Raw genomic sequence first — 72,089 nt, 5'->3', positions numbered from 1 at the left:
CCGCATTCTGACTAAGAACGAAACATAATTTTAAATTGTAAATCAAATAATAGTGGCAATGAAATAATAATGGACTAACTTTTAACACATTCAGTTGTCAGTATCTATATGAAACACATTAATGCTAAAAATACCAGCTAAATAAAGCTATCACTAGCTTTTGTTATATATCATTCAATCATTCAATAGAATTGAAAGTTTGGCTTCAAACATTTTTTCTAATGACCAACCCTGGAATACGCCTCCATTGTATGGGACCCTTATCAAGATAACCTTGAAAAAGACCTAGAACAAGTACAGAGAAGGGCAGCTAGGTTCGTGTACAATGAATACCAAGACGTATCCCCAGGCTGTGTCAGCTCCTTAATGGATAGACTAAAATGGGAGCCTCTTAAAGATCGCCGCTGCAAAGACCGACTCACCATGGCATACAAGATCCGCAATAGATTGGTGGATATTGACCCCTCTAATTATTACAAACCCGGAGATCCAAGGACCAGAGGAGGCCACCGCATATACCAACAGCGCACTCTAAAAGATCAATACAGGTACTCCTTCTTCCCAAGATCAACCAGGGAATGGAACACTCTGCCGGAAAAAGCCACAACAGCAGCTGCACTAGAAGAGTTTAAGGCCAGCCTTACCATCCTGCCAGAGGCCTTGACAGGAGCTTCACACACCTAATACTCCTTTGACCCCAGATGTACATAGTTTCATTTTGTAAATAATTTTCTTGTAAATAGTTTTTATTAAGTGAGGAGGGAATGCCTCATGATTTAACGAGCAAGAGTCATTTATACACTCAAGAAGAGTCCGACTCTGTACTGAAAGAAGAAGAAGAAGAAATAATTGCAACAGCCATCCTAAAATCAGTCACCACTGGGCCTCCATAACACACAAAACCTGTAAACAGAATGTCCTGTCTCCAGTCCCGGACTTGAAGGTCTCTCGTTGGAGGACTATCCTTACAGTACCTCCTAACAATAAACTTCATCAAACTCGAGCTCGCGTGCGTACCACTTGCGTCACACTCTGCTTTGTTAATGGTTGTCGGTCCCAGTCCTGACCAACATATGCTACGCTAAGCCTTCAACTGACGTTCACCATTGACAAATCGACTTTAACGATATAACTTTCCCTTCACTGAAACATTACCTATTCTAAAACCTATAGACATATTTACTAATACAACGAAACTAAAAAAGACCACACCCCCGTAAATACACCATGAAACTGAACAAACAAAATATATACAAAAACTTACCGGCTGGAAAAAAGCAAATGCCCAAACAGATTTACAGTATTTTCTGGCTGTCAGTCTATCAGACTAACTTCTGGAATTCGCCAAATTGTATGTACAAACTGAGGACAAATTCAACAACGTGGCCGCACACTTGACAAGCAGCCACGACTCTAACTCAGCAAACCAGTTATGCTGAAAATAGTTCTGATACAGAACACTCTCGATTTAGAAATATGGAACACATCTTAGTCTAAAATTACAACTATTTACACAAACAAATTCAAAATTGAAATAAATTAAATTCAACTTCATCACAGACACTAATATAATGCCTAAATTTGCTTCAACTCTAGAATCTGCTCTTTGTCGTAAAGACTTTTAACAATATTTACTCAAAACTTCAAGTTTAATGACACTGTCACTTGGGCATATTAAATTAAATTTGTGTTCTATTTCAGGACATCTACTCTTAGACTAATTCCCTGTGCCTTTTATGATTGTGTGTATTTTAAATGAAACTGTGAATATTATAAAATATTTACCATTAAAATCATGAAGGTCTCCTTTTATCAAGCGTTCACAATTTTTGGTCCCTGGAACTAGGGTAGACCTATAGATAATCAGATATTTTCCTCCGAGATTTTCTCATACATCGTTTAAATTCTGTTAAAGAAAGTGTGCTTTATATTCCCTTCATGCTTGTATGAAACATGGAAGAAAATATTCTTTTGCTTAATTGATATCAAGAAAATTTGTCCGATTCTCAGCAGTTTCTACGTAATATGTGTATTTTAACTTGAGACCAGCGTGATTCTCAACTAGTTATGATGCAAGAAATAGATCGTTACATCCTATCGAAAGGTCTATATGAGAATGCTCTAATTTGAGGTTTTCGAAAATCTGAAGAAAAAATATGTGGATGGGTGTATTTGGATACTTTATGCATCATCTTTCATTTCCCAGGGTTTGCTGGAGGTTCTTGGTACGACCACACCGGAGCCGCAGCAGAATTCGTATGTCTACCACGAGACCCAGACCTAACTACAAAGTTTTCTTCTGCTTATGCTTATATTTATGGATCAGAATACGACACTGCTGAGTTTGGCCATGCCGACGGTGACGACCTTCCCTGTAGTGTCTGTCGTAGCACGGTTCAGTCAAGCGTTCTGATGATTCCTGGTAAATCATCTTGTTACGATGGCTGGACTATGCAGTATCATGGGGATCTTGTAGCGGGTGCTTACTCACAAAAGGCTGCTACCCAGTATATTTGTTTGGATGAGCATCCTGAAGACTTGACTGCAGGACAAGATAACCACAACGGAAAACTGTTTTACCCTGTACTGGCATCGTGTGGATCCTTAGCCTGTCCACCTTATCGCAACGGCAAATACTTAACGTGTGTTGTCTGTACCAAATAAAACAAGTAAATGTAAATTTAAAAAAGTGTCAGGCTATATTATGTTTTTTTTATCCTACGCATGCCTTTTGTAATGGTATAAATCAAATGGTTCACATAATTATGATAGTAGACTGGTTGGTGAATCTTACTATAAATTAAATGTATCTAAATGAAATACTTACTTTAATCCACTCGCCGATGTCAATTTCAATTACAGAAACAATTTGTATTATAGTCAAGAATTAAAAATTCCACAACCAATCAGAAACTCATTCTAATAACTTTTTTTTGTCTAAGACCTTGAATGTCAGAAACTACATCATATTAAAAAAACAGTCTAAGCGCTTACGTTGCATATCGATACCTGAGCGATAACAAGAGAATGTAAGATAGTAAAGTATACTAGATTAATTAACATATTATTAACGTTGTCTGATTGAAAATGATTAGAGTTACTTTATATAGCTGAAACGTAAAGAAAGAGCAACATGCTCCTTGCCAAAACTAACCCTATATTAGTATTAATTTGTCTGCAATGTGGTATATCGATTATCAAATTTATTTGAACACAAAAAAAGTCCAGTTTAAATGAGAAAAAAGAGACTTAATAGCAACCTCCTTCATTAAGATATATTAAGATATAAATCCAAGATATTGGCAAATTCAATCACATATTCAAAGTAATTATATTATTAGCGTGGATAATCCCTTATGCTAATGCAAGTGATAAAATATGTATGTTTAATATACATTTCATCAAATCGGTTTATGCAGTTTTATCCTAGATTGTAATCATTTTACAAATAGAACATATTAAGCAATACTAGAACGTTTTATATCAACACGTACACTTATTAGAAATAAATGTTTTGTCAAGGGTTTTAACCTATCTTATAAAGAAAACTCAGCTGCGGTACGGGAGATGGAACGGACGTTTTAACATTAACAGGAGTATTACATATACACATTTGAATGTACAGTTGTATGTACATTTGTCTTTCTATAGATCATTGAATTCTATCTTTTTGTGTTATCTTTTTTAGCTAGTGTCGTAGAAAATTTTAGAAAAGAGGGTATTTTATTCAACTAGTCTTGTGTATATCACTATTGCGTATTAAAACCTGCCTTAATTTTGCTCGTCTTACTTGTTTAAGGGCGTCAATAGGAAAATTAAGCCGGGCAGAATCTTATAGTCTGTCCCAAGATATTTAATTATTTATGCAGCACATTTGGACGATTTTTGATAAAAATACACATACCTGTGAAAGAAGTGCATTAGAAATAGTTGAAAGGGATAATTTCCATCTTTCACACGGAAAAATTCACAGGAATAAAAACAGATTCCTTACCGAAATTTATAATGGGGAATGTTTACATCTTTTCTCCATTTGGAATACACTTGGAATACATCGCGAAACTTTTCAGCGTTATCATCCGGGCTTGCTGCAATACGAAATCCTAGTAGACATCACTTTTTTAGCATTGTATTGAAACCTGATATGCTAACAGGAGCGTTTCGACTGAGAAATCTTGGAAATTTTTCATACTTTTGAATGGTCATCGTTTGAACCCTGAGGTATTTATAAATATCAACCAATTAAGCAAAATCTGTATTCAGAATATATTGGGACAGACTATAGCAGATATCTGGACCGATAAAGCAACTTTGTCCAACATTTCATACTAAATCAAAATAAAAAAAGGGAGAAAGAAACTCTTCAAACGTGGTTTGTTCTAAATATTACCTTTTTCATAAATTCTTTAACATGATTTGTTGCATTGAATTTGTTTATACTACATTAACTTGATATTGAAAAGTAAAACGAAAGTTGTCATGACAGTAAAATATCGGATCAATAAATCTTGTTATCTATGTTCAATTCGTCAAAATTTCATAATGTTTGTTGTGTAAATCATTCATTTTATATGCGTAAAAAATCTAATCAAATGCATCAGTGTTCACATCTATATCAGCTTTTAATTAATCCTTAATCTATTTTCACTGCTATATTATTTGTTAGTCAAAAGCTATACAGCTTATAGACATACAACACAAATGATATACTAATTAACATATTTTACACAGGTCAATTGAAAAAAGGAAGCTCACTCGTGAGGTTTTCTGATGACAAAAGCATTCTAAATAAATCTACCTACTAGTAGATGACAACAGTTGAATTAATTTGAAGACAGATGGTTTCATATTCTCAAACATCATATATGATATTTTTCTTTTACTGAAATTCAAATTCAAATGACAAATAACTGGTGTAACATTATTCTCAGAAAAAAAATGATTTATAAGACATGCCTGACTTGTTATTACATAAAACTTAATCAATACCATGAAAAATTAATTGTTTGAAATTCACAAAAGATGACAATATTTTATTTTCTAATTATAGTAGGTATTTTGAGTGCCCCAATCAATCAATCAATATATATATATATATATATATATATATATATATATATATATATATATATATATATATATATATATATATATATATATTTAGGAATAATAATCAAGTATATTTAAAACTATAACATTGCTGAGGTTATGTAAGGCAGTCGTTTGCCAGTGCACTTTAGTAGGCGACTTTCGTGTAAAGATTACGAATGTGAACAGCTGCACTTTATACTTAGTACATAATGTAGCAGCAATGGCGGCCTCGATTTTTCTAATAATATTTATCGTACAAGCGATTGCAGAGAAAAGAATTTTACTGAACGATCCTGCATTACTTCAGTCTCAGATTCATGCGTTAGAGAGTAAAGTGGAGGATGTTGCGACTAAGAACTCTGATCTGTTCACCAAGTACACTGAACAATCTGGCAAATACACCGAGTTGTCGACAAAGTACAATGATCAGTCCATCCAATTCACGGATTTGTCGACCAAATTCACCGATCTGTCCACCAAATACAACACTCTGATGACTAATAGCAATGGTTTGTTTACTTTACCAGCGACAATATGTTTATTCTTAAGATTGTTATTATCATTAACATTATAATAATTACATTAATTGTATAGCTGTGTTGCGGTATTAATATTCTTTCCCAAGAATCGTATTGATATGATTATTTAAAACTTTATCTTTTGCGAATGTTTCATATTAAATATATTGATAGCATATGAATTACGTATTTACCAATACTCTTTAAAATTGGCAATTAATAATTGGATGATTTGAGATTTGCTTTTTTAGATATCAGTTGCTTGCGATATATTTTAAAAAGTCAAACAAAAGCAACCCCAGCGTAAATGACGCGTTGATTTTAGTTGATAATTATCTTAAGAATTTTCTTTCTTGACATTGTTTTTCACTTGAATGCATCCTTCATTCACAACTAATCGTTTGACAAATCTCTTTATATTTACTTTAATTATGCATATACGTCTTTTATCTAAAGCTGGTGGAGTATTCATAAGATGGGAACGGAAAGATTGTCCTGGAAACAACACAGAGCTGGTTTATTCAGGTATGAATATGCTTCGAAATTCTCTGTAAAAAGTATATGAAGTCAAAATACATTTATTTAGCAACTTCCATCAACCTTTTCCAATGTCAACTACAAACGTTTCAATATGTATTTATTTCAATGTATAGAGTCAACCAAATATGAAGTGTGCGGAGCTTTAGCTTGTCCACCATATCACAATGACAGATACTTAACTTGTGTTGTTTGTACCAAATAATCAGGTTGGTTAAATCATAACAAGTACAAAATGCCATTGTAATTGATATCGTTTTTTTATTTCTACTTGAAATAGTAAAAACCGAAATAATTCAATTTTATAATACTGGTATGAACCGTTCAGAAAATCCATACACCCCATACCATGACATACTTACATAACGTCTGGAGCCTGTGGTTATATATTTAAAAAAAAAAGACATCCTTCCTTTGATGTTTTGTCTCTGTCCGATACACAAAAAAAATTTCAAGTCTAACTTATTTGTGGTTCAAAACTCAAGACTATAAAACATGATTATAAAAAATGATGAATTATATGGAATTCAGAACAATTTTTGACTTGTTCTTCACTGATATGGACAGTAACAATCTATACTAACATGATGGTCTTCAGAATGAAGAAGAGAACGTGGACGAAAACAACATGGTACCCCAAAGTCGAAACGGTTAGGGCGGATGCTGGATTGCGGTCGAGGGTGATAGCAAGAAGAGCTATAGAGAGAGAGACGTTATGAGAGGGTCATTGATTTTTCATCTTTTTCCCAGTTTACAGTACTGTTATGCTTTTTCATAAATAGCTAATTTTCGCTTTTTCTACTGAATCTGCCAATTAGATGTATTTTATTCGGAATCCATATAAGCTAGAATCAAATATACTAGAAGTAATTTACAATAAGTCTTATTTTTAGCAGGGCTTTGCTGAAAGCAGAATCCTGGCAGTAGGCAGGCAAATCGCCAATGTTACTATAAATAGCACAACTTCAAAAGGACAGCGTCAAAGTAAAAGTTCCTGCTAAACCAAATAGCCACAAAGAGCTACCCTACTTTTGTCAAATCTTTTAAGATTTTTTTCAAATAAATTTAGCAAGGAAATTTATTTGTTTTAATAAACACAACTACTGCATCTTTGGAACAAACATTCTGAAATCCTTAAACCACTTTACATAGAGTTGGAATTCGGCTGCAAATCTAAAAAAAAAATGGGGATTGCTTTGAAAAAGGCTTGTTTTAAAATTAAATGTACAATAATTTTTCTACCAGTCAGACATATTTACGTATGATTACCCTTAAAAAAATCAGTCACTCTTTGACGCATTGCCAACGTTAAGGGTTCTCCACACACCTGGAAAAAGTTCGGCATACAAACCTGTACTTCTTAATTACTTGAGATATTGATTTCTAGCAAGTGTTTGACTTGAAGGGGGAAAAATCATTTTTTTTGGGGGGGGGGGGGGGGGGCACAGGGCGAAAAACCATCTTTAAGCAAGTCCTTAAAGGTGGCTTAAAGGTGACTTAAAGGAGCTTAAAGGCTATACAACCTTTAAGCCGCCTTTAAGTCACCTTTAAGCAAGTGCTTATAGGTCCTTAATGTCCAAACTTCTTTAAGCCACCTTTAAGCCATCTTTAAGCATCTTTAAGTGGCATTTACGCTCTCTTTACACTGCCTTTACACTGTCTTTAAGTGGCCTTTAAGTCAATATTGATCAAGCTGAACAATAAAAACATATATTAAATGCAAAAGCTCTTTTATAGAGATGGGAGGGGGTCATCCGAGTGATAACATAATTTCCAAGGAAGGGGGGGGGGTGTGTTCCAGACGGTTTTAATCGTCGCTCCATTAAACACAGATCGCTATCATCAGCACCGCTCCGCTGGACACAGATTGCCGTTATAAAATTCTTTAAAATTTTTTGGGGGTTTCAAAATTATTGTAGGGATGAGCGCAGTCTCTGTATCTTAATATGTGCAAAAAACTAATTAAAGTATGTTTGTTTCCTATTATAAATTAATCGGTGAAAAAACTCTCTCTCTCTCTCTCTCTCTCTCTCTCTCTCTCTCTCTCTCTCTCTCTCTCTCTCTCTCTCTCTCTCTCTGTTCCTCCGGTTATTAAACAAAATAAAGATAATGAACCAAAAATGCATGATTTAATTTGATAATCGGTTTAAGGTTTGTATTTTTTTTTCAATTTTCATTATTTCTAATTCTAGATCTGCTAGATACATGTTAAAAGATGAAAAGACTCTCAACTGCCTTTGTTATATCGGGCAGGATATTACTGCTTTGTTTGTCTAGACATAGTTTTGTTCGTTTGTGTATATCTAATTAGAGTCTATTGTTTGTCCAACTTAAGAAAACCCCTGGAACTAACACAGAATATACAAGATATACACAACAGTTGTGTCGCGTGCCCAGGTGCATGTTTGTGTATATCTAATTAAAGTCTATTGTTTGTCCAACTTAAGAAAACCCCTGGAACTAACACAGAATATACAAGATATACACAACAGGTGTGTCGTGTGCCCAGGTGCACGTCAGGGTTTCTAAAGGCGTTGAATCTTAGTATGTACGAGTATACGATAAGTCAAGTGAATAAAAGTTAATTTACATTTGTAATTCATTTTCAAAGTATTATTTCCTAGCTCTGGGTTTCAAAGATGTTACGTCTACAAATTAACGATACATGTATGTAAGAGTAAAATCTTGAGGCTAATTAATTAATGTACCGGTGGTCATAAATAGGGGTTGATTATTTAAATATATGTATAAGGGTAAATATGTCAAATATACCCGGCCTGGCACATCATACAATTGTAAATACAAGTCATTTGCAATTGCCACATGCAGTAAATACGTCACCGGTAATTGGTAATTTTGTTTGTTATAGAATTGATAGTTTAAAAACCATGTACATACAATTACATGTAAATATTTAAACATATTGGAACGGCACCGCGATCATGAAAACCGGGAAATTGCGGGAAATTGAACAAATACCCTAATAGTATCAATGCATTTCATAAAAGAAATGATTTCATTTTCTTTCTTACATTTTTATAGCTATAAATTAGATGAACGTATATCTACTCGGTTTAAATTTATTAACTAAGAAAGCCTTCTATAGTGAACCTAACGGTTTCCATTTAGGTATAATATATTTCTGTTCACTGAAGACCAAGTTCCGTATTTCATTCTAAATACACGCATGCATGTAATTTATAAATTAGATATAATTGATTGTTACAAACTGAATGGTTTGTCAAAATCTTTTCAAGTAAACACATTCAATACAGTGATTCAATATCCACTGATATATAGGATATAAAAACGCTCAAGTTAAATAAATTGCCGTAGCGCAGAGGAAGTGTGGTGATGCTAGTACACTAAGGGTCCCGGGTTCAACTCTCGCCGTGGCCGGTTTTTTTTGTGGTTTTTTTTCATTTTTCTTTCTAGAACAAAAACCGTTTTAATACCTTTTCTTTCATAAAGTTTATACATTTTGTTGGAAATTAAGCACAATATTGAAATAAAATTTTTTTAATGGCTTAAAGGTGGCTTAAAGGTAGCTTAAAGGTGGCCTAAAGGTGGCTTAAAGAAGTTTGGACATTAAGGACCTATAGGTTGTCCTTAAAGGTGGCTTAAAGGTGGCTTAAAGATAGTCTTTAAGCTGCCTTTAAGCCATCTTTACGCTTTCTTTAAGCCATCTTTAAGCAACACATATAGCTTAAAGGTAGCTTAAAGGTGGCTTAAAGATCGTCTTTAAGCTACCTTTAAGCATCTTTAAGCTATCTTTAAGGAGAACTTAAAGATGGTCATTCATCCTGTGGGGGGCAATTTTTATATTGTACCACTGTATGTACTGTCATACAAAAAGTAGAAATCACAGGGATGTCGAGGATCTTTACATGCATGCGGTACCAACATCAACAAATACAGCTGTTGTATTGCAATGTACAAGTGTTGTACACAGCAGATAGACTAAGAAAAATAGAAATGTATTTCCACACTTTTTTCACAATTTTCTATTTATATTTCAAGAGAGAGAGAGAGAGAGAGAGAGAGAGAGAGAGAGGGGGGTATCATTTATAATCCTACCCAATAAACCAACTGCACATCTAAAACCCTGACTAGCTTTCAGTACATCAATACTTTATCTATAATGATCAAGAAAGAATACGCTGGATATTCAATACGAGATATCATAATTAAATTATACAACACGGAAAAATGTAGTTTGAGATAAGGATTCACTGCTCTGTTGCATTCTATCATCAACAAGGGGTCCATGGGCCACATTGCTCAACTTATCAATAATTCTTTTATCATTCTATTTCGAAAATTTTGAATATGAAACTCTCACCAAAATTTCATTTATATTCCAAAATTTGACAATACATCAAACAACTGACCAATCTTTTTGCACTCGGACTCAAAGTATCAAAGATATGATAACTGTAAAATAAACCAAAAAAATAATTAAAAGAGTATTTGTTCTCAAATACTGTTGATCTGAACGCCTTAGATTTAACCAGATTTCCGAAAAGAAAAACTCGGTTGTTGAAATGGAGAAAATGCATGGCGAGCTCCTCCTACAGCTTTCAAGATAAGAAGTTGGGTTTTGTTTGCAGATCAAATTTACATATACATGTATTAGTGCATTTTACTTGGATTTTAAATTTTTAATATTTATGAACAAGAGACCCATGGGCCTTATCGTTCACCTGAGAAACTTCAATGTGGCTTTTGCAATGTATATTCATGTGCTTTATAATTACAGGGCTAATGAAATCATTTTTAATATTCCGGGATTGTTCAATCCAATAACCATCTGAATTCTTAAAAAAAGTGTTAAAATAAGAGCATAACATACAGTGAAATAATTGATCCAAATTACACCTCCTACCCTATATAATCATTAGAGTACCGCCCTAACACCAGAATCTCTGACCCACATGACCATACAAATCACAATTCTGAAAGAGGCACTCTTCCTCATGATAACTATGTACTGTAAGAGTTCACCTGCTTAATATATAATCATGCCAGCAGTTTGACTGCTTAACATCCTGGAGTAAATAAGAAGATTTTTTTTAAAAATTGCATTAATTTTGATGGTTTTAGTCCCACTCCTCTAGCCTCAGAGGCGCAAAGGCCATGAATTTTACAATTTTTTACACCCCTTTACTTATACATAATTGATACTATATGCCAAATTTGATTGAAATTGGTTTAGTGGTACTAGAGAAGGAATCGATGTTTTAACATTTACATGAGTCTTCACTCATTTGAATGTACATTTAACTGTACTTAATATGTTTGTCATTGTAAAGATCGTTAAATTTCTGTACTGTCGTTGGAAATATAAGAAATGTGGGTTTTTTTCTAATTCAATGATTTTCGTGTAAATTACAACGGCGTACTTAAACCCGTAATTTTGCTCCTCTTACTTGTTTAAGAGCGTCAATAGAAAAATTCGGCCGGACAGAATCTTAACAGATATCTAGATCTGTGCCGATGAAAGAATGTTCCTAACATTTCATACTAAATCAAAATGAAAAAAGGAAATAGAAATTCTTCAAACGTGAGCTGTTCTTAATATTACCTCATTTATAGATTCTAAACATGATTTATTGATTTGAATTTGTTTATACTACATGAACTTGATATTGAAAAGTGGATTTCTAACAACTTACAAAAGTTGTCAAAGTAAAATATTAGATCCAAAAATATTTTTACATACGGTACATTGTATGTTCTTATCGTTCAAATCTCATAAGGTTTGTTGTTCAATACAGTCATTTTAAATGCATAAAAAGAAATATTATTAAATGCATCTGTGCTCATATCTGAATCAGTATTTAAATAATCTATAATCTATTTTCACTACTTTATTGTTTCTTAGTCAAAAGTTATACAGCTCATAGACACACAAGACAAATGATATATTAGTAAACATATTTTAAACAGGTTATATGAAAAGGCAAGCTTACACCTGAAGTTTTCTGATGACAAATCCATTCTTGATAAATCAACCTTGATTGCACAATTCTTTTACATTTTGGAATGACAACAGTTGTATTAATATAAAGTCAGTTTGTTATACGGTTTGTTATACTAAAACCTTATATATAAGTTATTTTCTCTTGCTGATATTCAAATATGAATTAATTGTGATACCCCCCCCCATACGGCAATTATGACAATTGACTGGTTAACATTATTCTCAGAAAAAATTATTAAAAAAAAAAAGACATGCCTATCTCGTTATTGCATGAAAACTTAATTAATGCCATGAAAACTAAATTGTTTAAATTAAAAAATATGACAATATGTCTATAGTTTCCTAATTAAAGTATAGAAGGTAATATAGCTTAGTGCCTTTATCAATATGTTCTCTTATCGGAATAATAATAAGGCGACTTTCGTGTAAATATAACGAATGTGAACAGGTGCACTTTATACTTAGTAGCAGCAATGGTGGCCTCGATTTTTCTACTAATATTTATCGTACAAGCGATTGCAGAGAAAAGGATTTTACTGAACGATCCTGCATTACTTCAGTCTCAGATTCATGCGTTAGAGAGTAAAGTGGAGGATGTTGTGACTAAGAACTCTGATCTGTCGGCCAAATACAAAGACCTGTCCACTAAATACACCGACCTGTCCACTAAATACACCGATTTGTCCACCAAGTACACTGAACAGTCTGGCAAATACACCGATTTGTCGACCAAGTACAATGATCAGTCCATCCAATTCACGGATTTGTCGACCAAATTCACCGAACTGTCCACCAAATACAACACTCTTATGACTAATAGCAATGGTTTGTTTACTTTACCAGCGACAATATGTTTATTTTTAAGAATGTTATAATCATTAACATTATAATAATTACATTAATTGTATAGCTGTGTTGCAGTATTAATATTCATTCCCAAGAATCGTAATGATATGTTTATTTAAAACTCAATCTTTTGCGAATGTTTGATGTTAAATGAAATCAGAAAACGTCAATATAAAACGTCAATATAGTGATAGCATATGAATTACGTATTTACTATACTACTATTTAAAATTGACAATTAATAATTGTATGATTTGAGATTTGCTTTTTTAGATATCAGTTGCTTGCGATATATTTTAAAAAGTCAAACAAAAGCAACCCCAGCGTAAATGACGCGTTGATTTTGGTTGATAATTATCTTAAGAATTTTCTTTCTTGACATTGTTTTTCACTTGAATGTGTCCTTTCACTCACAACTAATCGTTTGATAAATCTCTATATATTTACTTTAACTATGCATATACATCTTTTATCTAAAGCTGGTGGAGTATTCATAAGATGGGGACGGAAAGATTGTCCTGGAAACAACACAGAGCTGGTTTATTCAGGTATAAATATGCTTCGAAATTCTCTGTAAAAAGTAAATGAAGTCAAAATACATTTATTTAGCAACTTCCATCAACCTTTTCCAATGTCAACTACAAACGTTTCAATATGTATTTATTTCAATGTATAGAGTCTACCAAATATGAAGAAATATAACAATTTCTATCAGATATATAAACTATTTGATGTTGAATGGCTAGTTGTATTTGTAAGATGAATATAGTCAGGTGGTAGTGTAGATTAGAGTTTGTTCAAATCATGGTCCCCGGAAGTAGGGTTAGGCCACAATGGGGGGATGGATTTTTACATAAGAATGTATAGAGAAAATATTTAAAAATCATCTTCTCAAAACCTAATTGGCCAGAAAAGCTTTAACTTGTGTGGAGACATCTTAAGGTGGTGTAGATTCAATTTTGATTAAATCATGGTCACTGGGGGTAGGGTGGGGCCACAATGGGGGATGGATTTTTACATAAAAATGTATAGAAAAAATATTTAAAAATCTTTTTCTCAAAATATATAGATAAAAATAGAGAAAATCTTTAAAAACTATCTTCTCAAAAACTAATTGGCCAGAAAAGCTTTAACTTGTATGGAGACATCCTCAGGTAGTGTAGATTCAAGTTTGTTTTAATCATGGTCCATAGGGGTAGGGTGGGCCCACAATGGGGGGATTGATTTTTACATAAAAATGTATAGAAAAATATTTAAAAATATTCTTCTCAGAATTCATTAGGGCAGAATAGCTTAAATTGGAGTGGAAGTATCCTCAAATAATGCAGATTCAAGTTTGTTTAAATCATGGTCCCTGGGGGTAGGGCGGAATCCCAATGGGTTTGAATTTTTACATAGGAATACATGTATATAGAGAAAATCTTTAAAAATATTCTGGGAATGTTTTCAGTCCAAAGAAGCAGTAACTGTGAAAACACGGTTTGTGCAGATTACAGTTTAATCAAATTATGATTCCCTAAAGAAAAGTGGGGCCATAAAGTGTGGGGGTGTTTTATAGGTATAGAGAAAAATCTTCTTGCAGGTACAACAACAAAAGGGGCTTGATATGTACCATAAAATATGTGAATAGAAATTGCTAAAAAAAATTAGCAAGATCTACTGTACTTAGCTGTCAAGATATATTGATTTGGATAGTGTAATGCTTATTTGATCAGAGTTAAGGTAATTGTTGCACAGGTGAGCATTGTGGTCCCTGGGCATTTTCTTAACAATAAAATTGCTTGCTACAGCAAAAAAAGCTATAATTCCCTTTTTGACTTTGATCATAATAAATCAGGGTTTGCTGGAGGCTCTTGGCCAGACCACACCGGAGCCGCTGCCGAATTTGTTTGCCTTCCACGAGACCCAGACCTCACCACAAAGTTTACTTCAAGTGGTGCATTTATGTATGGATCAGAATACGACTCTACTGATTTTGGCCATGAAAACGGGAATGACCTTCCCTGCAGCGTGTGTCGAAGCACGGTTCAGCCCAGCGTTCTGATGATTCCTGGTAAATCCTCTTGTTACGATGGCTGGAGCATGCAGTATCACGGGGACCTTGCAGCAGGATATTACTCAAGTCACGCCGCAACCCAGTACATTTGTTTAGACGAACATCCTGAAGCTTTGATTGCAGGACAGCGTAACGACAATGGGAAATTTTTTTACCCAGTAAAAGCAGTGTGCGGAGCTTTAGCTTGTCCACCATATCACAATGACAGATACCTAACGTGTGTTGTTTGTACCAAATAATAAGGGTTGATTAAATTATAACAGGTACAAAACGCCATTGTTATTGATATCGGTTTTTTTAATTTCTACTTGAAATAGTAAAAACCAGAATGGGTCAATTTTATTATACTGGTACAAACCGTTCGGAAAACCCATACACCCCATACCATGATATACTAACATAACGCCTGGTGCCTGTACATGTGGTTATATATATATATTTTTAAAAAACATCCTTTCTATGATGTTTTGTCTCTATCCAATACACAAAAAGATTCAAGTCTAACTTATTTTGGTTCAAAACTCAAGACTATAAAACATGAATATGAAAAATGATGAATTACTAGTATATGTAATTCAGAACAATTTTTGGCTTGTTCTTCACTGATATTGACAGTAACAATCTATACTAACATGATGGTGTTCAGAATGAAGAAGAGAACATGTATGAAAACAACATGGTGCCCCAAATCGAAACGGTTAGGGCGGATACTGGATTGCGGTCGAGGGTGATAGCAAGAAGAGAGAGAGAGAGAGAGAGAGAGAGAGAGAGACGTTATGAGAGGGTCATTGATTTTTCATCTTTTTCCCAGTTTACAGTACTGTTATGCTTTTTTATAAATAGCTAATTTTTGCTTTTTCTACTGAATCTGCCAATTAGATGTATTTTATTCGGAATCCATATAAGCTAGAACCAAATATACTAGAATTAATTTACAATAAGTCTTATTTTTAGCAGGGTTTTGCTGAAAGCAGAATCCTGGCAGTAGGCAGGCCAATCGTCAATGTTACTATAAATAGCACAACTTCAAAAGGCCAGCGTCAAAGTAAAAGTTCCTGCTAAACCAAATAGCCACAAAGAGCAACTCTACTTTTGTCAAATCTTTTAAGATTTTTTTTTTTTTTTGGGGGGGGGGGCAATTTTTATATTGTACCACTGTACGTACTGTCATAAAAAAAGTAGAATTCTAAGGGGTGTCAATGATCTTTACATGCATGCGGTACCAACATCAACAAATGCAGCTGTTGTATTGCAATGTACAAGTGTTGTACACAGCAGATAGACTAAGAAAAATAGAAATGTATTTCCACACATTTTTCACAATTTTCTATTTATATTTCAGGAGAGAGAGAGAGAGAGAGAGAGAGAGAGAGAGAGAAAGAGAGATGTATCATTTATAATCCTACCCAATAAGCCAACTGCACATCTAAAAGCCTGACTAGCTTTCGGTACATCAATACTTTATCTATAATAATCAAGAAAGGATACGCGGAGTATTCAATACGAGACATCATAACTAAATTATACTACACGGAAAATGTAGTTTGAGATAAGGATTCACTGCTCTGTTGCATTTCATCATCAACAAGGGGCCCATGGGCCACATTGCTCAACTTATCAATAATTCTTTTATCATTCTATTTCGAAAATTTTGAATATGAAACTCTCTCCAAAATTTTATTTATATTCCAAAATTTGACAATACATCAAACAACTGACCAATCTTTTTGCACTCGGACTCAAAGTATCAAAGATAACATAATTGTAAAATAAACCAAAAAAATAATTATAAGGCTATTTGTTCTCAAATACTGTTGATCTGAACGCCTTAGATTTAACCAGATTTTCGAAAAGAAAAACCCGGTTGTTGAAATGGCGAAAATGCATGGCGAGCTGCTGCCATAAGGGTACCTCTCCTGTACGGATAACTCTTCCTACAGCTTTCAAGATAAGAAGTTGTTTTTTCTGAAGATCAAATTTACATATACATGTATTAGTGCATTTTACTTGAATTTTTAATTTTTAATATTTATGAACAAGAGGCCCATGGGCCTTAACGTTCACCTGAGAAACTTCAATGTGGCTTTTGCGATGTATATTCATGCATTATAATTCCAGGGCTAATGAAATGATTTTTAATATTCCGGGATTGTTCAATACAATAACCGACTGAATTCTAAAAAAAAAATAGTAGCATAGCAAACAGTGAAATAACTGATCAAATCTTTAATTATAAAAACAAAAAAATGGTCCAAATTACACCACCCTATCCTATATAATCATTAGAGCCCTGCCCTAACACTAGAATCCCTGACCCACAGGACCATAAAACTCAAAATTCTGAAAGAGGCACTCTTCCTCATCATAACTATGTACTGTAAGAGTTCATCTGCTTTATATACAATCATGCCAGCAGTTTGACTTCTTAATATCCAGGAGTAAAGAAGAAGATTTTTTAAAAATTGCATTAATTTTGATGATTTTAGCCCCACTCATCAGCCCCAGAGGCCATGAATTTCACAATTTTTTTTACACCCCTTTACTTATACATTGTATATGCTATATGCCAAAGGTTGAAATTGGTTTAGTGGTTCCAGAGAAGAAGCTAATAATGTTCAAAAGTTTTCCATCGAACTGAATGACTCAGGTGACCTAAAAATAACAGCAGCTGAACTTGATCATTTTCTAACAGAATATTGCATAAAGAGTATTCCATTTCTCAGGATAGGTAGTGTTTATCAATTCAGGGTAAACAAATGGATTATGGATAAAGTTCACATTAAAGAAAACCCTTTTTGCTGTCACATCAGCTTTCCGCGTGTTCAATATTGTAATGAATATGAAAAATAACTATCTTGATCTAATCAACATATTTGTTTTGGTGTATACAGCTTCCTTTGGTTAGTGCGAAACACTATGATAGATGTATTTAAACTTGCTGATAGTCTTGATTGTCAAACAGCTTGCTATCAAAAGACCTACAATCACGGCATATGTTAATGAATGAGAACAAATTAAATAATAGAGGGGTTTATTATTATGGTTATTATTAATATGCAAAAACGCAAATTCATATAAAGCTGCAATAATGTATTCTCATCAACTATCTGTCACTGTTTTACATTATCGCGGCTAATAATTGGTGTACATCAGACGATAATATCACTGACCGACATCTAACAGAAAGACATTGGTTTCTACTGGACAAATATTGCAGTCACACAACTCTCACACAATGGACAAACATTGCAGTCACACAACTCTCACACAATTGACAAACATTGCAGTCACACAACTTTCACAAAATGGACAAACACTGTAGTCACACGACTCTCACACACAGCATATCATGGCAAACATTGCAGTCACACAACTTTCACACAATGGACAAACATTGAAGTCACACAACTCTCACACAATTGACAAACATTGCAGTCACACAACTTTCACACACAGCTTATCATGAAAAACATTGCAGTCACACAACTTTCACACACAGCATATCACGACAAACATTGCAGTCTGACAACTCTCACACAATGGACAAAATTGAAGTCACACAACTTTCACACAATGGACAAAAATTGCAGTCGCACAACCCTCACACACAGCTTATCATGACAAACATTGCAGTCACACAACTCTCACACACAGCTTATCATGACAAAAATTGCAGTCGCACAACCCTCATACACAGCTTATCATGGCCTCAGTTGATACTGCCAAAACATGTGGAACAAGAAGTAACTGCATAAAGTAAATGTACTAGATAAATAAGCATATTATAAACGTTGGGTGATTGAGAATATTTAGTGTTTAGTGTTACTATTGCTGAAATGTAAAGTAAGAGTAATGTGCTCCATGCCAAAACTAATGTTAGTTTGTAATAATTTTTCCGTAGTATGATGTATCCATTATATCATTTATTTGAAAAAAAAACGCAGATTTTCAGTTTAAATGAGAAAAAAATTGATATGGAAGCATGCTCCTATATTAAGGTAGTCCATCCATAACTAGGGCGTATTTAACAATTTTGATTGATTTATACTACATCAAAAACGAATTTTAATGTTATTATGAGGCTGACAAAAAACAAACAGTAGTCTGCCCTTTAGGAAAATTTAAAAACAAATCATTTGTACGGTAAATTATGAATTATTTAAGCATATTCAAAGAAAGGGAAAGCTTTTGCAGCTTCTGACCAAGAGAAATGTTTGAAAATTACTTGTACTAAAAAATTAAATTTAAAAATGCATTTTCCCCATAGACTTTAATGTTAACTTCAACATATGATAAATTTGTTAATATTCATTTTTTTTTTAAATTTCTGAAATGAATCTGTATTTGTTTATAAGTCCTTAAAATCACACATAGATTTTAGTGATCAAACTTGCAATCTATTACATATGAAATATGATAGTTATGGATGGACCACCTTAAGATATAAATTCAGGATCTTTGCAAATTTATTTACATTTACAGTGTAAATATTATAAGCGTGGATAATCCATTGTTATTCATTGCACATGCTAATGAAAATGATTAAATATGTCGTATTTCGTGCATTTCATAAAATCGGTTTATGCAGTTTTATCCTTTATCGTAATCATTTTACAGATAGAACAGATTGTGCAATAACAGAACGTTTTACATCTACATGTACATTGTACACTTAAAAGAAATAAATGTTTTTGCACGGGTTTTAACCTATCTTATAAAGAAACCCAGCTGCAGTACGGGAGAGAGAACGGACGTTATAACATTTACAGGAGTATTACACATTTGAATGTACAGTTGTACGTACATTTGTCTTTCTATAGATCATTGAATTCTATCTTTTTGTGTTATCTTTTTTATCTAGTGTCGTAAAAATATTTCCAAAGAGGGTATTATATTCAATTATTCTTTTGTACATTACTAGTGCGTATTAAAACCTGCCTTAATTTTGCTCGTCTCACTGGTGTCAATAGAAAAATTAAGCCAGGCAGGATTTTAGCAGATCTCTGGACTGATAAAGCAACTTTTTCTAACATTGCATACTAAATCAAAATTTTTAAAAGGGAGAAAGAAACTCTTCAAACGTGATTTGTTCTTAATATTACCTTTTTCATAAATTCTTTTACATGATTTGTTGTATTGAATTTGTTTATACTACATTAACTTGATATTTGAAAAGTGAAATTCTTACAACAAACGAAAGTTGTCATGACAGTAAAATATCGGATCCATAAATCTTGTTATCTATGTTCCATTTGTCCAATTTCATAATGTTTGTTGTTCAAATCAGTCATTTTATATGCGTTAAAAAGAAATCTCATTAAATGCATCAGTGTTCATATCTAAATCAGCATTTAATTAATCTTTAATCTATTTTCACTGCTATATTGTTTGTTAGTCAAAAGCTATACAGCTTATAGACATACAACACAAATGATATACTAATAAACATATTTTACACAGGTCAATTGAAAAAAGGAAGCTTACTCGTGAAGTTTTCTGATGACAAAAGCATTCTAAATAAATCTACCTAGATTGCACAATTCTTTTACGTTTTGAGATGACAACAGTTGAATTAATTTTAAGACAGATGGTTTCATATACTCAAACATCATATATGATATTTTTCTCTTACTGAAATTCAAATTCAAATGACAAATAACTGGTGTAACATTATTCTCAGAAAAAATGATTTATAAGACATGCCTGACTTGTTATTGCATAAAACTTAATCAATACCATGAAAACTAAATTGTTTTAAATTCACAAAAGATGACAATATTTTATTTTCTAATTATAGTAGGTATTTTGAGTGCCCCAATCAATATATATATATATATATATATATATATATATATATATATATATATATATATATATATATATATATATATATATATATATATTTAGGAATAATAATAAAGTATATTTTAAACTATAATATTGCTAAGGTTCTGTAAGGCAGTCGTTTTCCAGTGCACTTTAGTAGGCGACTTTCGTGTAAAGATTACGAATGTGAACAGCTGAACTTTATACTTAGTAGCAGCAATGGTGGCCTCGATTTTTCTACTACTATTTATCGTACAAGCGATTGCAGAGAAAAGAATTTTACTGAACGATCCTGCATTACTTCAGTCTCAGATTCATGCGTTAGAGAGTAAAGTGGAGGATGTTGTGACTAAGAACTCTGATCTGTTGGCCAAATACAACGATCTGTCCACTAAATACACTGAACAATCTGGCAAATACACCGAGTTGTCGACAAAGTGCAATGATCAGTCCATCCAATTCACGGATTTATCGACCAAATATACCGATCTGTCCACCAAATACAACACTCTTATGACTTATAGCAATGGTTTGTTTATTTTACTAGCGACAATATGTTTATTTTTAAGATTGTTATTATCATTAACATTTTAATAATTACATTAGTTGTATAGCTGTGTTACAGTATTAATATTCATTCCCAAGAATCGTATTGATATGATTATTTAAAACTTTATCTTATGCGAATGTTTGATGTTAAATGAAATCAGAAAACGTCAATATAAAAAGTCAATATATTGATAGCATATGAATTACGTATTTACTATACTACTATTTAAAATTGACAATTAATAATTGTATGATTTGAGATTTGCTTTTTTAGATATCAGTTGCTTGCGATATATTTTAAAAAGTCAAACAAAAGCAATCCCAGCGTAAATGACGCGTTGATTTTGGTTTATAATTATCTTAAGAATTATCTTTCTTGACATTGTTTTTCACTTGAATGCATCCTTTTATTCACAACTAATCGTTTGACAAATCTCTATATATTTACTTTAATTATGCATATACGTCTTTTATCTAAAGCTGGTGGAGTATTCATAAGATGGGGACGGAAAGATTGTCCTGGAAACAACACAGAGCTGGTTTATTCAGGTATATATATGCTTCGAAATTCTCTGTAAAAAGTAAATTAAGTCAAAATACATTTATATAGCAACTTCCATCAACCTTTTCCAATGTCAACTACAAACGTTTCAATATGTATTTATTTCAATGTATAGAGTCTACCAAATATGAAGAAATATAAAGATTTCTATCAAATATATAAACTATTCGATGTTGAATGGCTAGTTGCGTTTGTAAGATGAATATAGTCAGGTGGTAGTTTATTCAAATCATGGTTCCCGGAAGTAGGGTTGGGCCACAATGGGGGGGATGGATTTTTACATAAGATGGTATAGAGAATTTTTTTTAAAATCATCTTCTCAAAACCTAATTGGCCAGAAAAGCTTTAACTTGTGTGGAGACATCATCAGGTAGTGTAGATTCAAGTTTGTTTTAATCATGGTCCCTGGAGGTAGGGTGGGGCCACAATGGGGGGATTGATTTTTACATAAGAGAGTATAGAGAAAATATTTAAACTATTCTTCTCAGAATTTATTAGAGCATAATAGCTCAAATTGGAGTGGAAGTATCCTCAGATAATGCAGATTCAAGTTTGTTTAAATCATGGTCCCTTGGGGTAGGGCGGAATCCCAATGGGTTTGAATTTTTACATAGGAATACATGTATATAGAGAAAATCTTTAAAAATATTTTGGGAATGTTTTCAGTCCAAAAAACAGTAACTTGTGTTAAAGCACGGTTTGTGCAGATTAAAGTTTAATCAAATTATGATTCCCTAAAGAAAAGTGGGGCCATAATGTGTGGGGGTGTTTTATAGGTATAGAGAAAAATCTTCTTGCAGGTACAACAACAAAAGGGGCTTGATATGTACCATAAAATATGTGAATAGAAATTGCTACATTTTTTTTAGCAAGATCTACTGTACTTAGCTGTCAAGATATTTTGATTTGGATAGTGTAATGCTTATTTGATCAGAGTTAAGGCAATTGTTGCTCAGGTGAGCAATGTGTCCCCTGTGTTAACAATAAAATTGCTTGCTACAGCAAAAAAAAAACTCCTATAATTCTCTTTTTGCCTTTAATCATGATAAATCAGGGTTTGCTGGAGGCTCTTGGCGAGACCACTACGGAGCCGCTGCCGAATTTGTTTGCCTTCCACGAGACCCAGACCTCACAACAAAGTTTACTTCAAGCTATGCTTACATGTATGGATCAGAGTATGACTCTTCTGATTTTGGCCATGAAAACGGGGATGACCTTCCCTGCAGCGTGTGCCGAAGCACGGTTCAGTCCAGCGTTCTGATGATTCCTGGTAAATCATCCTGTTACGATGGCTGGACTATGCAGTATCACGGGGACCTTGCGGCAGGATATTACTTAAGTCACGCCGCAACCCAGTACATATGTTTAGACGAGCATCCTGATGTTTTGACTGCAGGGCAACGTAACGACAATGGGAAAGCGTTCTACCCAGTGAAAGCAATGTGTGGAGCCTTAGCCTGTCCACCATATCACAATGACAGATACCTAACTTGTGTTGTTTGTACTAGATAAGAATAATGAAATAATTTCAAAGACAAAATGACATTGTAATTGATATCGGGTTTCCTATTTCTACAAGAAATACCGTGACAAAAGACCTAAATGGCTCAAATCTACACCCTTAGGCAAATCTTCGAAGCAAAGATACCCACATATACTCACTACCTTATTGTATATGTATTATTTTAAATATTACAGTCATGTAGGTATGCCTAATTCTAAAAATCTCAAACCGACTATAATGTCGATGTAAAATTATTAAATTATTCAAGTTTCTTTAATGATGGTTCAAAACACAGGACTATACAACATGACTATAAATAATATAATTTACTGATATTGACTAAGATAGCATTTACATGGTCGTCAGAAGGAAGAAGAAGACAATGTTGACGAAAACAACATGATGCCATACAGTCTAAATGGAAAGGAAGCTGGATTGTGATCGTGGGTTTTAGCAAGACAAGCTTTAAAGAGAAAGAGACGTTATGTAGGGGGTCATTAAACACAGGGAAGATAGGTTAAAGCTAGGTAACATCCAGTAAACATATAAAGTAAAGCGTTCATAATTAATAATTATATATTTTGATTTTTGATTGACTTTATACATGTAGAAGTTAGGAAAAAATAAATACGTTTGTAGGAAAACATACCGTCACTGTGGTTTTTCTAAGAGGCAAAAAGTTTATTCGCAAGGCAGAGCGAGGTAAAACATTTTCCATGATCAACAAGAGGCCAATGGGCCCATCGCTTAACTTAACAACAGGTCTCATATCATTCTTTTTCGAAAAGTTTAATTTAAATATGAAACTAGGTGAATTGTTTATCTCCCAAATCTTCTCCAACGTAATTTCCAAGATTTGACAATACATTAAACAACAAACCAATTTTATTATCCAGGGCCTCAACGTATCAAACATAACAAAATTGTAAAATGAACCATATAAATAATTATAAGAATATATTTGTCCTTAAATACGTTTGATCTGAACGCCTTAGCTTTTCAATATTGATAGAGACTATCTTCATCCAAACAACATACTGGCTTCGGTAGATACAGCTTAATGATGAGTGAATCTAAGCTTGCTGATAGTTTTGAATGTCAAACAGCTTCCCATCATGAAAGCTGAATTAATCTTCTTCATAACTTAATTGGCAAACATGGCACATGTTAATTAATGAGAACAAACTAAATAATAGAAGGGTTTTGTTATTATGGTTAATGTGCAAAAACAAGTTAGGTAATTTAATGTATAGCTGCAATAATGTAGGTCCTCCTCAACTTCCTGTCTCTGTTCTACATTACTGCAGCTAATAATTGGTGTACATCAGGCAGTTCAAGTACATGGGTAATGAGGAAAAAAACCTCACAAAATTCTATTTAACACACTTTGACCATACATTGTCAAAGGGTTACCAGTCATCTGATGGTTTGCAAAACAGATAATTTTCAAAGAATGTCTTTAAAAGATAAATGTACAAGGTATTGAGAAAACACAATCACTGAATACTTTTTTTTCATTAGTTACAAAAAAATACACAAGCATTAATCAACTTTCCCTTAGTATTCATTTTGATAATCACAATGATAGTCACAATATTATTCTCGTTTTTCTTCCATCCTTCCGAACACGGATTAAGTACGGAACTAACCCTTAGACAGTCCAAATGCAATAAGGAGACAAATGCACTTTTGAGTGGGTTTTTATACCAGTATTCTATTGTCTCCAGCTTCTTTGAATAATTTGATAATCGCATGTTTAACAGAATATTTTAACATTTATGTAAATTTATCCATGGGTTCACTGACTGAAAATATTCATTTGTATGGATAAGCTTTCTGCATTTAAATTTTGAAATTAATTGAAATTAAAAAAAGAACAGGTACAGTTCTTGCTTACACAACCCTACATGACATTAAATTCACCAGTGTGATACATTTGTCTACATGTAAAATTTGCCTATCGTGCATGCGAGTAAATGGGCGCATATAAATGGCTCTTGGAGGAAAATGAATGAAAGCGATTTCTAATGTTTGTTAATTTTACTATTTGTTCACATTAAGAAATAATCTAGTTTTTAAACTAAAAACTCCGTTTTAGAATATATAATTTTTCTCTTTTAAGCTCCGTTCTAATGTTTCGTTTAATCTCGATCACTCCTAATCTGTTAATGTATTTTTCAGCAATTAATTCATATACAGAAGCAATCTTTAAGTGAATAAAAAAAATTGAAAAGTTTTCTTACATTGTCCTTTTTGAGAAAAAGTTATTTGTGATACAAAATCATGAAAGATGTTGTGCATATAGCACTCAGCCCGAGTAAAGAGAAGGTACCGAATTTGTGCCAACATGTTTGTCAAAAATGCACGCCGTGTATAGTTAAGCGCACATGTGAATTGACTTTAATTAAGTGTACATGCAAACTCATTCTTAGTTTCCCCTTGATTTCAAACAGGGAATGCGTGTTTATTTATTTGCTCCATTGGGATTTGTTATCGAACGTGCACGCAATTTCGGATCCATCCTTATTTTGTAGAGATTTATCTCTTTAAAAGTATTAAGTGAAAATGTATCGTATTGTTTGTTGAAATAGGGATAGTGCTGATAAAAATTATATCATTCACCAATATGATATTCAAAGTACCATTGTCTTTTATTAAGCTTTCATGTTAATTATTGAAATTTGATTGGTTTAGTCGCAGTTGATAATCCGTTCTATTACCCATAGCGTTAGCAACACACTTGGCAACGGGTAATACGCACGTTACATGTGCGTACGGTCTGCCGTAGAATTCACGTCATTTCTATATAAAAGCAGTAAAAATTTCACTGAAATTAAGACATTGAGCATCGCGTCGGTTGACAATGGTTTTCTCGGGGTGCCAATTTCAACTGTTACTCTCCCAAATAGGCACTATTTATATATTACTTATAAGTACCATTGCATATTTAGAATAGAATGAGTGTATCATAAGTTATTTTCGGTTCCAATAAATCCGTAATTTTTTTCAAATTTTTAAATGTTGTTTTAAATTGGGAAATTTTTTTTTTATATCTATTATTATATCAAAAATGGTCTGAATAATAAGTAAGTTCCATATTCATGTATACTTACTGTAAACGCCTGACGTGTGAAAATTAACAACGAAACATCTGTTAGATATAAAAATGGTGGTCTGGGTTTTCATTGTGCATTTGTTTTTGCAAGTTATTGCAGAAAAAAGGATTCTACTGGACGACCCAGCTTTCCTTCAGTCTCAGATACATGCGCTGGAAATGAAGATGGAGGATGTTGTGGCTAGAAACACAGATTTGACCGCCAAATACACTGATCTCTCTGTTAAGTACAATACGTTGTTGACCAAATCCAACGGTATGTGTACACACTAAGTCTTGCACTTGATGTAATTTAATTGCAAAGTTGCAAATCGATCTTTTGAGAATTAGAATAAAGAGGGTGATGTATTTCCCTTCAGTTACTAAGTATGTGAATCTAAAAATTAAAACTTGTAACATTTTTTCATAATTCGAGAAACATCTTTAGTTTTGATGTTTTAAGTTTACGGAAAAACGTAGTTTTTTTTAACTCAGGCTAATGGATAGTATTGCTATGTCTAACACGTTTTATGATAATATGACGTAAAGTAAAAAGCTATAGAAAAAGTCTTCGTATTTCTTTGGCCTTTATATTAAGAATTAAGAATGTGAAAATGTATAAAAATTATAGGGGGAAAATGACAAACATAGATTAGAATGATGATTTCAATTTAATCATGACTATTCTTGTTTCCGAACTTCACGTCATAAAATTTAGGCAATGTTTTATTTACTAAGCGGTGTATATATAATATATCCTCTCTCTATATTCAAAGGTGGTGGAATTTTCGTAAGATGGGGACGGAAAGATTGTCCTGGAATCAACACAGAACTGGTTTATTCAGGTCAATATGCTTCGAACTCGTTCATCTTCTGTTATATTTTAAAGATGACATGAAGTCATGATATTTATTTTTATCTCCGGCTACTCTTATATCCAGTTCTTGAATTCTAGCTATTGCTTGTTGCTATAAATGGGTTTAAACACTATTTAAACTCCTCCGCATTCTGGTATTTTGCCGACCCGAACACTTTTCATAAGACGCAAAGATTTGTAGAAACGTATTTTAAAGAGAACATATCTTTCTCGACTCTTACGAGTATAAATTCCCCACTAGCAGTTTAGGATTCATATAAATATTTTGGCCACATGAATTTATGTCAACGTTTGAAAAGTATACCTCTTATCTTTTTTTTAATACCGATGATAAAAGGGTGATGCATACGAAAGCCCTTTGAGCTCATTTTCGTAAGTAAAAAAAAAAATTTTCGCGAATAAACGCGAAACTTTTGCGATATACCGCATTACTTTGGTGAATAAACGCGAAACTTTCGCAACGCGAAACTTTCGCGATATAACGCGTTACTTTCGCGAATAAACGCGAAACGTTCGCGATTAAACACATTACTTTTGCGATATGAAGCTTAACTTTCGCGAATAAACGCGAAATTTTAGCGAAAAATTGCGAAACTTAAATATAAACATTGTTATTTCATACAAGAACCCCTATGAAGAACGATTACTGAAAACATAGATATTGATATAAAATAATACAAAATAATATTATATAAAGATGTTAATGAATCAGATTGAACCTTATACAAATTGATATAAATTCAAACGTAGGAAATCTTTAAAATCTTAGTACTGATTTTCAAAGGACATAATGCATCGCGCTTCTCATATTCTGATTAATGGGTGCTGTCTTATTGAAAATGAGGCAGCAACATATTTTAATTATAACAATTTTCATTTGAACATAGGGTCGGCGAACAAATGGAAATAAAAAAATGATGCTCAAACTTATTATCTACTTGGGACACATAACATATAAAAATGTTATAAAGTTTTATCAGATTTATTAATATCTATATGTAAAAAAGATAATTTTGTCTTCATAATTATATCAACGTAACACGGATATTATAATAATAATGAATAATAAGTATTATATGATTTAAAACTTAAAATGTGTCTGTTTTCAATCGTTTTTCTTCATAAGGGTTCTTGTATGAAATGGCAATATTTATATAATGGTTTTGCGTTCATTCGCGAAAGTTACGCGTTATATTGCGAAAGTTACGCGCGTTTGTTCGCGAAAGTTTCGCGTTTATTCGCAGAAATGTTTCCATTGTATTTGATCATTATAGGATTTGCTGGAGGTTCTTGGCCACAGCACACCGGAGCGGCTGCCGAATTCGTATGTCTTCCACGAGACCCAGATCTCACAACAAAGTTTACTTCTAGCTATGCGTTCATGTATGGATCAGAGTACGACGCCTCCTCGACAGAGTTTGGCCATGACAACGGTGATGACCTTCCCTGCAGCGTTTGCCGTAGCACGGTACAGTCCAGCGTTCTGATGATTCCTGGTAAATCCTCCTGTTACGATGGCTGGAGCATGCAGTATCATGGTGATCTCGTGGCGGGGGCTGTCGTACATAAGGCTGCAACTCAGTATATATGTTTAGACGAGCATCCTGAAGCTTTGATTGCAGGACAGCGTAACGACGATGGGAAATTTTTTTACCCAGTAAAAGCAGTGTGCGGAGCTTTAGCTTGTCCACCATATCACAATGACAAATACCTAACGTGTGTTGTTTGTACCAAATAATAAGGGTTGATTAAATTATAACAAGTACAAAATGTCATTGTAATTGATATCGTTATTTTCATTTCTACTTGAAATAGTAAAAACCTAAATGGTTCAAATTTATCAGACTATGAACTGCGTCTTAACCAATCAGATTTCAGTATTTAACATGAAAGTAATACAAAACACATTATCAACTGCGTCTAAACCAATCAGATTTCAGTATTTAACATGAAAGTAAAATAAAACCAAATATACTACAAGTAATTTAAAATAAGTCTTATTTTTAGCTGGGCTTTGCTGAAAGCAGAATCCTGGCAGTAGGCAGGCAAATCGCCAATGTTACTATGAATAGCACAACTTCAAAAGGACAGCGTCAAAGTTAAAGTCTCTGCCAAACCAAATAGCCACACAAAGAGCTACCCTACTTTTGTCAAATCTTTTAAGATTTTTTTTTTCAAATAAATTAAGCAAGGAAATTCATCTGTTTAATAAAGACAAGTACTGCATTTTTGGAACAAAGATCATGAAATCCTTGAACCACTTACAAAGAGTTGGAATTCGGCTGCACATCTAAGAAAGTGGGGATTGCATTGTACAACACGGAAAAATGCAGTTTGAGATATAGAATTCACTGCTCTGTTGCATTCTCTCATCAACAAGGGGCCCATGGGCCACATTGTTCAACTTAACAATAATTCTTTTATCATTCTATTTCGAAAATTTGGAATATGAAACTTTAACCAAAATTTCATATATTCTAAGATTTGACAATACATTAAACAACTGACCAATCTCATTGCACTCGGACTCAAAGTATCAAAGATAACATAACTGTAAAATAAACCAAAAAAAATAATTATAAGAATATTTGTCTTCAAATACTCTTGATCTGAACGCCTTAGATTTAACCGGATTTTTTAAAAGACAAACCCGGTTGTTAGCGAAAATGCATGGTGAGCTGCCCCTCTTGTGCGGATAACTCCTCCTACAGTTTTCAAGATAAGAAGTTGTTCTTTTGCAGATCAAATTTACATATATTAGAGATGTGCATTTTACTTGAATTTTGATTTTTTAATATGATTTATGAACAAAAGACCTATTGGCCTTATCGTTCACCTAAGAAACTTCAATGTGGCTTTTGCAATGTATATCCATATGCTTTATAATTACAGGGATAATGAAATGATTTTTAATATTCCCGGATTGTTCAATCCAATAACCATCTGAATTCTAAAAAAAAAGTAAAAAATAGTAGCATAACATACAGTGAAATAATGGATCAAATCTAAGTACAAAAAATGGTCCAAATTACACCACTCTACCCTATATAATCATTAGAGCCCCGCCCTAACACCAGAATCCCTGAACCACAGAACCATAAAATTCCCAATTTTGAAAGAGGCATTCTTCCTCATCATAACTATGTACTGTAAGAGTTCATCTGCTTAATATACAATCATGCCAGCAGTTTGACTGCTTAACATCCTCAAATAAAGAAGAAGATTTTTTAAAAATTGCATTAATTTTGATGGTGTTAGCCCCACTCCTCTAGCCCCAGAGGCGCAGAGGCCATGAATTTCACAATTTTTTATACATTCCTTTACCTATACATTGTAGATGCTATATGCCAAATTTGGTTGAAATTGGTATAGTGGTTCCAGAGAAGAAGCTAATAATGTTCTAAAGTTTACAACCGAACTGAATGACTCATGTGACCTAAAAATATTAGCTGTTGAACTTGGTCATTATCTAGCAGAATATTGCATATAGAGTACTCCATTTCTCTGGATAGGTATTGTTTATCAATTCAGGGTTAACAAATGGATTATGGATAAAGTTCACGTAAAAAAAAAAACAGTTTGCTGTCACATATACAGCTTTCCACTTGTTCAATATTGTAATGAATTTGAAAATTACTATCTTTATCTAAACAACATACTGGTTTTGGTGTATACAGCTTTCTTTGGTTAGCGTAAAACACTATGATAAATGTATCTACACTTGCTGATAATCTTGATTGTCAAACAGCTTGCTGTCATAAGACCCGAATTAATTTTCTAAACTTAATTTGCAATCACAGCATATGTTAATTAATGAGAACAAATTAAATAATAGAGGGGTTTATTATTATGGTCATTATTAATATGCAAAAAGGCAAATTCATATAAAGCTGCAATAATGTATTCTCATCAACTATCTGTCACTGTTCTACATTATCGCAGCTAATAATTGGTGTACATCAGACGATAATATCACTGACTGACATGTAACAGAAAGACATTGGTTTCTACTGGACAAACATAGCAGTCACACAACTCCCACACACAGCTTATCATGACAAACATTGTAGTCACACAACTCCCACACACAGCTTATCATGACAAACATTGTAGTCACACAACTCCCACACACAGCTTATCATAACAAACATAGCAGTCACACAACTCTAACACACAGCTTATCATGGACAAACATTGCAGTCACACAACTCCCACACACAGCTTATCATGACAAACATAGCAGTCACACAACTCCCACACACAGCTTATCATAACAAACATTGCAGTCACACAACTCCCACACACAGCTTATCATAACAAACATAGCAGTCACACAACTCCCACACAATGGACAAACATTGTAGTCACACAACTCCCACACACAGCTTATCATAACAAACATTGTAGTCACACAACTCCCACACACAGCTTATCATAACAAACATTGTAGTCACACAACTCCCACACACAGCTTATCATAACAAACATTGTAGTCACACAACTCCCACACACAGCTTATCATAACAAACATTGTAGTCACACAACTCCCACACACAGCTTATCATAACAAACATAGCAGTCACACAACTCCCACACAATGGACAAACATTGTAGTCACACAACTCCCACACACAGCTTATCATGACAAACATAGCAGTCACACAACTCCCACACACAGCTTATCATGACAAATATTGTAGTCACACAACTCCCACACACAGCTTATCATAACAAACATTGTAGTCACACAACTCCCACACACAGCTTATCATAACAAACATAGCAGTCACACAACTCCCACACAATGGACAAACATTGTAGTCACACAACTCCCACACACAGCTTATCATGACAAACATAGCAGTCACACAACTCCCACACACAGCTTATCATGACAAACATTGTAGTCACACAACTCCCACACACAGCTTATCATGACAAACATTGTAGTCACACAACTCCCACACACAGCTTATCATGACAAACATTGTAGTCACACAACTCTCACACACAGCTTATCCTGGCCTCAGTTGATACTGCCAAAACAAGTGGAAAAAGAAGTAACTGCATAAAGTGGACAAGTAATGAAAAAAAAAACCCCACAAAATTCTATTTAACACAATTTGACCATACATTGCCAACAGGTTACCAGAAGTCTTATGCTTTGCAAAACAGATAATTTTTTTAAGAATTTCTTTAAAAGAGGTGACAGTTAAGATAAATGTACAAAGTATTAAGAGAACACAATAACTGAATACTCTTATGTTCATTAGTAATAAACAATGCTCATAAATGAAGTTGCCCTCAAGTATTCATTTTGATAATAGTCACAATATTTATATGATTTACTGTACAATACATATAGTCTGTACTAAATATGAAATTATATTCTTAGACAATACTAAAATGTCGATCAACTGATAAAATTTTCAAATCTGGTTTTAAGCTGGGGAAAATCAAATTAATTTTGTTGTGCATAGAATCATAAATTGTACAATTAAGTTACTATAATACATTTAAAATAATACTGTAAAGTACTTATATGCAAGATAAAGTAACCAATAAAGGCATTTAAAAAATATCAGATTCATCGTTACCAAGTTAGTCAAGACAATACAGCATATCATCTACATTTAATGACATTTATGATAATTTTATCAAACAATCAATATATCAATAAAAAACATTAGTATTAACAAAAACAGAAAACAACTAATTATTTGGCAGTGACCATTTCTAAGTTGAATTAATTTTCATTTCAGATAGGTTTGAAAATTCAAATGCGACTCTAACACCTGTTGTAATTTGATAGTTTCTTCAGAAGTCCTGAGAAAAAGGAAGTAATTTTGTTTTAATAAAGAAAGATAAAGAAGATAGCTCTAATAAATGGAAGAACAGTGAAAATATACTCAAATGACTTATTGTCTTTAAGCTTGCTTATTTTTCAGTCTGTGTAACAAAAGTATCAAAAAGACATTACAGTATCAAATTTAAATTAAATGCATTTTTTGAAAGATATTAAAATATTTACTATCTTTCCTTTAACATATCATATCATTGCAAATGAAATGCAACATCAACAAATAGATGCAAGATAAATTCATTGAATTCAAAAACACAGTCACACATCACAACCCATTACACAACAGGACAGAGATAACATAGGCTAAAGGTGAGACTTCCAACATATTTCCTTCAAGTGATAGAATAGTTCTCAGTTTTCAGTGCGTTCAATTACATATACTCTTTGAATTGATTCTCAAAGTTACCTATACATGCACATCCACATGTGAAAAATGAAAATTTTACTTCACTAATGCCAAAGTTCAATGTATCAACAATCTCATCAAAATCATTTCATAAAGCATAAAATTTTAATTTCAAACTCCTTTTTTTACATGTTCAAGTAATAAAATAAACCTGATTAATTAACACGCACCTGACTTTAAAAAAAAAAAGTACGTGACATAATTTCCTGTGTTATTATAATAGAGGAAATTTTCTTACAGTACTATAAAAAGACATATTTTTAAAGTCAGGTGTTTGTGAGTCAATTGGATATTTTTCTCCAGAATTAATGACCAGGTAAGCTGCTAATAATGATAGACAGCTATGTGTAGCACTTACATTTACAGTGTTAAATACATAATAAATGTAGATGTTTACAATATTATATAAAGTGGTGGATTTCATCATCAATGTTACCATCCTGGACTCCATATTTGTGTATTTTACATATACAATACACTTCTATGTGTGATAAAATAAATATGCTACATAATTATATAATATGTGAACAATTATTGGTTATGCTTTAAGTCATCTCCAAAACACTTTTCTAAGGTTGGAAGACTTCCAGACAACTAGCCCATATCTCAACTCACTCCCACTTCTTTCCTTATCTAACATGACTGAATGTAAACTTATTATCTATTTCTTTAATCCCCCATCAAGAAATGTATGTATCTGTGTATGTTTGTGTTTATTTGTAATACAATGTATATGTATAAAATATTTTCTGCAATACACAAAATAAAGGGTAAAGTGAGTTAATATTTTGGTAATTGTTGGCAGTACATGTAGAGTTAACAAGATTGAATCAAAGTCACATTCCCTTACTAAACTATAATCAGAGAAATACAAACAAGTGTCGGCTTAACAAAATACAAATCACAAAAGCCAAGACTAGGTTATAGTCAGTATAACAATATGTACAAGGGAATACTATCAGCACTCATTGAACATATTATCAAAATATTAATAAGGTGTCAAACTAGATTCCACCGTCATCAATAGTAATCATCCTCGGATGAAGTGTCGTCCCCGAGATACCACATATCTGCGTAACTGTCCATCTCAGCTTCTAGTTCTAACAGAAACAACTGATCAAGACGATTGTCGAACTCCTCCAGGAAATCCCACAGATTTATCCGGGCCATTATGTCTAGGTCCCCCTCTGCATTCTGTCGGCGTCGTCTCTCCCGAGGTTTGGGTGTGGCCTTCGTTCCGTCGGGATAGGCATGCATGTAGAAACACTTGTCGTTGAATGGACAGTCTCCTGTACCTTGCTTGAAATATTTACATGCTTTGTTGCTGCAAGTACAAAATAATTCAATAGATTTTTTAATGTTTCTATGAATGTATCCTGCAAGATCTTGTACAAAATGTGGAAGTTGAGGCTGAAGTTCACAGTAAACAGAGTTAATTAACTAACTAAAAAACAAAAGAGCTAACAATCCTCCCTTATAAGACCCAAAATATCATTGAGCATAGTAGTACCTATTCTTTTGATAAGCATATCTGATTGCATATTTGCCAGGCAGCCTCATTAAGTTCAACGAATCTTGATTAAAATAAATCAAAATCATCTGTACCTTAATGCATCCTTGTAGCCCCCAATAATTTTATTCTTCTCATCGTCAGTATCAACCCAGTATTTACTGGGTGTCACAAAGTTGGAATTTACTCTGCATTCAGGACAAGCCCTACAAAATCAAACAGAAACTTATCTTTAGAATCAATTGCAAACATAAGATTTTCATTTTTAAAATTCAAGTCAGTAATGTTAGAAAAATATTTATCAAAAGTAAATAAAGAGATACAATAAAATTGACAGCCATTAACTTGTTTGAATGACAATGATTCTTTTCTAAATAGACCTAGCTCTTAAATGTCTAGCAAGTTAAATGAATAATTACCTAACAATCTTCCTTTCAAATTGTTTTGCCCCTCTCCATTTCCTGATGCATGAGAGACAGAAGATATGGTTACAGTCGGACATGATGCCGAACCTTTGCTCAGAGGGGGGCTGTTTCTCCATGACGATCTCCATACATATCCCACAGGCCTTGTCCTTGCTCCGTGCAATGGCAAACGAGTGTTCCATGTTCTCTTCTAGTTCAGCCACACATATCTATTGAAGAAAGAGTGGCAAAAAGAATATTTTCCAAGTCAGGAGAAATTTCTCAAAAGCATATATACGTAACGTAACTATTTTATGATTCCCTCAAGGATATACTTATACTGTGGATTCAATCAAATTCTTATGGTAGCCTTTTTTTTAAAGGCTCTTGAGTTTTGTGATGGTAACAAATGTATTTATTTGTTTTATCTATTTTCATTATCTGTTTTGTTAAGCACAGTCTTGAATCTTAAATAACCTTCAGTTACACTGCGCAACTAGATAGAGTTGGCTGAGTAATTTCTTGTGTTTCATTTTTCTTTGTGTGTAAAGTATCAGTTTTTTATGTTTTTGATTCATTGTGGAATGAGGATAATCGGGCAGGATAGAACTTTATGGGCATTGGGAACCTAAAAGACACTACAAATTCTAATAATTTCACAGTATCAATTTTAATATTTGAAAAAGGATTAAATTAACCCAGAGCAAAATAAAGGTACAATATATTCAAAATTGTCTTTATTATTTAATTCTCATTGCATTCCTGTGGCAACATTTTTTTTTTCTTTTAATGAGTACTCTAAATTTTCATGTTATAAACTTAGTCAATCTTACCGATGGTCATTGTTCATCTCTCAACATACAAATCATGTGCACAATATTTCAATTCATGAAAATGGCTAAAACAAATATTCTCTCAACAAAATGATATTATCCCATGTCCCCCATCACTGGTACAATAAACACATGAAAAAACTTACCTTGGCGTGTTCTTCCCTCTGTGTTTTGTCTGTAGGGTGGAGGACAGCATATCCACACATCTCACAAATGTCTCCATGGATATATTCACACTCTGATTCATAGGGACACACCCCTTTAGCTAAATATGGGCATAGTAACTGTCCATCAGAAACTTGCTCCTCCTCAAAGGGAGGTGGCAGATCTTGCTCTTCATCTTTGGCAGCTTTGGCATATGAAGCAGGAACTAGAATTAAAAAATAGATATATTGAAGTTTCAGCCTTATATTTTACTGTGGAATCATTAAATTCCATGGGGGCCAATTTTCGTGGATTGCTTAAATTTTAAAGGTTCGTGGGGACATAATTTCGTGTATTCTCTTAAACCTACAAAGGAAATATGACTTTATAACCCTTATTTATTAATTCATGGAGGATGTTAATTTGTGGATGAAAGATACCAACGAATTCCACGAAAATTGAGCCACCACGAAATCTAATGATTTCACAGTATATACAGTCAGAATGTATGTATAAATGTCACTAAATATGGAGTGAATTTTGCTTTTCTTTATTTTTTAGGTGCTCAATGTTTTCATATCCACATATCTGCAACTTCGAGTAATAATGGAAAATGTTGAAGTTTTATGTACTTGACACTCAGATTTAGTTTCACATACTTGTTGAACAAATATATGGTTTCCCAGGAACAAACTCTGAGGCTTTCACCCACTGCTCTGGAGGTTTGGGTGTGGATGGCAACTCTGGTGGTTTTGTCTGGCCTCCCTTTTTCAGTGATGTCATTTTTAGTTCTGAAATTTCTGTCTTGCTTTGTAAAGGGTTTAGAGTTCTCTGTAAAGGTGCTTGTTTTGAAACTGGTGGCTTTGGTCTTGTGTGGTCATATCTATTGAAAAAAGTGAAACCAAGCTAAATCTAAGGCAATCAGTAATATTATACTTGCTGGTAATTCACTGAGAAAATATAAGATGTGCATGTACCTATTTGCCCCAATATAGTTATTTTAAAATTTACTTCACTTGAATTCCATTTTGAATACATAATATATTTAATATCATTTGATGCCTTTTATGAGACTTTTCATAAAAAATTGTTTGTGTTAAGTAGAAACGAAAATAATATATAGCTTTTTGAAAGAAAATTATGCTTATTTCTACCAATATGCCTGCATTTACCTGCATCCTACACCATATGAGCAGTTCCCAGCCAAGTAGTATCGACAGACATTTGATGGTTTTGCAGATTTATCATGTGCATACTGGCAATTGTTTCCTCTTTGACAAACACCATGGAGAAAATACCTGGTTAAGAAACAGTGAGAGTATAAAAAAATTAATAGGATTACAGACAACTTGCCCTATTACCAACTTGTTCCCCTCCCCCGGCCATGTTACCACCCAATCCCATTATTGTGACTTACACAAAACAAATTCAAAGTTGCCCAAATTTAATAATTTATAGATTACTTACCAAGATTTTTGTGTAAATCAGAATATTCTAATTTATATAAACTGAGCATAACAGCTAGTGGCAAATGTATCAACATTTTATCTACAAGAGGCCCCTGGGCCACAATGCTCACCTGAGCAACTAAAGAAATAATAAAATCAGTTTTTTTATGAAATCATAAAAGAAAATATCCAAACAACGAAAGTGTAATATTGATCCTGAATTCAAAATTTTCATAATTTCTCCAGATGTTCTTATGTTGAGCCCCTTTTGTAACTGGATGGTTTTATAGTTATATCATATCTTGAGCATTGCCATTCAATATCTTAAGATGCCATCATAAAGGAAACAATTTTCAAACTTCATCAAAGCTATTTAGAAGCATCATATTTGGTACAAACGTGGTAGAGTAAACCATTGTAATTAGACGCACTGAAGAGGACCATCAGAGTTGGCTTGTCACACCATCAAACTCTGGTGACTGTGCATGGACCATCAGCCTTTTGTTTGTTAAATCATGGGGTTTAGACAGACCATCATGTTTTTGAATGACCATTTGACTTAAATTTAGCTAAGGGAAAGTTTTGACTAATGTAACTCGCTGAAAATGTGAATTCCTTTCAAGAGTGCTCACTGTAAACATTTTTTTAACCACAATGATTAGCAGATAAAATTGTACTGTTCAAACTGAGATTCCTACATAGCACAAATAAAATGAATCATTACTCTAACAGTTGCATGATCATAAACAGATAAACAACATTAACCATTGTTTAAAAAATGTTCTTTTGAAAACACTTCAAAACAGCACTCAATATCATGTATTATTTGTATCTGCATTTAACGTATTGCTCGATAACACTGACACCCGAGTTATGTTATTAATTTCTTATCACAAATTTACTAAATGTTAACAAGATTCAGTCTGTTGGCATCTTTTTCAGTGTCATACTTTATGATGCTTGGTATCATTAAAACAACGTTTTCTTGAATTTTTTGTTTGATTCCCTTTTTGGTAAATGTTGGTTGATACCTGCACTGGATGCGGGACGACCACGACGGCGATTCTGTCCCCCCTTCTGCCATTCTTTCTGACTGTTGAGCAACTTGATCCGAAACTACCGTTGGTCGCTAAACTTGAATATTTTTCAAATGTCGAACCCGATTATTTTTATTTTTTCTCTTTTTACGAATCATTTTACGCATGCTTTGTATATAAATAAATGTTATAAAATAAATCTTTTGAAAAAATATTTTGTTGTAATGATCAGAGACAGAAAATAATACATAAAATTTCATTTGATTGGTAACAAATACGAAACCAAGAGGCTCCCGAACAATGCAATGTTTATGTTTTCGCGCTGGTGAAAAAGTATGTATGAAATGACATTCCCATGTAAAATGAGTTAATCATTATCTTCAATTATCTTGTGTTGATTGTTTTATTAATTTTTCAACAATATTTGAAATATTCACTTTCTATTTACATTTATTTCCCCCCAGGGGCAGGTATCTTACTTTCGAGAGGAAGCAAGAAATTAAACCATGATATAATTGATATGTACAAGAAAATTGGCTGGCCGATCAGAGACTTCTGCCATTGTATTGATTATTAAATTTGGGGTAAGTATAGACGGTTTACGCTGATATTAAAAAAGTTTCAAACAAAATACAAAGTGCAGTTCATTTGACAAGTTTCGACTATACATCATGTACATTCCTTTCTGCTACCTTTACATGAATTCACCACTGTCATGAGATTTTTAATTAATTACCTGATATAATCAGATGCCGATGAAGGGCATAAAATTGAGACTTTCGAGAAGAGTTCAAGTAAATTCCTTCTCCATGCCATGAAGGCACATAATGCTAGTGCATGCATTCATTCGTCCACTTTATGTGGTGCTAAGAGGATAAGAGTCATTGACTTCCCCTTAATGGAACACCAGTCCATCGCAGGTTAACCCTTAGTGTAAGTCAGTACTCAATTTCAGCTGAATGGACTAAGACAATGTAGATAAAGTACCTTGTCTAAGGACATGTGCTACACACAAAATAGTTAACGCAGTGGGGTTCAAACCAGCAACCTTTGAGCTACTGGTCTAACACCTATGACCACTGAGCCATGTGCTCCACATATTTAAGGACAATCACCTTTAATTTTTTGAGGTTTCATATTATTTGTAGTAGCTGCAGGTCTGTAGAACCTGGTCTGAAAAAAATGGATAGACTAGTTACCTGGGAGCTTAAAAATTGCACTAGCTTGGACTACCTTTTACAAGTTAAAATGTGTTCAGCTCTAAATACTTAGCCGGAAAATACCACATATTCAACAAAATAATAAAGACTTATAGGAGGTGAGGCAATAATTACAGAAAAATTAAATAAGTTGATCAAATACCCATCATGATAGTTTTAGATTGTGTTAACATGCATACACAGATTTTAAAATGGGGTTTAGGTATCCATGGTAATTGTTGAAAATAGATGCATTCACGGAAAAAAAAGTTTATTTTTTAGATAATTAATTATGAATTACAGCATAATGTAATCATTAAAAAAAAACTTGCCTCAAGTACTTGAAACAGGAAGTAAAAACTTAGAAGCATTTTGTATGAAATCCTTTTAAAGCAGGAAATAAAATTAATATTATTAACATGTGTTTTTCCACGATCTTAAGGAAAATGATACCATAATTTGATGATATAGATACTGATTGTTTTCACAAGAAGACAAGGGTGCTTTTGTAAACTTTTGAAAAGGGTTAACTTAAATAAATGCTTCCTGCTAGTAAAAAGAATTTGATAGAATATCATATTTGTTGGTAATCATGTTGCGATACTCTCTCGTATGGACCAGTAAACGTATCTACATAATGCATGCATACAAGTTAAATTCAAAGGTAAAGTACAAAGTTAAAGTTTAAAAAAGTTTTGCAGTGCTGTTAATAATGTTGTTGTTGTTATGGTAAAAGATAGTATGACCTCTGTTTTCAATAAGACCATTTAAAATTTGATCAATGACAATGAAGGCATATGGGCCATAAATTTAACAGGGTTAAAAATATATATACTCTAGCTTTAGTAGAGTAGAGTAGGGGCAAGTGGCCTACAATGAAATAGACAGGCCTACCTCACAGCACTGTTTGACACAACTAACCAAAGTCCAAGCTCCTGTTAAAATGTTCTATCTATTCTTCCATGTAAAACTATCTAATTCATCTTCTATGATAAATGTTATTCAGGTTTCAGTTCCTACAAAATGATGTAAATGTGAAAATTGTTGCATTAAACATGTATACCCTTTCTATTGTGATCTCTTATAGGTTTGAAAGAAACTCTATGAGTAAAGAAAACATTTGACGGAATGAATCCATAAATGGGAGTCATTCAACGTAACAGTCTCGCAGGTATTTTCCCCAAGTAAGTGATTAGAAATCGTTTTGATGTACAGCCATGGCCAATGTGTGTATCCAGATGTGCGAGTCCATGTACCAGCTGCCATCCCGGATCTGCTGCTTTCTGTTGGTCCTGATCCAGGGCGGGATACTGGATTACTACCTGATCACTCACAAGAACCTGTATTGGTATGGATGGATAGGAGCCGACGTGGCCATTGGGTTTGTCCTGTTCGTGGCTTTCATGATTTCCTACAGGCATCTTAGATACATCAGGAAGTCCAGCACCAGTAACAGACCAATCCAGGCAGGAAGCCTCCCTCTGGCTTATTTCGCTTGGTTTATTTACTCTCTAGCCCTGGCAGGGAGGGTCGGAATCATCTTCAATGATTTCGCATGGGAGCTAAAGGAAGAGGATGTGTTCGGTCCAAACACCTTAAAGATCACCATTTGCTTAGCTGCCATCATATTTCTTCTGTTGCTGATGAGTCACCACGATGCCGAATTAAACTCAGAGCGTCGTCACTACATCGAAGAAATGACAGCCACGGTTGTGTTTGATATTCTAGACTCTGTGGATGCTCTTGACATCATGTTTGAAAAAGAAGACATTGATGACTTACCGAATGGAATGGGAATGTGCATCATCACGATTTCCTGTTTAAACCTGATTCTTCCGGTTCTTCCCTTGTGCACACTTAGTCGCACTCACTTTGGACACCACATTCAACAGGAATCCATCATCTTGCTGCACAAGCTGTCCCTGGTCTTCATTGTGAATCTCCCTTTGCTTGTTTTCAGGCTTGTGCTTTGGCACGCCTTGAGTAAGGAAATCTCCATTTTCCCTGTGAAGAATGTAATCGTGATATTCCTTGTGTTTCAAGATCTCTACGAGAGACAGAAATTACGAGCAAGAGATGAGACTGATTCTACGGCATCTCATCATGAGATGAAACAGTTTCCGATCGAATCCTAATACAGATGTACTGTAGGACATAGAAACTTGTTGGTTGCTTTGGTTAATTGCTTTGCTTTTGAGCTTTTGAAATGATACATTTAATAATGTAAAATTTTCTGCCGATGTGATTAACATGATTGTGCATGTATTTAAATATTAGTTATGAAGTTGGACAGTTTACTGTACACAATTTTGCAATGTTCGTGTAACTTAATTTTTATTTGGTTGTTGTTCCCAAATTTAATTTTAGATATTTAGGAAAAGTGTTTGTTGTGAAATTTTATTATGAGTTCAGCTGTTATAATGTGTTATATATACATGATATACATGTATATTTTTTCCTGATAAGAAATCCTTACTGGTCTTCATATATGTTTGTGTGTTGGGTTCCAACCAATAATTATATATTAAACACACACACACAAAACCAACAAAGTAACTTAAATTAGAATTAAATGTGTTGCTAAAGAGAGTTTTTTGATAATATCATACAGTTATAATTCAATCAGCATCTGTTGTGTTGTTAAATTGGAATTTAATTAATCTTTTTTTTAAATTTTCCTTAATTGCTTTTACTAAAATGTTATGATGCTTGCCAGTCATCGAGATCTGTTTGTATTTCCTGAATTATCTTTCATGAAATCCCAAGTTAAGTATTTTTACATCCTGTCAAGTTTCCAGCACTGTATGTAATAGAACGCAGCTTAATTAGATTTAACATGTTAAATATTTAGAATTTTATTTTGTCGTTTATGCCAATGTAACAGGCAATGAGATTAACACTGCACTGATCAAACAGTTTTATCATCTGATAACTTGATATTTACATGCATTATATAAGTGTTTTGTCATAGTATATGTGTTAAATCACAACTTCATAGTAATTCTATATTTCTATTTTTTTTAACTGATTTTTTAAAATAATTTACGGTACTGCAAATGTGGTTATTTATCTGGTGGTTAAGTACCGGTTTTCTATAGTCAAACAATATGCATTGGTATAAATATGCAGATGTGTGATTTACCTTAATAAAGTTTTGATTTTTTTACCATACGTGCAGGGGTATTTAATGCCCTTTTAAGTTTACTGTGTAACTATAAGAGTAAATTTCCCCCACGGGTATATTACAACTTTTACAGTAGTGTTTTGGAAAAGTTTTAGATGAAATGATAGATCTATCAAACTACAAAAATAGATATTTGAGAATTTAGTTTTTAATGGTTTTATGAGACTAACAAGTTAACAACATACAAAAAGTAGACCTTATAAATGCATGTATATTCAGATATCGGTGCCTTTTGTTTAAAACACGTCTTATGGGAAAAACTTATGCTTAATACAGATATCATGTAAATGCTTATTTGTATGCTCATAGACTATAATATTATTAATTTAGCAACTATCTGCGATTATTTCTGATGCTGTCATCTAGTCAACTCTGCATTTAATCAGTATATATGTATAATGCTGATGCTTTTATTAATTTATTTTGAAATTAATATGCCTAGCTACATTGTAAATTTAAATTTTACAATAATAGTAACGGTAGTTAATCATTTTATCATAATTATTACAACCTTCCAAATATTCCCTCTCTCTCTCTCTCTCTCTCTCTCTCATCTTAAAAAGATCAATTTTTAAAACTATACACAGAACTGACAAACATAAAGCAAGATTTTAAGCTTGCATTTCTTTGTCTGGTGTAAACATTTGTCTTTTGTTATGAAGAAGAGAGGGCATATTGCTGTCTGTCAGTCTGTCCATCATCAGTTTCTGTTAATTTTCTTAGCAGAGATGCACCTACTAAAATGAAATTTGGTACATACAGATTAAAATAAATATAATGTAGGTCAAGTTTAATTTTGAGGTAGATGGGGCAATTTTTGACAGAGTTATGCCCCTTCTACTTTGAAAAAATTCCAATTAATTGCAGTTTCTGTTCATTTTCTTCGCAGAGCAAGTTCAATTTTGGGTTTGTTCGAGCAATATTTGATAGAGTAATGCCTCTTGGACTTCAAAAAATTCCAATTACATGTAGTTGCAGAGGTCTTCAAGGGAGGGAGGCATAAGTGTTTCACAAAGTGTTTTACAAAGTGTTTCACAAATATCTCTTTCTACATGAAAATCTTGCAACTAGTACATTGCATATACACTGCTTATTTGTCAATATTGCTTGTCTTGTTTTCTGTAGACAATATGTGTATGAATCATAGAAATGTTTTTATTTTGGGAGTTTTTGATTTTGCTTCATTTTAATACTTAGTGATCATTCCACTATTGATTTTAATTCCAAGTTGTGTGCAATAGATGTTGTGTTACTTCGTTTCTTCCAAGAGATTTTTTTTTAGTATTTGAAGTGCATGTACCTGTATATGATAGTTTATAGTTTTTATTTTTAGACCTTTATATACTTTTTGTTTTCTTTTATCTACTTCTTTAAGATCATTTTGCTTTTAAATTAACTCGGTGTACTGTTTTAATGCCAGTATATCAAAGAGAATGAGTTCTTTTCTTGTAACTTTCTGCAAATGTTCATGTAATTTATACGTCTTTACTCATTTCAAAACTTTTGTTTATAAATGAAAAATATACAAACTAGACTTTGCTCACATCAAATGCTGTTGTTTCTGACTTGTATTTCTCTCTGTTTGACTCTCAAATTGTGTTCATAGAGTTTTCAAATAGCCATCATTGAAGCACTCCAATGCAAAACATTCTTTATTTGTTCCTCTTATGTGTGATTCATTTAATTCTTGTTTGTGCATGATTCCGATTGTTGTTATTTGTATAACTGAAGATTCCTTCTTTTACGTGAGTGCTAGCTTATTTCTGCAATTTAACTGTTTTGCATCAAATCAAGGAAATATAAAATTGCAAGCACCAAATTTTTATTATAATTTCTTTTAGTTTACATCTTTAAAAAAAAAATATAAGCAAGATTTTAAAATCTGTGAGAAGTGCTTCTCATGATTTTTCGCTGATATTAATACCTCACGTATAATTAGGAATCTACAGTATTTATTTTTTATTTGACATATTGTTGGAATGAATCTCAGCATCTGAGTAACTATGACTTTACTCAGTGATTTTGGATTTTAACTGAAAATGGTTTGTTCATTTAGGCAGGTATTTTCCTTTTTGAAGTTTTTATAAAGATTAATTTTTTCAAGATTGTGATTTGCCTTCAAATTACATGTACATGATGTTAAGAACTTAAGCATCAGTTTAGCAAATCATTCCTTATTGAGACATAGAGATAATTTTCACATAGATAAGTTATTAATAAATTTAAAGAGTATTTTCAACTAATAGGAAATATTGATTGTTTTGGTTTTTTTTTCTATAATGACTGTTTAGATATCTGAAAATTAACGATATATCCAAGCGTATGTAAAAGGACTTGTCTCCAGATTCATAAATGAATTGACTCAATGATTGAACAAAATTACCATGTATCTTTGTGGATGTGCAATGAGTTTTTCTGTCTTAATTCCAGTGTATTAATGAATCTCTTATTATTACTGTACATGCTTGATGTGTCGATAATTATACTCAGTCTCAGAAAACTAATTAAACAATATTTATTGATAATTATTATTAAGCATAAATATATATTGGGATAAAATTACTTTGTATTTCAAATTCAGATTTTTGCAATTAAAATTACATTTGAGATTTCAATATCAATTTTGATATACATGTACAATGTAGAGAATGATTATCTACAAAATTAAACAATACATGTCGATCAAGTTTCTTGACTGCTGCCTTTTTTCAATTGTTTTCCCAGTTTGTCTTGTCTTTTTTTTTGAGATGTCAATGTGTGGCCAATAAATAACAATAGAAATACTTTTGTTTGAAGTTTTCAACCTGTATTTATTTCTTCTATGTGAAAGAAGGAATATGATCACAGAATAGGCTGTATATGCCCTGACCTTCAATTGTCAAGGGTAAAGGTTTTTTTGTCAAGCAGGTAGACTAAGTATAGTCCGCGCTTTGTGCAGTGGTACCATCAACAACCCCTATTTACATGTATTTCAAGATCACAAGGTCATAGGTCAAACTTCTTCAGACATTAATAACCAATCGACCAAGTGATGCCCAATCAGTATCTAATAACCCTATTAAACTTTAACTCCTTAGAGAGTAGGTGACCCAATTTGATTTTAGGGTCAAGGGTCAACAACTCTGGATATCAAAAGGTATATTGTAGACTGAATATCTTCATGCAGAGTTCTTCTTTGATATGTTGAGAATTTGTTGTTGGAAAGATTGTAACCTTTAAGGAGGAGATGACCCGGCCCCCTTGTTATTATGAGGTCAAAAGGTCAAAGTCAAACAACGTACTCTCAAATATACTAAAATGATGTTGTTCATTTTAATATCTTTAGAACACTTTGATTGTTCTGTCAGTACTGTGTGAAAATGTTTACCTTTTCACATTGCCATTTGGAAGACATGTACCGGTAATATTACATGTATCTATTAATTTAACACAACATGTTCTTGTAATTAATGTATTCACATAGCTGTAATAGATGATTACACTATAAGATAAGATCTTGACATATAGGTAACTTTTCAGATACCTGTTTAATGTAATAGTTATTGATCATACTTTAATCTTAATAGAAAATTATGTAACACTCAATCTTTCAGATATCTGTGTTGAGTAATTTGAATATCGACATTTAAAAGGATTTATCATTTTATTCCATTAAATTGAAAATCTATACAGTGCTGTGATCAAAAGAAGAAAGAAAGATTCGCTCTATGTAAATGAATTGGTTGCGATGAATTATGTAGTTCCTAGTTTCAATACTCAGTCTATAGAATACAATTGCCTTGTAATTGTTCATTTCCTGCAAAGAAATGGAAGTCATCAATAATTGACTGCCATTAATTACTGAATGTAATCATTTAAATGTGAACTGGTAGCAATTGGGATTTGTAATCAAAATTGTCTGGTCATTTGCTTTTTTATTTTTGTTGATTAAATTAAATACAGAAGAGAGAAAGAAAATACCACACAGCTTACTGATTTGTATTTTTTGAAATGCATTCAAATATATGGATATGTCAGTGTTTATATATCCAAGTCTATAGTACTTTTCAGCAGGATATATTCAATAGCGATTTGTTCCCTTCTATATTAGAATGCATATTATATTATATGTTACTGTGAACTTAAAAGAGGCAGGTTCTTTTTATATTATCATCTTTTTTAATATTTCGGAAAACTATGCATTTACTTAAACTTTTTTAGCCCCCACCCCTGTATACATAAAAATTAAAACAAACGCAAGACAATACTAGCACCCTAATCCTATAGGCTATTACAATTTTGAGCTCTGGTAGAAAAAAAATCATCCTTGGCGATGGGGACTGAGGCAGCTCCTATAAGTGGGCCATTTGCAGTGTTCTGTGGCGCGTTTCGCGTTTTATTGATAAGTATTCACAGCGGCAAAAGACATTTTTTCCTTTAGTTTCCCCTTTCACCTTTAATTGTCATTAAATGTGTATTTATCACGAGAACACCCATGCTAAGTGCTCCTACTTTCATTTTTGATATAGGTTGCTAAGTTACGTGTCAACTTTCGGTGGCGCTAATAAACAAGATGGCCGACGGAAATAACAGGTACTATGACACTTTTCATTTATTTACAGTATATTTCATTTTGACTGACCATATTTTCAATTTTTTTGAATTATCACAATTGTCTATATTGATACTTATTGCTCTCGAATTTATATTTTAATCAGTAGGTTCTAATGTTAATCCGTAACTAACTAAAGACCGTTTCTATCGAAGCTGGCACCTATCGGCGTGCGTGCTCATGTAGTTTATAAATAGTTGGATTGAATGCTAACAAATCCAAAATAGGCAATTTGTTCATTATTTCGTTAATAAATATCAAAGACCATATTTCTTCCTTCTGTGCCAGAATTTATGAAACGCGGCACATAACGTTAGGTCTCCTGTGCATTCTTAAATTACTTTCTAAGGTCCGATGCATTTGCATGATTATTGGACTTGTGTATTATTTAGCTTTAGTTTTTATGTACATAAAGGTAAGTATCATATACCAATGTTTCTTTTATAGTGTTAAAATTAAAATCGTAGAACTTTCAAGTTGTAAACAATTTAAAAATGATTAATTAAATAATTCATGATTGTACCTCTGTTAAAACTTGACGTTAATTTGTTCTTCTCTGATCAGCCGTTACAGAATGGAGTGACCTTTACACTTGACAAAAATGGGGAATGCTCAGAGTGAAGAAGAAAGGCTCTTCTTCTTCCAACAGGACAGTGAGCAACCCTTAACCAAGAAGCGATACAGGAAGCTCCCCGAGGATCTACCCGAGGGGCTCAAGTTCGCTCATCTGCACCCCAAAGTCGCGGCTCTGTATGCCCAAAAGGAGCGGGAGAATCAACGGGCTGCTGAAAAAGATCCATTTGGAGATGGACTGGGGAATAAAAGTTTGTTACCCAACATCAATCAGGCTGTAACTCACATCAAGAACCGATTAGACAGTGCACTGTCCAATGATGAGGACTCACAGAGATTTCTGTTTGAGGACACGAAGACCACAGCAGCTTCTGTGTTACAACAGTTAGCTAAATATCTGTATTTCTATGATGGTATAGCTAGTCATGTGCCAAAGAGTTTGGAGTATCAGCTGATGAGTAACTGGAAAGATCTGACCAATGACGTTATCATTGTGCCAAGAGAATGGCAGACCACGGAGATTCGCGACCAGTATTATAATTCTCTCAGAGAGGCTCAAAGTGACGACGATAGTGACAATGAAACCAAGGTTGGGAAATCCTCAGAAAAATTGGAATCCAAGTCCAAATCGAAAAAACTTAATAAGCCCACCATCCCTGATATTATTGAAGATGAATTCCGCCCAGATAAACCCGCAAATAGACGGTCAGAAAGCAGAATGTCTACAGTGTCTATTTCCAGGGGAAAGCTGGATGTCAAAGGATTAGCTTCCAAAGGGTCACGGGAACACAGGGGATCAAGTAAGTCTAATGAAAGGCTTTCTGTGACATTTACAAAGCTAATCCCATTGTTTCACATATGATTACATGAATGCATGTAGTCTTATAGTATTAATTGATACCATTTTAATATGATTATATTGATAAGGTGTCCAATAATGATGCCATTACAGCATGTCTACATATGGTTGAATAATAGTTTAATGATTATCCAATAATAAAAATGCTTATCAATAATCTGAAAAAATAATCAAACAAGTCGAAACAACATTTTGATATAAACAGTTTTAACATAATTATATGTTTAGGTAAATAAATATGTCTAAATGTACTAGTTGTAACATATCGAAAACTATTATAAGTTTTGAATACAAGGGGTAAAAAAAACTTATATAAAGCTATCAAACAATGAATATTTTATACCGAGGGAAATTCCAAAGATTGTGTATAATTTGGAGACCAAAATAAGACCTACTAGATAAAAAGAAGAAGGCCGTTTTGGTTGTGGGGATTATTTAGCAACTACTCATCAATATGGGTTGCTAGCATCGTTCAATGTCCCCCTAATCCCCCTGATTTACAAGCTGATTTATGGATCTCAAGAGTCACTATTTAAACTCTCTCTCTCTCCTGACTAATTTCAGGTGCATTGACAGGTAGATCCAAGCATATTTTGGTGACTGCATGCTTTTGTAAACAAGTTTACATCCATTCACTTTAAAATTCTTATCTATATACCATTGACTTTTGTATTACCTATTAGGCCACACCTGATGTTTTTAAAACACTTTAATTTATGTATCACTTTCACCCAAACACTTTTTTCTCTTGCAAATTTAAAGTTCACACCATCAAATACGCTACTTGCAACTGCATTAAGAAAATTTCATTTAAATTAAACCATTTTTCATGGCTTATATGTATTTCACCTTTGCTTGGCAGTGCATGAATTTACTGTTACTTGCTTAAAAGTTGATATTGGAATTTTTTTCATATTTATATTATGCATGTTCATGTAGTAGAATCAAAATGGGCAAAAACATTATATTTTAAAATTCTGAATTGCTGAATTAAGAACTGAGGAAGTTACCCTGATATACTTCTCCTAAGTTTTATGATATATCTGTAGCTTTGTACTATGACTTGTTTGATTTATAACATTAACAGAGGGTTTTACGATACATTTAATTATTTTTCATTGTACAGTTAATTTACCAGCAAAGCCAAATATCGACATCAATTGTTACATTTTAGAGATTCCTCAATATAAATGGAAACTTTTTATAAAGAGCATAAAACCCCTGAGCACTTAACTAATGTGTCAAAGAACTTTAAAAGTGTTTTGTACAATATGCTACTGTTTTCATTTCTGAATTGAGCTGGAAAATGCTGTGTCAATGAATGGATCGACCAACAGAAATTTCTGAGGGTGGCTTAAATTTAATTTTAGAAGCCATATATACAGAACACAGTTAGTTTGCCAAGTTAATGAATTCATAAGCACCAGTCTTCAACAATGTGTGTTTTCAGAGTTTAATATGCCAGAAATACTTCTACTCATGCAAGTTTGATTGTTTTTATTTGGAGGTTTGCCTTTGGCATATATTGCATATTGCTTTAAAAAGATCCAGGCTCACGGCATCCAGTTAAATAGTCAGATGGGGGTAAGGGGTGGCTATTTGTGGGGAGGACATTGATTAAGCTTGATACAGCTTGAATGATGTTTGACATTTGAATTATTTGGTTGAATTTTGCAATGTATGCAAATTAAAGTTTGTAATATGCATACCAGTACATTAAACATGTTTTTGAATCAATCTGTCATATTTTCGGTGTAAAAAAATAACCCATTTTACCGGTAATTAAATATGCTGGAAGTGTTTCTAATTGTAACAATTTTTTTAAAAAATAAAACATTAGTAGTTTAATCTTAAATGATTGTCCAATTTAATCACAGGGGATTATTTACTACAGTGCAATTATTAAAACAAAGGCATCCTCTTGGGGGCCTGGCCTTATCTGTTTCTGTGATAAGTGCAAAAGCCTTGTTGGCAAATTTAGGCAATTTTCTGATAAACTTCAATCACGAAATCTCTGTTTCACGTTTCATCGACTACTCGGGGCTAGCTTACAGACCATTAAATAATCTGATAGAGAAAACTTTTTTTGGAACTGTTCTTGAGCAAACACACACCTTGGTGTCGAAAATATTACAGCGCGATCAATATCGATTTCCAAGTTATTAAAGAAACATTTTGACAAGAAGTTAAATTATTGACAAAAGTTATTAAATTTTAGGGCTACCCAATCCATTAAAGGATTAATTTATTGTCATCATATTTGAAGAATAACCCGCTTTATGTTTAATTGTTTTTCTAAATTAGCGGTGACACTATTTAAACAGTTTGGACTTCAGTGTAAAAAAAAGTGTATCAAGTTTTCAGACGTTGAAGATATCACTGACGGCAAATCTCTCTAAAAATGACTTGCAGTAAAAATCTTCTCAGAAGTTTACTGCTTAATAAACTCCTTATCAAATCCCATGTGTAATTAAACATATATTTATTAATTAGAATTTTGAAGAAAAAAATATTTATTGCCAGAAAAATGGTATCAAAGGGAAAAAGATTTCAATTAGACAGTAGTGTCAGACTATACCTATGATTTAAGCCCTCACTTATGACTGTTATCTGAGCAAGTGGCTTGCTGATGAATTGCTTTGTTTGGGTTTAGGAACTTGTACAGATAATGATTAAAGACTTAGAATATAATTATTTTGTGAGAATGCCACCTTGTTATCAAGGACATTGTTAAATGTAAATGCTGATAATTGGAGATTTTAATAAAAAGCAATTAAATTCTCATTCTAATGATAGTTGTCATAGCAACTGTTGTAATCAAATGGCCATCAAGTGCTGTGTATTGCTCAGTTTGAGTGCCGCAGTAGAAGCAAACAATGGTTCTACCACTTGTAAATATATACACTACAGATCAAAGCTAGATTCATACCCATTTTAGGATTACTGAATGCCTTAAAAGAACACGGGAATTTAATTTCAATTATTAAAGAGCTTGATTGCCACATTGTACAAATATTGGGAGTAAAGCTTAATTCCTTTGTAAAGTTCAGAGACATGAATGCACCGGGCAGTGTCAATCTATCTATCCCTTTGAAATTCAGTATGAAAATTGTTATTGCTACTAAATGCACAGTCATCTAGCTGTAATATTTTATAGTTACTAGTATATGGTATTGGAAAAACAATGACTGGGTCACTTATATAACACACAAGGGGTATTGTTTGCACTTTATGGGTTCATCATGCATTCCATCACTTTACGGTTACGGTAGTGGAATGTACTATTTTTCATATACTTGTAGATGAAAAATAATTGCATGCAATAGCAATAGACTTCAAAGCTATACTAGTACAATTTAATAAACTAGAAGATTTACTATACTTGAGAAACAGGCATGCCAAGATTTCAAATGTATTACTCAGCATGGTACTGGTACCTATGTATTTTATTTTTTTGATTAAATATATTTTAATTTAAGTTTATCAAAGTCCTTTTAGTGACTTGATTAAAGAAAAATTGTATTTTTTTCCCTATTCTAGAAGTATCATAGTCATCTAGCTATGATATTAGAAAACATTTATGTATTCAAAATTCTTAAGCAGATTTCACTCAAACTTGGCATGCCTGTGGGTTGCTTTTTTTCTCACCACTCTGTAACAGTTGCAGGCATCCGCTCACCAGCCATGCGGAAACAGACGCACGACGACCTGATTTCCAACTTTGGGGAAACCCCTTCTGATCCCAGATGTGAGTTGATAGAACAATGGTTTGTCGTGCCTCAAATATTGCCCTCTCCATTAATTCACAGACCAAAAGAAAAATTTTCTATAATTTGCCCTGTAATCATGGTTAATTCAATGAAAAAATGTTCGATCTTATAATTTTCAACTTTAGTAGCATATCATTCTTAAATTACAAAATACATGTACTAAATAATAATTATCTCCTTTTCGCAACTTTTTTTAAATTAAAAAATATATCTTTTTCTTTTACCAAATTATTTATAATTTCTTTGCTTCTTTGAATTGACAGTGAAGAATTTCTACAATATTTTCCGAGGAAAGTTAAGACATTTTAACTTTTAAAAAAATATGCAATGTGGCTTGAACTTAGATTTTTTTGTCCATATGAAAATTAATGTTACAACAGATATGAATAGCTGAATATATGCAGAATTGCTAGTGATCAAAAACAATTATTTGTGTGTGTGTCACGAACTTTTAATATTTTGCTACAGGCTAATATTTGAACTGCAGAACCATTATGCGTTTAATATGACTGGATTAAAAGCTAGACGATCGCTAGGGCTTTAAGATCATTTATTCAGGACAATTAAGTCTGTAAAAAATTTCTTACTCTGCAACACTCAAAGTATAGAAAAAAAAACATGGCCATTTAACAATTCAGCAACAAACCTATGTTCGAATCTCTTATTGTTCTTTCACATATAATATTTATTTGTGTAAGCAGAGAAAAATATAAATGTTATGAAATATACATTTGTCCAATTGGACAATATCTTATATTCTTATCAGTAAATTGCAAAAATAAAACCAGTTTTAAAATTTCTTTAAATTAGTTAAAGTTTAGTTACTTAAACAGTTTTTAAAATGATAAAAACATTTTAACAATTTTATTTTATTTTGTTTTTTATATTGATTTAGTTATTAGAATTGCACCAAAGACTTTTCTTTCATTCTTTTATGTTTCCTCTTTTAGTTGAGAGCATTTAAATATAACACAATTTACTAATCTTTGATTCAAAATTGCATGAATAATTGCCCTCTAATGTTTTATGTTAATTAAGGAATGCAGCATTTAAAACTTGTGAATTTCAGTATCTACATGTATTAATATGATGTCAATAAATAATCAGCCGTTATCTCATCCCAACAGCTACAGCCATGGCTAATCCATCGTTTGGACAGCAAGTTGTTATTAACTTCGCAATATCATCAAAACTGTGTCAGGATAAAGGTAACATTTTACAACATACATTATATAATATCAGTGGAAAATTTGCTTGAGAAAATTCAAAACTAAACTTAATTAGTAATGGGGGAAGGGAGAAGAAATTCAGTGGAAAATATAATAGATGTTTGTCCGAAATCACTTGTCTGGAGCATAATGAGCATTTCCCTCCCCTTAGCCCATCCTGGTTCATTCTTCACCCTCAGAGTGCCTCTGGTCGAGGGTGTACAGTGACCTCTTGAACAAAGTTTGTAGATCAAGGATCAATGTTATATAACTGACCATGTTAAATAATCTTTGTCCAGAGCATATATTCTTTGCCCAAGCCCTATCCGCCGGCTCATACTACGTGTATACATAAACAGAACTTTTGGGGAAAGGGTGTGTAGTGACCTTGAACTTTGTTTCGAGGTCAAATGTGAAGGTGTAGCATATCTTTTTAAAATCCAGTTTTGGACCATAAATAAATTTTCATTGGCATAATCTTGCTCAGATTAAACCAAAACAATGCCTGTGGGTAGGAGTTTGTAATGAGCTTGAATTTACAATTTGCTGCCAATTGGATATTTTTGTAAACTATAGGTCAAGGTCATGCAAGGCAAAATCCTCTGAAATGCCTTTCATCCTTATGTCTAATATCGAAGAGTGGCCCTTTGAGATGGTCACCATTTAAATGATGTCTATATTGTTTTTGAAACACTGTTATGCCTTTTCTTTTATTAGGCTGGATAATAGAGAAAGGCAAACCTGAAGTTGAACCACAGAAAGTATATGAAAACTGCATTCAAATCTTGCAGGAGTTCTTGAAGAAAATGTAAGATCTAATTTCTCCTATATGCACAAGCTGTATGAATTCAAAGCAAGATTTAAATTCAAGATCAATTTATTCATTAATATATTGCTCTTAACAGATGATGCTTCCAAGAATTAATTGTTTTGTGGTTTTATTGAAGAAGATTTAATGTGATCCATTCTCTTTATAAAGATATACCTGGTAGATTTAAATTTGGTCACTAATTTTGTTAGTGCATTATTTAGTACTGGTATATTTCATAAGATTTGATACAATAGAATAAAAGATGTAAAGTATCTTAAAAGAAAACTTCATATTAATCCTTATACATGTATATATTTACAGTTGTTCAAATACTCATATGGCTTGTAATACATATGTACATAATTATGTTATTACGAATGCTGCATGAATGTGTTATTGGGATTTTTAGAGAGACAGAGCAAAAGGATGACTCAGACAGGGGCCATGATAAAGAAGTCCTGGTGCGTTACTATGGCGATTACAAGAAAGAAGTTCTACTGAAGTACCGGAAAACTCCTGCAAAACCGCAAATAAACTCACTTTTTAAAACTGGAAAACCAAAAATACCTCCACTGCATGAAGAGCGCAATCAAGGGAAGAAACTCTTACAAGCCACACACCAGGATGGTACAAGTGTTGTTTAGTATCCTTTAATGTGTTTTCATAATTACATGTACAATTATATTTTTATGCCCTCCCTTCTTCGAAGGGAGGGCATATTGCTTTGCTGCTGTCTGTCGGTCAGTCGGTCGGTCTGTCTGTCGGTCGGTCCACCAACAGTTTCCGTTCATTTTCTTCGCAGAGGGTGAACATATTGAAATGAAAGTTGGTATATAGGTTTATCATGATAATATCTAGGTCAAGTTCGATATTGGGTACGATCGAGCAATTTTCGACAGAGTTATAGCCCGGGACTTAGAAAAATTCTAGTTTTTTGCAGTTTCCGCTCATTTTCTTCGCAGAGGATGAACATATTGAAATGAAATTTGGTATACAGGTCTATCATGATAATATCTAGGTCAAGTTTGACATTGTATATGATCGAGCAATTTTCGACAGAGTTATGGCCCTTGGACGTAGAAAAATTCCAGTTATTTGCAGTTTCCGCTCATCTTCTTCGCAGAGGATGAACATATTGAAATGAAATTTGGTATACAGGTCTATCATGATAATATCTAGGTCAAGTTCGACATTGTGTATGATCGAGCAATTTTCGACAGAGTTATGGCCCTTGGACGTAGAAAAATTCCAGTTATTTGCAGTTTCTGCTCATTTTCTTAGCAGAGGATAAACATATTGAAATTAAATTTAGTATACAGATTTATCATGATAATATCTAGGTCATGTTCGATATTGGGTATGATCGAGCAATTTTCGATAGAGTTATGCCTCTTGGACATAGAAAAATTCCAGTTATTTGCAGTTTCCACTCATTTTCTACGCAGAGGATGAACATAGTGAAATGAAATTTGGTATACAGGTTTATCATGATAATATCTAGGTCAAGTTTAATTTTGGGTATGATAGAGCAATTTTCGACAGAGTTCTGGCCCTTGAACTTAGAAAAATACCAGTTATTAGCAGTTTACGTTCATTATCTTTGTGGATGTTTCCAAGGGAGGGGGGCATAAATGTTTCACAAACATCTCTTGTTAAATATATGATTTTATTCAAATTATTTTGACAAAATTTAAGAAAAGGGTGCCTAAATGAATTATCAATCATTTTTGCTATTTCTTGACTGATAGGTGAGTGGTTATTTACTACATGTACAAACTTTTATAATTATTGGCAAAGATGTTGTACATGTACATCTGTGAGGAAAGAAAAGAATCAGAGTTTTTATGTTTAAACAAGTAGATGAATTGTCGCTCCTTGACAATGAACTAGCTATCCTTCGGGCAGGTCTGCCATTGTTTACTGTTCAGCAGGAGCGGAGCTTGGTCGCCCTGGATACTATCTCATCGCCTATGATGACACCAACGATCACCGGATGCTGGCATGTTTCACTCCAGCTGGAAGAGGAGTCTGCTATTCCACCAATGGAAATATTAGGTACAGGAAAAACTTTACTGCTATCTTGATTAGATAATAATTATGCTTTGTTGTCATTTTAATTGTTTTATTTACAAACCTTTATTCTTGAGTTATTTCCCTGTACATACCGATATACACAGAAATTAAAGTGAGAATACCTAACATGTGTTAAGACATTAATCACATTTTCTTTAAAGGTTTTTATCTACGGAGAAAGGTGGACATTTAGCAGAGGCTGATGGTACTATTGTTAGAAAGTGGAAATGGCCAGTGAATAACGTTAAACTGACATCTCCTGCTAACGTTCAGGTAAACAGCTACATTGTCTTTACTGTGTAATTTAAAGTATCAGACAAGAGCTATACATCTTATTTCAGGAGTTTTAAAATTTTCATGTGGATTTTAGTTGAATTTTTTGAAAGTTCGCCTCAGATGTAAATTATATCATCAATGAATAGAGGTAGGACAGTCTTGCCCATGTAGATGAAAAATGTAATATATGAAAGTTTTATATTTACTGATAAAAAGTAACTACATGTAGATTATGTGTTCTCTTTGATAGTTAAACAGTAACCTAGTTTTTCGCTGTAATGGCCAGAACTCCATGTCCCTGATGTTCAGTTGTCAGAAAGAGCTGGCCAGGTTCAGTGCCAGCCCCGCCCCTGGGGCTACTGAGTACCGACCCAGTGATGAAAATGTAAGTCAACCAATAGGGAAATCTCTTACAGAACGTACAGTATTTCTTTAATGGTTGATACTATAGATACCAAAGAGAACTACAATGCATTTGTTTAACTACAGAAATCAGTGTAAGTTTGATATTTATGTTGAATTTTGGGATATATATCATGATATATAACATCAGGACAATAGTTTATTTTCAATGGTATCCCAAATCTTAATTGGTTTTTGGCTGCAAATTCTGTGTATTATGTACATTTATGCTGTGGATTGATTTATTTATTCACTGTCGTAGGAGCACCTCCTGATGACCTTCACCTATACCTCCAAGGCAGCACGAGACTTGATGAGACTATTTGCCCCCAAACACAAACAGCGCTCCAAGAAACAGGGGGCCAGAAAGGTACGTAACCCTGTCTGATACTGCTGGGAGAAAGCAATTGTACACTTACCTGTACACAACGGGGCAACAAACAAATTCAATTTGTACACAAAATCTTTCAACATATTAGAATTACATGAAGGTATATTACATACCTTTACATGTTGACAAGACTTGTTAGAATGAATAAAAACACAGCACTGCATATTGTTAAATCCATAGTTTATTCAATCACCTGACATAACTTACAGTATAACTTACAGTATTCCTAATATAAAAATATATCCTTAAAATCCAGCTGATGAAAATTATCTGAAATTGCAAATTTTTTTCAAGAAGTTAAAACTTTATTTTCAGCAAAAGGGTCACCTAGCAGAGATACAGAAGCTGCTGGTGGACTTCCCTGATAAGACGCAGTATGAACTGGAGGTGGACAAAGAGCTTGCCAGACTGCAGAGGAAGGCCAGGTAGGGCATTACCTGAGGCGTGTTCAACAGAGCGAGCGCTCCCTAAAATTCCCTATACCCGCAACAAAAATTCTTATCGAGCGCTCTCTCTGCTGATCAAACCTCTGATCCATGTATGTACAATGACAGAATGAGGTCAGGAGACTGAGTCACTGACCAATGGAACCTATGGCTAGATTTAGTTATTGAAAAAGGTAATTTTGTTATTAGTTTTAAATGGATTTGAAACCCTATTCATGAAAGGAAGTGTAACTTAATTAAATATCTGTATAGGAAAATTACATTGCCAAATAAGACATGAAAAGCTTTTAATATGTTTAAAGTTTTAAAAAATGCAGTACACTGTATTTACATTGTTTTGTCATACTCTCCAATTTGTTTAGGTAAAGGATGCTACACTTAACTTGTGTCAGTTTGTTTTACAGACTTTTTACCAATTTAATGTTATTGTTGAACTTTTTTCAGAAACCTTGTAGATGATTGGTTAGAACATTACCGCTTGGCTGTTGGACTTAAATCCCCTCACATGCTGAATGTCCGCGAATCTCCGGATTTCTCATCTCAAGCACGCAATATACAGTCTGCTAAATTAGCAGACGGTGGACAGGCAGCTCGGCTCAAACATCTTGGTCTTGAGACACTGGTAGACTACAAGAAACAAAGAGCCCCTTCAGCACCTTTAGGTAAAAGCAACAAAGATCTTTGGTGTTTTTTTAACATTTCCATAATTTTCTTATCGTTCACAAAATTTAAAAGTGCACATATTTTAGGAATTTTGAAATCTTGTAATAGCATCCCCACTAGTATTATCACGATTTTATTATTTCATGCACATACCAAAGGATATCTTTTATTTAAGTCATGAGGAATCATCCTCTGAGTATTATGATATGATCATAATTGGTCGGGGCTTGGTCAAATCCAATAAAGCCCCAAGCATTTGACCACGCCCCGACTGAAATTATCATCTCATAATATTCAAAAAATTATTTCTTGTTACTTATATTTATATAATTTTCAGCCATTGTTCGATTAAATATTTGAATATAAAAAAGCAAACCCCGTGGGCACTCCAATTATACTTCATTTGAAGTTATTGGACTGTATGGTACATGTACAAAGTTGATACATATTGTTATCCCAGGCAAGGACACTGAAAAATGTAAATATTCACATATTATGATTAATTAGGGATTTTAAAAAAATATTTGTAAGAGAATTACAGTATCAAATTTCTATATATTGTTAATGAATATAGCTTTCCTCTGGAACTTAATTTGTGTAAAATTTTTACCAGCTAGAGAAATATTAACAAGTTTTAACCAGTTTTGTATGGATTTGATACCTTCAGCAACAAATGTACAACTTATAAAATTTTGATATTCCTTATTTTATATCACTTATGTAGATTTACAATTACAGATGCACTATTGTTTATTTTTTATACTTATATTTCATTCATATTTATTTTATATCTCAGCACCGTTATTTAATTATTGATTAATTCATTAATGAAGTAGAAGTGACATGTATCATTTATGTTCTCAGACCCCGTACATATAGTCTCCCATAGCACTGTGTTTGTGACTCAGTGCTCTAGTAGTAAGTAAACTACTGTGGAGTCATCATTGTTTGTGTGGGACCAATATTCGTGGCTTTCGTGGGTAATCTTTGCCTCCGAATTTACAGCCCCACGAACGTAAATACAAGCATTTGTTTAATACTTATTAAAATTATCCGGAGCTTGCAACCTATATGTTTATTCACCAATCAAGGGCCCTCGATGGGGCATACGCATTAAAACAATAAAACAACATGATTATAACAAATAATGGATGAAATATATATATATTCTACCAACAAAATTAACCCACACGAACCAGGAAAACTTTGGCTCCCAACGAACATTGACCCCCCACAAACAAAAATGATACCACAGTATTGCCACAGTAGTTGTCACACCGATATATACTTGTTCTAGTACGGCACGCATAGCCTTCTCTCCATATATATCCTCTCATCTTTTGAATTTGAAATTCCAGTTGTGATTTGACATGAGGGAGTTTGATAATCTAACTTGCTGCTTCTCAATGCATCTCAACTGAAATATGTCCTTTTGATATGTGTTGAATGAGTTGTTCTTTTTATTCTTGGATTGTTGGGAAAAATTAATTACAGGGTAAAGGTTGTTTGTCAATGTTCATAAGCAAAAAATGGAAAATGGCAAAATGCACGCTTTATTGTGCTGCTATTCTGTGCTCATTACAAAGGGCAATTTGGTTCTGGTATTTAGAATGTTATCTTCAGATCTACCTCATACGTAATCCAACCACCTTTGATGGTTATATCTTATCTATATTTATATCTTATATTTAATTTTCATCTTTTCTACTTTATGCCTTCTACAAATATAGTAGGTACTTATTTGTTATTATTAATACATGTACTTCATATATATGCATGTTACACTATTGTATTATTCCTGTAAACAATTCTTTTATTAGGTGACGTTCCATTAGGTAAACCAATGCATGCCCTCATAAGATTGGGTTCTTCTTAATTAATTTAATGGAATTCAATCAAAGAGTTGATTATTAGCTAAAAATATTTCTCACTACTTACAAGCATGTATGTGTATTAAATAAAACTGTAAATGCTGGTGCGTACTTTATGCAGATTTAGAATTACTCGGTGTTATTTTTTCACAAATTTTTGGCCATTTTGACTTACCAATTTTCAAATGCAATTTGTGTTTTGGCAGTTTCAAAGTTGCCACTCAAGCAGGCAGCTAGATTGAACAAAAATATAAAAATATAATCATATCCCCATATATAGTTTACAATCTCAAATTCTTGATCAATCGTAATTTAAAATTCTAATTCCCTTTATGTCATCAATGAGAATTACAAAAACTCACAATCTTTGCATGATCTTATTACTTCTGACATTATATCAATATTTCTCTCTACTCTTGGCATGGGGAATTTGAATATTTAACATTATAAGATTGTCATTGATTCATGCTCTATTAAACTACTGGTAGATCCATTTTGCTTGTTATGTATAAGAAAGAACATATCTTTAAATAATCTTAAAGTTTTTTCATTCAAACTTTATATTTATGCCTCTTATTTTTATTAAAAAATTTAATTCAGTTGATTAATCTGGTAATATCCTATGAAGTCCTAAAGTTGTTATTTTATTTCTTTATGTTGAATGGCATGAATGATTATAATTTTGTAGTGAAGGACAGGTCAGACTTATCGAAATCACTGGACGCAGACACTTCAAAGTCAAAGAGAGGCCAGAAGAGTGGGACCCAGAGCGCCGTCAAGTTTGATGATGGTCCACAGGAAGGGGAGGGGGAGGAGGAGGCTGCCTCACCCACAGCGCTAGCCATGCTGGACAGACTGTCCCAGTATGTAGCTAAATGATGGTGGGGATGGGGGGGGGGGGTGGGGGCGAGCTCTAATGTTTGACCTTGGCTGAAAGTCTAAATGCTCTTTAAGAATAAAGTTGAAATATGAATCGCTTGAGATTTAACTCATTCATTTCTTGTGTACATAGTTTTTGTAAGAGAAGATAAACTTTTATCTCTCTCATAATGATTAACAGTTTCAGGGATAGCTAAAGTAATTTTTGTTATTACAATTTCATTTTGCAACTGACTAGTGATTGTAAAATGTACAACGTATTTGTTTAAAATCTTAAAGCATAATAAAATCTTAAAAGACTGCTTTGCAGTGAGAAATATTTGCAACAACCAGGTTCTTGTGAAAACTTTTTTGCACAGGAATTAAAGAGTTGGTAAAATAGTCATATGCAAAGGGGAATAACTCAAATCTTTTACTGATGGTATTATGGTTTGTTTCTCAGGTCCGCAGGTAAACGATCAGCCAGGAGTAACACCTCGGCCGTCTCTAGCGCCCCACTCTCACGCCAACACACCGCCACCTTCAGGTCAGAAAACTCAAATAATCAATTCAACAGGATTCCCTGCCCGATCGCACTCCGCCAAAGGATTCTGGGATTGGACCAGCCCTCTTGTCGGTGTAGCCGCCATTATATCCCTCAGATTATGGACATTGAGTATGATGAGTTTATACAGATGGAGGCTCCAGACACTCAGATTATTGTGATTGCTGTCATTTCTTCATTGTGAGTGTGCTTGTTTGTATCTACAACTACATCTTATCAGATCCTGTATAGATATTCAAACTGTGACCTAACATCAGAGCAAATACCTTAAAAGGCACTGAATTCATATCAGTGATTTTATTTTTTCATGATTAAGCTTTAGAATGCAGAAATGTTATTTAAGAAATATTATCTCTTTGTTTATTTACCATTTGAATAACAGGTTTCCTTCAGACCAGCAATAGTTCTGTATAACGGTAATTTTTACTGCTGTGATTTTTTACGAATTTGTCATAAAATAGGGTGATTTGAATTTTTACGCATAATTTTTTTAAAGAATTGTCCATGTCCGTAAAAATTAAAATCATCTGTGGTAAAAGGGGGAAAATTTCACCGTGACTTTGTTACAGTTAACACACATACAAATCAGAAAATCGTTTTTCTGTTAACGATTCCTTATATTTATGATTGACTTTATACATTTATTATTATTTTATATGTGATATACACTTTTAAGTTACTTATTCCTATTTATCTGAGTATCATCATTGATGTACACCATCTGCTTGTCTCAGTTCGATTTACTCGAAATACTCAAGACTGAATAGAAAGATCTGAACTGTTATCACCATGTGACCAAAAACGCTCAAATATATCTACATGTACTGCCGTCAGGGACTGAGATGAAGGCCATGAACATTACTCTCATACGTATGATGTAGAAAATTTACGTGCGCTGTTTTTTTTTACTTCTGTGAAAATTTACGCGTTTAATTTTTACGGATTTATAAAACTGGTAAAAATTAGTAAAAATAAGCAGCACGTAAAAAATACCTGTTATACGGTATATTTACCATAAAAATGTCATTTATCAGGATTTTTTCATTCTGTTTAATTGTTCATCTGTGTGCATGTCATTGCATGATTAAACTGCTTTTGACAGGTTCCCTCACACCAGCAGCTCCGACCAAATGATTGAGGAGATCTACCTGTCACAGAACCGGAACCGGACCAAGCCATGTGTCCAGAGCCGGACGGACATGTTCCGGATTCTCCAGTACGACATCAACTCAGCCTCAGAGGGGTCGGACCACACACAGCCTCTGTTACTGACCAGACACAATGTAGTCCCCGGCATGTTCTTGGTATGTAGGGTTTCTTGTATCAACAAAACAAAAACATAGCACAAGCCTTGTTTACATAACAAAGAATAGTGAGCTCTGTATCTCGCTTATAACTGACAAGAAGATTTAGGCTGACCATCAGAAATACTTTAGTAAAGCAATGTAAAATTTAAAATTGGAAAAGTAAAATGAAAAAATTGTGACCATACCCATTTAATTTGTCTGTAAATTGTTTTGAACCAAATGTTGGTGTGTCATATTGAAGAAAAATTTAAATAGAATATTTTGAAATTCAAAGAAAAAGAGCTTTTTGATGAATGGAACATACAGTTGTTTTGCAAAGGGAACAACTCTGATTTTTAGATAGACGTTATATTTGTTTTTTGCATGAACTACATGAGGAATTAATTTTAATTCATCACAGTATATTTTTAAGTATGAATTTTTCCATATGCAGATTTACTTGGCTGGGAAATTGCTGTTCTGTGATCACATATTCAATGGCTATGGAAATGCCAGAAAGGACTTTAAGAAGCAGCTGATGAAGTCCAGGGTAGAGGCTCTTCAAGGCTTCTCCCTCCCCAAAGACTTCAGATTCAGGTGGGCTGGGTCTTTCAACTTAATAACTAAAATACATCTTTGTCATGAAACTACATAAAAAAAATTTGATATTACTTTTTGGGCCAATAAAAATTCAGTCTAGCCTATGTGAAAAAATTTATTTTAAGCCTTTCAGCAGAGGGGAAGGATGGAAAACTCAATTTAAATTAATTTATCAAGAAAGATCTATAAATTGAGATACTGTATTATAGTATCTGTAAAACATTTTGTTCTGGCCTTAATGCCTACATCTGTGGAAGCTTCTCCTCTCTGCATGACCCCCCTTTTGCAATGTATTTTTGATTGATTGTAGCCCCAGCAGAGGTCGAAGTGGAATGAGGAGTGGATGGGGAGGGGAGATTGGAGGTACGGGGGTGGATCACTACGGAAACCCAGGCACGGCCTACGATACCTCACTAGTCCCGCTGTCCAGATCCATGTCTTCACTGAGCGATGAGAAGAAAGAGGCCCCTATTGATACTGTCAAGTGAGTGTCAACTTATGTATCTTATTGTCCTTGAACCCTGTGTCATAATATATAGGCCTTCCATCCACATTTTGTCTTTCGGAGTTTAGTCCTTTTTTTTTAACTGAATACCTTTTCACTTATCAACTTACATTGAAGCATGTCCTTTATAAAATTTGTATTCAACCTGTATCCAAATCTGTTATCTCTTTTTTCTATTCTTGACCTCATTCATTGTTATGTAATATATTGTTTCTTAGTCAAAACCATATCCTATTAATTTCACTTTAATAATACAAATATATACATGTTCATGTTTCAAACCCTTTTCATCCAAATTTGTGAAAAGAAATTTCCCTTTAGAGAGTAACACATGCTCTGAAAATGCATATGAATTTCTTGCTTAAATGTATTAGAATAGCATCTACATCAATATATCTGTATACTTCATTGTCTGTTTCAATAGGGAGATTTACGTCAAAATAGGACCATTGCTAAATATACAATCTTTAAACAGGAAAAGGTAACTCTTGATGTTTGGCTGGTTGTCTCCCTTTAGTTGAGTGTCTTATTTAAGGTGTTTTGTGAAAAGTTCAGTACCACACAACCAGCCTAGAGTGAATCCATATGCACCAATCAAATTTAATCTCTGCTTGTTCATTGTGGCTATTATATTCAAGTAAAAAAAAATACTCTCTGAAAGAGTTATTCCCCTTAAGCAAGCAGAGATTATGAAGTGTGTTGTTTTAAATGTTAGCATGCCATTTCAGCAACAATTCAATCAATTGAACTTTCTCTTTGCTTTATCTTTGTTGGAGAAGGAATAAATTTGCAGCTTTGATTAAGGAAATCTGAGACCAGACCATTGTTGGCTTTTTTTAAACAGATTTTGTGAATTGTATTTGAGTTCGTTGTATATCTTTGCTATACTTACAGTAGATTTCGACGTAGTAATAAAAGACGACATAATTTCGCATATCGAAGTTCAGAAAGTCTTATGTAAGGCAATCCTTGAGTTACTTTTATGATATCCTAACACTATAATTAATAAATATGTAGAGTGTTTTTTGGGGAGAGAGGGAATTTTTGCCTGTAGTATTTTAAAAGTCTAAACTGTGGTTGAGGGGATTTTACAGTGCTGTGTGAAGTATGTTAGTTCATATTTTAGTGTAGTACTGTAACTGGTGATTTGCAGGGATGTGATTTTAGTTTAGTTTTAATTTAATTACTTGAATAGAATTTAACAGCAAACTTGAACTGAATTTAATTATTTTGTCTCTTGGCAAGAACTCAAGAAAGGAAACCAATTCAAGTTCTTTGCATGTGCTGCATAAGAACGGACATGTGCATGTGTGTTCTCTGAACCCTTGTTGTATTGGTTGTGGAACATAACCCTGTGATTTGAGTGACAACTAACAGATAATGTCTGATGCGGTGCATGACTGTCAGTTTACCACAGTAACTTTTTAACTCCATGGAGAGCTGTGATTCATATTATAAATGAATTTGTTTCACAGTTTTTGTAATTAAAAATTGTACTAAATTTATATGTTTTACATTATAAGATAATATGTCTCTTCTTATCGATGACATATTGTTATGTAAATAATGTTCAAATTGAATTGAATCTTTGTTAGGTTAAAATAATGTCTTCCAATTTATCCCTGTAAAATAATTTTGAGAAAATTTTGTTGGTTAAATAATATATATAACCAGGTATAAACCCATATTTGATGGGTCTCGTCTATCTAGACAAGGGCTAGTTTGATTTTAGAAAGCTTAGAAATATGTAGAGCTTCACATCTCAATATGGGACAATTGTTTTATGAATGAAACCAAGTGATTTGTAGCAATATAGCTCTGTAATTGATAATAATACGTGTAGATTGCTCTCTGCATGCGAAATGAAAGTGGGCTTTTTAATGTTCAGTTATATCGAATAAATTAACAGTGCATGAAAAAGAAGAAAAGGTAGAACTGTTCTTTTTATGAATATTGCATTAAAGTACTTTGTGCATGCAAGAAGGAAAACTAATGATAAATAATGAAGGCGAATGTCATTAGATCATGTGATGCAATACTAGCTAATGTGACTAACTTTTTAATGCAGACTGACCAGGCAGCGTCCTTACGTACCTTCTTACGTAGAACTACAGGTAACTAGTCATCTCTCTGTTTAATCTCCTAACTGTAATCACTCTACTTCACTGTTGTGGTTTGGGTGCATGCAGATTTTTTAATATATTTTTTTTTCTTACCTTCTTCTTGTTCTAATTTTGTTCGTGAACTTAATTAGTCTGGTTATTTTCAATGACTGTTATGTCCATTAAAAAGTTGTTTGGCTCGTTTTATTTTTCAGAGACTGGTACTTATTTGAATAAAACGCTTTGTTTTCAAAACTATGTAATTATCTTCGTCAAATTAAGAGACAGAGAAAAATGATGTTTTTTTCTGTAAGATACTGCTTTCTTGGTTGGTTTTGGTTTTGGCTGGGTTTTAACTAGGGGACTATTATTTGTATATTGTCGTTGGTATAATAAATATATATATGACAGACCAATCCAACCCAAGAGGTACAAGTTACTGCATATTTTGATATCTGATAATATACAGATATCGCATGAGTATGTTTTATATTCTTGTATATGTGCATGTCTTGTACAAATATTGATTTTGATGTGGTTATTGGGGGGATATTTATTTATTTTATAAATTTTTTGAATTCAAAATTATAGATGCAAGCACTAAGTATGAAATTTTAATCATGGCTAAAATTCCACTTCACATCTGAATTATAAAATCTTTAGACAGAGTGAGAGCAATAACAAATTCCACGACATCAAGTTAAATTGTTTTATTCTGTAATGTTGATGGTTAAATAACCCTGGTAATGGGAATCTGAATGAAAAACCAGTTTAAAATTATAATTATCCTGGTCAGGAGATGAATAGCAGTTACAACAGAATATTCGTTATAATTTTTGTCATTGTGGCAGAACTTTATGTAATGTGCACAAATCAATCCCACCAGTAGGACATTCAATACTTTGATTTTTTTTTGTTAAAAGCTTTCTACTGGGAAGCATGTTTTGTAATGACATTGAAAATCTTTATATTTTCTTCGCCCTATGCATCACGGAAGTCTGTAGAACGTGTCGAGGCACTGACTTATAAGAAGCACCAGACATTGTCACATTACACTAGATTCATCTCACGGTCACAGCAAAAATCAATGGAGGCTGACTCATTCACAGGAGCCAGATCCTGACAACTTAATGCATCTTGATGCATATTTGGTTTATCATCGAGCAAACTTGTGTATATGATTAGCCTCATTCAGTGCTTATTACTATGCAATGAATTTTTTTTTCAAAAGGTCAAGATCATTCAAAAGAAATTCCAGACTCCTTTAGTCACTTGAATGAATATGCAGACTCTTTTTGCCTCTCTGTGACTAGAATTTGTACAGCGTATTATTCTTGTGAATTTTCATTTTTTCTACAAGTAGATAAGATATTATATGAATACATGTTTGTGTTCCATAAATGCTTTGAAAATACTGTACATAGAAAAGCAACAACCTTTGTATTTATTATGCTAGTAGGTGAAAGATTTAGGATGTTGGTTGAAAGATAAAATTCCTACAAATGAGAATTTGTGTTACATAAGATTACTCCTTCAGGTCAATACCCCTGTAGATTGTAAGTTACGATAGTTGATGAATGTATTTTGCATTTGGGGATGTTTGGGCTCAATTAATGGTTTTTATGGGGGAAATGACTGTAATAGTTGTTTGGTTCATGTTCTTATTATTTTTAAGGACTTATATTTAGTACATGTACCAATTTTTAACTCAGTATTCCTCAAGGTATTATATACCAACTAGATTCAATAAATTAAATTGCATAAACTAACGGACATGCATATGCTGTTTCATAGGTATTAATAGTAATAAGGTATGATTTTAATTCATAAAATCAATTTGAAATGTATTTTAATACACAATTAATGTACTCAATATACAAATGTCAATAAATACCTGCATACCTATTCATTATACATAGCTGTGAATGAATACCATACACATTCAGAAATAGAATGGGTTTGCCATTCTGAGACCACGCCATGTTCTCAGTGAGATACATGTAGTAAAGATCAAACTCAATTATTCTGTTTTCCATTAAGTGTTTTTGTGATATTTTTCTGCAAGGACCAATTACTTGGGCCAAAGTATATCTGCTGGAGACTGCTTAATCTGTAAAGTTTCTGGTCCACATTAGTGACTGAGCTCGTAAAATATGAATGGAATCGAGCATTATAATGTCCCACGAGATGTGAGGTCATTAATACAACAGTTCATTGTTTAAGATGTATGAGATGGCAGCGAGTGATATCACAAATTGATTCCATGCTTAATGGCACAGAGAAGAATAATCATCAGTACAATTTTAGAAAAAACTTTTCATTTATTGAAGAACTACGGTATATGCTCTACTACTTATTTAGTTCATAAGTTCATTTAGTTTAGTTTAGGAACATAATTAGATTAACTGAACAAAAAATTACTTTTATAATTCAGAGAAACTTAGGTATTTGGGATGTGATTGAAGATAACAACAGAATTCTTTTAAAAAGTCAGTCAGCTTAAATCAGTACTTTGACATAGTATGAATATTCAGTCAGTATAAGTCAAGACTTTGACAATGTACAAATATGCAGTCAACATTTAAGTCAGTACTTTATCAGAATACATTTATATTCAGTCAACATTATTCAGTGTATGAATATCAACTCAATGATTTGACAGTGTACAAAAATGCAGTCAGCATTAGTCAGTACTTTAACAGTACACAAATTCAGTCAGCATTAGTCAGTACTTTGACAGTGTACAACAATTTAGTCAGCATTAGTCAGTACTTTCACAGTATACAAATATTCAGTCAGCATTAGTCAGTACTTTGACAGTGTACAACAATTTAGTCAGCATTAGTCATTACTTTGACAGTGTACAAATATTCAGTCAGCATTAGTCAGTACTTTGACAGTGTACAACAATTTAGTCAGCATTAGTCATTACTTTGACAGTGTACAAATATTCAGTCAGCATTAGTCAGTACTTTGACAGTGTACACAAATTAAGTAGCATTAGTCAGTACTTTGACAGTGTACAACAATTTAGTCAGCATTAGTCATTACTTTGACAGTGTACAAATATTCAGTCAGCATTGGTCAGTACTTTGACAGTGTAAACATGTGAAATCTTTTCTCTTTCTAAGGGATTTGATGATAACCAGCTGGATTCAGATGGTATTATAAATTTCATTGAGTGTTATGCTTAATACCAATTTTTATTACAAGCCAGCCTTAAGGCATAAAATCATTGTTTGTGAACAAGTACAACAGAACTATTGCTCACTGACAGATATAATAATGATATGCGGTGTTTGTAATAAGAATTGGTGGTGAGTGATTGCACAGAGATATGGATTTTGAATTATTGACTGGCTATACAGATTTTGTATTCTAGTCCTCATTGAACACAGATCGAGTTCTGGATATATGGGTGGAGTTTTTGTTTACACCTTCAGATCCTCACCGTCAGTTTAATTAATTATAAGTCACTTCCACACAGTGTTCTCATTGTTTGTTGAAATGACCACCATTCCTGTTAAAACTCACAACTGAAGTTTTACACTCAACAAAGACAATCGATTTTTTTTTATTTTCAAGAATCTTTCAAAATTTTGAATGTTTATGATGTTATACAATTAAGAATGTTTTTTTTTTCCATTTTCAGAAGAGTTGATACCAACATAGTTTCTTGTATCTCTATTCCTGGGGAGTTTCGTGAATTAGATCCCCGTCGGAACCTCTCAGCTCCTGGCAGACGATTGGTACAGGGATCAGTCACATGACAGTCATGTGACTTTAGAAATTTAGAAAAAAAAATTATTTTCGTTCCACTTAGAGAATTTTCTTTGGTCTAAAAAGATACTGGTCCTAAAATCTTAGTTGTGATACTGATGTGATATTGCATTTGTTGGGTTGAAATGTTGCCTGGACAAATTGAACTATTTATTGATTGGTGTGAAGATTAGTAGTGTACTTATGTATAGACCTTTGCCTAAACGCATAGACTGTGATATGAGATTTAATAGTCTTGTATTTAATTCCTTTATTTTTGATGTGAGTAATTTATTCATTATGCATGGTTTTTACTTTTAATAGTGATATTGGAGCTTTTGTTTTAATATTTACATAAGTGTTTTATCAAGAGCTTGTTTTTATTGTACTTCATCAGATGTGTAATGCTCAGAGAATTTAGTTACATGTATTTCACTGCTTCCAGGTATCGTAGTTCAATTGCTCAGAATGATTTTATTTTTACTGTTTTGGTGGAGTGAGTCAAGAAGTGTCTCTTAGGGCCTTTTTATCCCTTATAAATTGAGACACGTTGCACCTTTTGTAGTAGAAGATATTGTACTTCTGGCATTTCTAATTCCATGTATTAACGAGAAACAACAATGAATGCTTACATGACATGTACATGTACTTGTATGGAATGTCTACATGGGGATAAATGGGATATTTATTTTTGTCTGCTGATATTACTTGGTGCTTAATGTTTGTAAATTGTAGTTATAGATAATCCTCTCTATGCCAAGCATTTCTTTGTATGTCTTAATTAGCTATCCTTGTTTTAGAACTAACATTTTTCTTATAGATATAGATCTGTAACTCATCACTGTGGTGTCCCTTGTGCAATTTGTAGAACCTATGTAAGTGAAAACATTTCTGACTTTTAAGAACAGTTACACTACAAAAATTTTTACATTTTATTTTGTTATAGATTCAGAATCAGTGGTAAAATTGCTGTGCATACTTTTACCTCAATATTTTAAATTTTGTGTGC

The 72,089-nt window shown here is 33.1% G+C and overlaps 7 protein-coding genes across 19 annotated transcripts in view; 6 read left to right on the top strand and 1 right to left on the bottom strand.

Moving 5' to 3' along the window:
* LOC128160427 (short-chain collagen C4-like) overlaps positions 1–2,691 on the top strand; it is a 4,683-nt gene extending 1,992 nt beyond the window's left edge. The window contains exon 3 of the mRNA XM_052823744.1: positions 2,207–2,691. Coding sequence (XP_052679704.1) covers positions 2,207–2,664 — 458 coding nt within the window. The 3' untranslated portion in view covers positions 2,665–2,691. The remainder of the gene's footprint in view (positions 1–2,206) is intronic.
* A 9,876-nt stretch (positions 2,692–12,567) lies between these two features.
* Positions 12,568–15,271, top strand: LOC128160363 (short-chain collagen C4-like). Its single transcript, XM_052823671.1, has 3 exons — positions 12,568–12,954; positions 13,455–13,523; positions 14,813–15,271. The coding sequence occupies exons 1-3, from the start codon at positions 12,603–12,605 to the stop codon at positions 15,268–15,270; spliced, it is 879 nt and encodes a 292-aa protein (XP_052679631.1). The 5' UTR covers positions 12,568–12,602; the 3' UTR covers position 15,271.
* Positions 15,272–21,076: 5,805 nt separating this feature from the next.
* Positions 21,077–23,596, top strand: LOC128157844 (short-chain collagen C4-like). The gene is made up of 3 exons (XM_052820502.1): positions 21,077–21,386; positions 21,887–21,955; positions 23,023–23,596. Exons 1-3 carry the CDS (start codon positions 21,077–21,079, stop codon positions 23,478–23,480), a joined length of 837 nt encoding a protein of 278 aa, XP_052676462.1. The 3' UTR covers positions 23,481–23,596.
* A 3,007-nt stretch (positions 23,597–26,603) lies between these two features.
* LOC128157846 (short-chain collagen C4-like) lies at positions 26,604–29,218 on the top strand. Its single transcript, XM_052820505.1, has 3 exons — positions 26,604–26,843; positions 27,343–27,411; positions 28,718–29,218. Exons 1-3 carry the CDS (start codon positions 26,639–26,641, stop codon positions 29,179–29,181), a joined length of 738 nt encoding a protein of 245 aa, XP_052676465.1. The 5' UTR covers positions 26,604–26,638; the 3' UTR covers positions 29,182–29,218.
* A 2,049-nt stretch (positions 29,219–31,267) lies between these two features.
* On the bottom strand, positions 31,268–39,195 carry LOC128157840 (probable E3 ubiquitin-protein ligase makorin-1). The gene is made up of 7 exons (XM_052820498.1): positions 39,083–39,195; positions 37,776–37,901; positions 37,263–37,486; positions 36,606–36,829; positions 35,642–35,856; positions 35,318–35,428; positions 31,268–35,036 (listed from the first exon to the last, which is right to left on the bottom strand). The coding sequence occupies exons 1-7, from the start codon at positions 39,133–39,135 to the stop codon at positions 34,733–34,735; spliced, it is 1,257 nt and encodes a 418-aa protein (XP_052676458.1). The 5' UTR covers positions 39,136–39,195; the 3' UTR covers positions 31,268–34,732.
* A 146-nt stretch (positions 39,196–39,341) lies between these two features.
* Positions 39,342–46,259, top strand: LOC128157843 (uncharacterized). Of its 3 annotated transcripts, XM_052820499.1 has the most exons (3): positions 39,342–39,421; positions 39,553–39,672; positions 41,375–46,259. In XM_052820499.1, exon 3 carries the CDS (start codon positions 41,505–41,507, stop codon positions 42,420–42,422), a length of 918 nt encoding a protein of 305 aa, XP_052676459.1. In that variant the 5' UTR covers positions 39,342–39,421; positions 39,553–39,672; positions 41,375–41,504; the 3' UTR covers positions 42,423–46,259. The 3 variants fall into 3 exon arrangements, with proteins under 3 accessions (XP_052676459.1, XP_052676461.1, XP_052676460.1); XM_052820501.1 differs by lacking the exons at positions 39,342–39,421; positions 39,553–39,672 and adding an exon at positions 39,972–40,008 and having other exon boundaries at positions 41,503–46,259; XM_052820500.1 differs by lacking the exons at positions 39,342–39,421; positions 39,553–39,672 and adding an exon at positions 40,595–40,951.
* A 1,692-nt stretch (positions 46,260–47,951) lies between these two features.
* LOC128157831 (uncharacterized) lies at positions 47,952–71,111 on the top strand. Of its 11 annotated transcripts, XM_052820477.1 has the most exons (23): positions 47,952–48,043; positions 48,627–49,435; positions 53,156–53,242; positions 54,392–54,472; positions 55,190–55,280; positions 55,693–55,926; positions 57,174–57,338; positions 57,518–57,629; positions 57,883–58,017; positions 58,297–58,404; positions 58,741–58,850; positions 59,316–59,533; positions 60,399–60,452; positions 62,094–62,268; positions 62,727–63,008; positions 63,931–64,132; positions 64,569–64,711; positions 65,025–65,198; positions 65,644–65,700; positions 66,114–66,176; positions 67,288–67,333; positions 70,453–70,483; positions 70,974–71,111. In XM_052820477.1, exons 2-23 carry the CDS (start codon positions 48,664–48,666, stop codon positions 70,991–70,993), a joined length of 3,360 nt encoding a protein of 1,119 aa, XP_052676437.1. In that variant the 5' UTR covers positions 47,952–48,043; positions 48,627–48,663; the 3' UTR covers positions 70,994–71,111. The 11 variants fall into 11 exon arrangements, with proteins under 11 accessions (XP_052676437.1, XP_052676443.1, XP_052676439.1 ...); XM_052820483.1 differs by lacking the exon at positions 53,156–53,242; XM_052820479.1 differs by lacking the exon at positions 60,399–60,452.
* The last annotated feature ends 978 nt before the right edge of the window (positions 71,112–72,089 follow it).

Source organism: Crassostrea angulata, chromosome 8, assembly GCF_025612915.1.
Source record: "Crassostrea angulata isolate pt1a10 chromosome 8, ASM2561291v2, whole genome shotgun sequence".
Taxonomy (NCBI): Eukaryota; Metazoa; Mollusca; class Bivalvia; order Ostreida; family Ostreidae; genus Magallana; species Magallana angulata.
This window is presented reverse-complemented; position numbering and strand designations above follow the sequence as displayed.

Excerpts from the sequence above, each read along its gene's own strand:
- LOC128160363 (XM_052823671.1), top strand. The coding sequence starts at position 12,603 with ATGGTGGCCTCGATTTTTCTACTAATATTTATCGTACAAGCGATTGCA. Across the intron at positions 12,955-13,454 it reads TCTTATGACTAATAGCAATG|CTGGTGGAGTATTCATAAGA; the intron begins GTTTGTTTACTT and ends TTTTATCTAAAG. Across the intron at positions 13,524-14,812 it reads CACAGAGCTGGTTTATTCAG|GGTTTGCTGGAGGCTCTTGG; the intron begins GTATAAATATGC and ends ATAATAAATCAG.
- LOC128157844 (XM_052820502.1), top strand. The coding sequence starts at position 21,077 with ATGGTGGCCTCGATTTTTCTACTACTATTTATCGTACAAGCGATTGCA. Across the intron at positions 21,387-21,886 it reads TCTTATGACTTATAGCAATG|CTGGTGGAGTATTCATAAGA; the intron begins GTTTGTTTATTT and ends TTTTATCTAAAG. Across the intron at positions 21,956-23,022 it reads CACAGAGCTGGTTTATTCAG|GGTTTGCTGGAGGCTCTTGG; the intron begins GTATATATATGC and ends ATGATAAATCAG.
- LOC128157846 (XM_052820505.1), top strand. The coding sequence starts at position 26,639 with ATGGTGGTCTGGGTTTTCATTGTGCATTTGTTTTTGCAAGTTATTGCA. Across the intron at positions 26,844-27,342 it reads GTTGTTGACCAAATCCAACG|GTGGTGGAATTTTCGTAAGA; the intron begins GTATGTGTACAC and ends CTATATTCAAAG. Across the intron at positions 27,412-28,717 it reads CACAGAACTGGTTTATTCAG|GATTTGCTGGAGGTTCTTGG; the intron begins GTCAATATGCTT and ends TGATCATTATAG.
- LOC128157843 (XM_052820501.1), top strand. The coding sequence starts at position 39,987 with ATGGAACACCAGTCCATCGCAG. Across the intron at positions 40,009-41,502 it reads GGAACACCAGTCCATCGCAG|CCATGGCCAATGTGTGTATC; the intron begins GTTAACCCTTAG and ends TTTGATGTACAG.
- LOC128157840 (XM_052820498.1), bottom strand. The coding sequence starts at position 39,135 with ATGGCAGAAGGGGGGACAGAATCGCCGTCGTGGTCGTCCCGCATCCAG. Across the intron at positions 35,429-35,641 it reads TTTGAAAGGAAGATTGTTAG|GGCTTGTCCTGAATGCAGAG; the intron begins GTAATTATTCAT and ends TTGATTTTGTAG. Across the intron at positions 35,037-35,317 it reads GGCTACAAGGATGCATTAAG|CAACAAAGCATGTAAATATT; the intron begins GTACAGATGATT and ends TTGTACTTGCAG.
- LOC128157831 (XM_052820477.1), top strand. The coding sequence starts at position 48,664 with ATGGGGAATGCTCAGAGTGAAGAAGAAAGGCTCTTCTTCTTCCAACAG. Across the intron at positions 55,281-55,692 it reads CAGGAGTTCTTGAAGAAAAT|AGAGACAGAGCAAAAGGATG; the intron begins GTAAGATCTAAT and ends TGGGATTTTTAG. Across the intron at positions 63,009-63,930 it reads ATTGCTGTCATTTCTTCATT|GTTCCCTCACACCAGCAGCT; the intron begins GTGAGTGTGCTT and ends TGCTTTTGACAG.